Source organism: Mus musculus, chromosome X (assembly GCF_000001635.26).
Source record: "Mus musculus strain C57BL/6J chromosome X, GRCm38.p6 C57BL/6J".
Classification (NCBI taxonomy): Eukaryota; Metazoa; Chordata; class Mammalia; order Rodentia; family Muridae; genus Mus; species Mus musculus.
The window spans coordinates 24,444,290-24,516,378 of record NC_000086.7 but is presented as its reverse complement, the minus strand read 5'-3'; the positions used below and the strand labels follow the sequence as shown (position 1 = coordinate 24,516,378).

The window sequence follows — 72,089 nt, the reverse complement described above, 5'->3', positions numbered from 1 at the left end:
AATAAAGATGGGGAAGGAACAGGAAGTGCAGTCGAGTGCCTATGGCGAGGGAGAGTTATAACTAAGGACTATTTGTGGGTGGGTGTATGCAGTTAATGGATGTAAAGACTAAATAGAGATGGAGAAGGAAGAGGAAGGGCAGATAAATGCCTATGGAGAGGGAGAGTTATAACTAAGGGCCATTTGTTGGGTCATATGAATCTTCATAAAATATATATGCATATGTAAGAAATGTAAATGGAATCACCAAATAAAGAGTAAAAAGAACCAACTGGACACCACTCAGTACTAAATGAAACCCCAGTGGTTAGAATGGGTTACATATAAGTGAGTTTTTGGCCAAAAGGGACACACACAAACCCACAAACAAAGAATCCAGGCTATTGAAAATGCTGTTTATTTGTTTTCCACAAACCAATGGTAATTCCCTATTGGTGACAATAATGCCTACTTAAACCATTGAACCAAGAGAAATCAAGCTGGTGCTTAAATAGAGACCACACAAAATGACTAGTGCTGATGGTACTGGAAGGCACTCCTCAAGCTACCAAAGGAGGAAGGTAAATATCAATCCAGCTACAAAAGTTTTAACCTTTAATAGAAAAGTGTCTGCCAGATATACTTGTATAATAGTTTCACAAAAGTTCTAAGAGCAACCAACAAATATTTTTTTTCTTGATTTGAAGCCCAATCTGAAACCAAGAGAGGTATCTATACTCAAGAGAACCTTTCTGTGTTTCCTTGCCTGTATCCTTCCTTTCCCTCTCTGCCTCCCCTACATCCAAACAGGGACACAGACAACACAGGTCTTTTTACACTCAGCTTCTCCCTGTGAATAAAAAATTGGGAGACAAAGGTACAAAGGGCTCCAGACCAGGTAATTCATTGATATAAAGAGAGAAATATAACCTCTTGATACTTAAAGTTTGCATAAAGATATTCTCCTCTAATAATTCTTACAGGATACTCATATTTTGTCTAACGTGGGCGCAAAAGGAATTTTGGGTTTAAATACTGGTTTGACAGGCTGCCTCTTATAAGCTGGTATAGCACTTAAAGATGGGAAATTTCGCCTGTGGTTTGGGACTAGCTAGGGAGTATTAGTCACTGACTCCAAGTAGTGAGAGCAGTTATAATCACCTGCTATGAATAGGTATTAATAATAAGGTCTGTGTCTCTAGGTAAAAAGCATAACAGATATTATAATAGGTATTAATTAAATAGATGTCTGTGGCTCCTGGTAGAGAGCACAACAAATAGAAGGTTTAAATAAATGTCTGTAGCTCTTGTTAGAGAGCACAACAGAAAACAGAAAAGATAGCTGCTCTAGGAGGAAAGTGTATTATTCAAGGGAAATTTCACCTGTGGTTCAGAACTAGATAGGGAACATTAGTCACTGACTCCAAGTAGAGCAGTGATAATCACCTGCTATGAACAGGTATTAATTAATAGAAATCTGTAGCTCCAGGTAGAGAACATAACAGATAGCTGGTATAACAGGTATTAGTGGAAGGTTGAATAAATTCCTTTAAAGATGGTATAAAGATATACTGCTCTAATAAGTATTACAGGGTATTCATATTCTTTCTAACGTGGGTTTCTAGGAAATTTTGGGGTTAAATCCTGCTTATAAGCAAATATAGAAAGGAAGGAAAGGGGAAAAGGGAAAAGGGAAAAGGGAAAACGGAAAAAAGGAAAAGGGAAAAGGGAAAGGGAAAGGGAAAGAAAAGAAAGGAAAGAAAGGGAAGAGGAAAGGAAAATGAAAAGGATAGGAAAGAGGAAATGAAAGGAGAAAGGAAAGGGGAAAAGAAAGATGACGAAAGAGGAAAGGAAAAGGAAAGAAAATAGAAGTGTGAATCATTTGTTTTAAAGATAGTATAATAAAGTTTGAAGGAGAGTCATATTCTGTCTAATGTGGGCTCCATGGGAATTTTGGGATAATATCCTGACATGACACATTAGAAAGACCTAAATAGGCTTAAATGAGTGTGGTTTTGTGTATTGTGTTTGCTTTATTGTTCCTATGGGACAGAGGGCAACCTAAAGTTTTTCTTGGTTACCAGCTGAAGGACATGCTAATTTGTGGAACAGGTTTAGTCGTCTGTTTTTTGAAAAGGTGATGAAAGTACTTACACCTTCCAGAGTTATATGGATCAGATTTGGTAGAGGGAGACACCTAAGGTGTAGATTCCAGAGAATCAAATTACAAGTTTGTCTTAGTCAGGGTTTCTATTCCTGCACAAACCTCATGACCAAGAAGCAAGTTGGGGAGGAAAGGGTTTATTCAGCTTAAAATTCCATACTGCTGTTTATCACCAAGGAAATCAGGACTGGAACTCAAGCAGGTCAGGAAAAAGGAGCTGATACAGAGGCCATGGAGGGATGTTCTTTACTGGCTTGCTTCCCCTGGCTTGCTCAGCCTCCTCTCTTATAGAACCCAAGACTAACAGCCCAGAGATGGTCCCACCGACAAGGGGCCTTTCCCCCTTGATCACTAATTGAGAAAATGCCTTACAGTTGTATCTCATGGAGGCATTTCCCCAACTGAAGCTCCTTTCTCTGTGATAACTCCAGCTGTGTCAAGTTGACACAAAACTAGCCAGCACAAAGTTAATCTTGATGATACTAAAATTTTGTTTTGAGATTTATATATTACAGAATATACAGCCTTGGTGAATTTCATCATCAGACATGCTGAACTGACTTCCCTGAATTGCTGATGTCTTGGATTTTCATCTGGATCCAGTCAGGACACAGACATCAGAGATGAATACAATCATTGGTATGTCCTACATAAGGCCAACTAACTCTCATATTTCCCTACTCTTTCTTCTACCTTCAAACGTAACTCAACACCCATATTCAGCTTGATGAAGTCATGAAGAGTTGTCATCCAATTTCCCTAACCTTCAGGGCTGGGGTGGTTATTATAGGTTGTCTTAGATACTAAAAAAATTTGAAGTTCAGGGCTTAGACCCAGTCCTTCTATTGCTGCTATTATAATCAGATCTGAGATGTTTAAGCAGGTGAGTTAAGGGTCAAATAGGAAATTCAAGGCTATGAGGTTATTGTTTGGGTGTTTTCAGTTATTTTAATTAGAAATGGCTGAGATTAGTTAACAGACAACAGTCTAGATTACTTCACATAGATAGCTGGTTTTCAAAACTTCAGAAGTCCACAGAATGTGAGCTTTAATATTATTTATTCACATGTTGTTAATACAATTCTGCTGCTGACAGCTTTCCCTTCTTTGATTCAAAGAAGAAACTGAATATCTTTGAGGTACTCCATTTGTGACAAAATAACCACTAGGCAAGAATTGCCTCATTTCATCTACAGACATAATACAGTTCAAAGAAAGGATACAATTACAGGTTAGGACAGCTTAATTCTGATGAGACAGAGTAGGTTAGTCCTTAATATTCATGTATCTGAAAGTCTGTCAGATGACCCTGGCCAGTAGGCTGAATACCGATGCTCCAATGTGTTGAAGTAAGGGACTATCCAGGTGATCAGTTGTCTCTATAAATTGCCTAAGTTTTGGAAGCTGTTTTAGGCTTCCTATATATTTTCAGTTAATATCAGTGGTTCTTGAATTTCTGATGGGGTTGAAAAACTAAATAGTCTCCTAGAGAACTGACACTTTTTACTTTAAGAGGAACAGATTTGAGAGGATGATTTTCAGATGGCATTGTATCTAAAGCCCAGTGATAGCCAGGCGCAGAACCTGGCTTTACCTAAGGATAGATGACAGAGGTTCTATTTAATTAACAACCATAATGAACTGGGTGTTTGGTCTCTTGTAATTTATAAATAACAAAATAGTAATAGTTATGTTCTATTGTATCTGAGATAAAATAGTCTTTTAATTGGACAGAAAGGGGGAAACGTTGTGGGTAGCCATGGGGATAATTATATTTGATATTAACTCCATTCTCCTGTGAGTGGCTGCAAACAAGGAGTTAGTCAGCACTCAGGTCATTTCCTATAAACCTGCTTCCCACCTTAATTTGTAAAATAAAGGAAAGCTGATGATTGGGCAGATAAAGGGAAAGTGGAGTGGAAGGTGGGAGAGAGAAGAAGGAGAAAATGGAAGAGGGAGAGGATGCAGAGGTGGAGGAAAACAAAGAAAAGCAGAGCAGAAGCCCATCGCCTGGGGAAACTGCAAGTTCTAAGGGGTCTCATAAGCTGTGGAAGGTGGTAGCATAGTGGTAGATCTGTCCAATCTTGGTGCACAGCATGTAATCATATTAACTGAGTTGTGTTTTCATTGCTGGGGCATATTTGGGAGGAGATTTACCTCAACACCATGGTGTTATCACAATGCTGGTAAGAATGACTGTCTTGGGGTTTTCCTTATACTCAGTGGTCATCCTGTTAGCTGAGGGTACCAGGCCAATGTCCAGTTCTGGATGTTGTAATCCCCTAATGAAGCATAATGCAACTATAACCCTGTTTTCAGTGTCCATGATATTATTTCTGACATATTTACACACTTGGTGAAAAAGCAAGCTTTAAGAATCACAAGCAATTTTACATGTATATTTTGATGGATAGAGTAAACCATCAACTGCTTTACATATATTAGTCATATTTGATATGGAACACAGCTCCAACTTTACTTTTCTCACACTGCTTACTTATCTGTGTAAAATCTTTCAGGTAGTATAAAATGCAAGGTGATTACTTTTTGTTTTCTTCTCGTGAATAATTATGAGTATATGTAAGGAAAAGCATCTTCCAAATATATTCCCACAATGATCTGTTTATAAATTATGGATAAAAAAACAAATTTTCTCCTCGAATCCACATATATTTATATCTAAGCAACTTGTTATAGATTAACCATGTGTAAGCAAGCAAGATAACGTTTTTTTTCAGCCAGTTACTCTTACTGGTAGACTGCTATTTGCTGTTATAAAAAGAAAAAAAGGTCAATTACTTTATTATTTATCTCAAAAATTAATGCTATAAAAATATTTTTTTAAATTAGGCATTTTCCTAACTTAAATTTCCAATGCTATCCCAAAAGTGCCCCATACCCTCCCCACCAATCCCCTACCCACCCTTTTTGGCCCTGGCGTTCCCCTGTACTGGGGCATATAGAGTTTGCAAGCCCAATGGGCCTCTCTTTCCAGTGATGGCCGACTAGGCCATCTTTTGATACATATGCAGCAGGAGTCAAGAGCTCTGGGGTACTGGTTAGTTCATAATGTTGTTCCACCTATAGGGTTGCAGATCCCTTTAGTTCCTTGGGTGGTTTATCTAGCTCCTCCATTGGGGGCCCTGTGATCCATCCAATAGCTGAATGTGAGCATGCACTTATGTGTATCATCGATTGCCCCTGTCACTCATGGAATGTGTACACTTCAATTTTTATATGGTTCACCTCACCAAGAATCCATCAAAGCCCAATAGTTCAGAGGTAAAATGTACAGTCCTGAGAACCCCTCTGCCATGTTTAATTTGTTTTTCTTTGTAGTAAAATTTAAAGTAAAGTAATTTCTCATATAATATTACCCTGCTTATTGTCCCCACAAATTTTACTCCCCAAAGTTCTTTTTCCACTTCCCCTTGCTTCCAAATCTACTTCTTTTCTCTCATCATTCATCAAATGCCCCTCTCTTTCAACTATCTCTCCCTGCATTCCCTTCCTCAACACCATCTCCCTCCACCATGTCACCTGATCTCTTTCTTGTCCACCTTTGTCCACTAATAAAACCATTCTATTTCCCCATACCATGGGCATCCATGGGTTTGTGCCAGTCCCTTCCTCTATATCTAACTTCCGTGGATCTACCAATTATATACTGGTCATCACTTATGTAATGTTGAATGTCTTAGTGTTTCTATTGCTGTCACAAAACACTATGACAAAAGAGCAAGTTGGGGAGGGTGGGACTTATTTGGGTTACACTTCTTCATTGTTGTTCATCATTGAAGACAGACAGAACAGGAACTGAAATGGGCCAGGAACCTGGAGGCTGGAACTAATACAAAGATCATGGATGGGTACTGTTTAGTGGCTGGTTCCACATGATTTGCTCTGTCTGCTTTCTCATAGATAACTCATAACCACAAGCACATTGATGGTAGTAAAAACAATGGACAGGATCCCTCCCCATCAAACACTTATTAAGAAAATGCCCTGCAGTCTTGCCTAAACAGCCTAATCTTATGGACATTTTATCAAATGAGGTTTCCTTCTCTCAGATGACTTTACTTTGTGGCAAGTTGACAAAAACAATGCAGCCCAGTCAATATCAACATATAAATCAATACATAGCATATCTATCTTAATTGTACTAGGTTATTTTACTCAGGAAGATTTTTTTCTATTTCCATGCATTTGCCTGCAGATTCCTTATGTCAATTTGTTCATAACAGGTGAGTAATATTCCATTGTATAGATATACCACATTTTACCAACTCTTTAGCTTATGGACATGCAGATTGTTTCCAGTTACTGACTATTATGAATACAGCAGCAATTAACATGGTTGAGCAAGTATCCTTATGGTAAGATGAAAGCATTTTGGGAATCTTTCCAAACTATCAGGTGTCTGTTATGTCCTGCTCTTGATTTATGGTTTTAATAATTTGGATATTATTTCTTTGTCTTTTAGTTAATTTGGATAAGAGTTTTTGATCTTACTTATTTCATGGATTTTAAAAATATTTTTCTCTTTATATTCTATTGATTTCCACCCCAAGTTTTGCTATTTCATGCCACCATTTCTTTTGGGTGTCATTTTTTTCTTTTTGTTCTAGAGCTTTTTGGGTGTTCTTTTAAAGTGCTAATATGAAATTTCTCTAATATTTTATTGGATATTTTCTTTATATACATTTCAAATGGTATCCCCTTTCCTGTTTCCCTCTCTGAAAAAAAAAGCCCACCCCTTATCCTCCCTCCCCTTGCTTATCAACCCAGCCACTCCAGCTTCCTGGCCCTGGCATTCCCCCCACATTGATTCATAGAACATTCATAGGACAAAGGGCCTCTCCCCACATTGATGTCTATCTAGGCCATTCTGTTCTGTATATGCAGCTGGAACCACGAGTCCCACCATATGTGCTCTTTGGTTGGTGGTTAAGTGCCTGGGAGCTCTGGGGGTACTGGCTAGTTCATTTTGTTGTTCCTCTTAGGGGTCATCAAACTCTTCAGCTCCTTAGGTCCTTTCTCTAGCTTCATTAATGGGGACCCTATGTGCATGGCTGTGAGGATCCACTTATGTATTTGTTAGGTTCTGGCAGAGCCTGTCAGGAGAGAGCTATATCAGGCTCCTGTCAGTAAGCAGTTGTTGGCATCCACAACAGTGTCTGGGTTTGGTGATTGTATATGAGATGGTATATTACTTAGGGTTTTATGGCTGTGAACATAAACCATGACCAAGGCAAGTCTTATCAAAAACCAACATTTAATTGGGGCTGGCTTATAGATTCAGCGGTTCAATTCATTACCATAAAGGTGGGAGCATGGCAGCATTCAGGCAGGCATGGTGCAGGAGGAGCTGAGAGTTCTACATCTTCATCCAAAGGCTACTAGTGGAAGACTGACTTCCAGGAAAGTAAGGTGAGGATCTTATGCCCAAAACCACAGTGACACACCTACTCCAACCAGGTCACACCTATTCAAACAAGGCCACACTTCCAAATGGTGCCACTCCCTGGTCCAAGAATATACAAACCATCACAGATGGATTCCCAGGTAAATCAGTCTCTGGATGGTCATTTCTTCAGTCTCCATTCCACATTTTGTCTCTGTAACTACTTCCATCGCTCTTTTGTTCCCAACTTCTAAGATGCATTGAAGTATCCATCAAATAACTGCATTAAAAATGGGGCTCAGAACTAAACAAAGAATTCTCACCTGAGGAATACCGAATGGCAGAGAAGCACCTGAAAAAAATGTTCAACATCCTTAATCATCAGGGAAATGCAAATCAAAACAACCCTGAGATTCCAACTCACACCAGTCAGAATGTCTAAGATCAAAAATTCAGGTGACAGCAGATGCTGGCGAGGATGTGGAGAAAGAGGAACACTCCTCCATTGTTGGTGGGATTGCAGGCTTGTACAACCACTCTGGAAATCTGTCTGGCGGTTCCTCAGAAAATTGGACATAGTACTACCGGAGGATCCAGCAATACCTCTCCTGGGCATATATCCAGAAGATGCCCCAACTGGTAAGAAGGACACATGCTCCACTATGTTCATAGCAGCCTTATTTACAATAGCCAGAAGCTGGAAAGAACCCAGATGCCCCTCAACAGAGGAATGGATAAAGAAAATGTGGTATATTTATACAATAGAATACTACTCAACTATTAAAAATTACTTCATTAAATTCTTAGGCAAATGGATGTCTCTGGAGGATAACATCTTGAGGGAGGTAACCCAATCACAAAACACATGACATGCACTCACTGATGAGTAGACATTAGCCCAGAAGTTTGGAATGCCCATGAAAAAATTCACAGACCACATAGTTGTAAATGAGAATGAAGAATTTCAACTTAAAGGTCCAGGAAATATCATCAAAAATATATAAGAAAACTTCCCATACCTTAAGAAAGAGATGGCCATGACCATACAAGAAGCATACAAAACTCCAAATAGACTAGACCAGAAAAGAAATTCCTCCTGACACATAATAATCAGAACAACAAATGCACTGAATAAAGAAAGAATATCAAAAGCAGTAAGGGGAAAAGCTCAAGTAACATATACAGGCAGAACTATTAGAATTACTCCAGACTTCTCACCACAGACTGTGAGAGCCAGAAGACCATGGACAGATGTTATACAGACACAAAGAGAACACAAATTTTAGCCTAGGCTACTGTACCCAGCAAAACAATCAATTACCATAGATGGATTAACCCAAGTATTCCATGACAAAAACAATTTCACACAATATCTTTCCACGAATCTAGTCCTTCAAAGGATATTAATGGGAAAACACCAACACAAAGATGGAAACTACACCCTAGAAAAAGCAAGAAAGTAATCCTTCAACAAACCTAAAAGAAGACAGCCGCAAGAACAAAATCGCAACTTTAACAACAATAATAACAGGAAGCAACAATTACTCTTCTTTAATTTCTCTTAGCATCAATGGACTCACTTCCCCAATAAAAGACATAGACTGGCTACAAAAACAGGACCCAACATTTTGCTGCTTGCAGTAAACCCACCTCAGGGACAAAGACAGACAGTAATTCAGAGTAAAAGCCTGGAAAATAATTTTCTAAGCAAATGGTCCCAAGAAACAAGATGGAGTATCCATTCTAATATGGAATAATATAGACTTCCAACCCAAAGTTATCAAAAAAGACAAGGTGGTGGGAATCATACTCACAAAAGATAAAATCTACCAAGATGAAATCTCAATTTTAAACTTCTATGCTCCAAATGCAAAGGCATCCACATTCATAAAAGAAATTTTAGTAAAGCTCAAAACACACATTGCACTGCACACTATAATAGTGGAAGACTTCAACAACCCTCTCTCATCAATGGGCAGATTCTGGAAACAAAACCTAAACAGACACACAATAAAAGTAACAGAAATTTTGAAACAAATGGATTTAGTTGATGTCTATAGAACATTGTATCATAAACCAGACGGATATCCCTTCTTCTCAGCACCTCATGATGCCTTCTCCAAAATTGACCATATAATCAATAACAAAACATGCATCAACAGATATAAAAATATTGAAATAATCACATGCATCCTATCAGATCACCACAGACTAAGGCTGATCTTCAATAAAAATATAAATAATAGAAAACTCACATACACGTGGAAGGTGAACAACAATCTACTCTATGATCACTCTGTCAAGTAAGAAATAAAGAAAGAAATTAAAGACATTTTAGAGTTTAATGAAAATGAAGCTACAACATACCCAAACTTATGGGAAACAATGAAAGCAGTCCTAAGAGTAGAACCCACAGCTTTGAATGCCTCTAAAAAGAAACTGGAGAGAGGATACAGGAGCAGCTTGACAGCACAACTAAAAGTTCTAGAACAAAAGGAAGCAAATTCTCCCAAGAGGAATAGAAGGCAGGAAACAATCAAACTCAGGACTGAAATCAACCAAGAAGAACAAAAAGAACTATAAAAAGAATCAACCAAACCAGGAGCTGGTTGTTTGAGAAAATCAACATGATAGACAAACCCTTAGCTAGACTAACTACAGGGCACAGGGACAGTATCCAAATTATGAAAACCAGAAATGAAAAGGGAGACATACCAAAAGAAATTTAGGAAATCCAAAAAAAAATCGTAAGATCCTACTACAAAAGCCTATACTCAACAAAACTGGAAAATCTGGATGACTTGTACAATTATCTAGAGAGATATCAGGTACCAAATTAAAACCAGGATCAGATAAACCATGGAAATACTCCCATAACCCCTAAAGAGATAGAAGCAGTCATCAATAGTCTCCCAAACAACAACAACAAAAAAAAGCCCAGGATCTGATGAATTTAGTATAAAATTCTATGAGATCTTCAAGAAGACCTAATACCAATACTATTCAAAATATTATGCAAAATCAAAAGAGAAGGATCATTATTCCATTTGTTCTATGAAGCCAGAATTACAATTATACTCTAACCATACAAAGACCCAATGAAGAAAGGAAACTTCAGACCAATTTCCCTTATGAATATCAATGCAAAAATACTCAATAAAATTCTTGCAAACTGAATCCAAGAATACATCATGATCAAGTAGTAGTCTTCATCCCTGCGATGGGAGGATAGTTAAGTATACAGAAATCCACCAACTTAATCTACTAGAGAAAAAAACTCAAAGACAAAAACCACATGATCATCTCATTAGATGCTGAGAAAGCAATTGACAAAATACTACACCATTTATAGTAAAAGTTGAGGAAAGATCTGGAATTCAAGGCCCATACCTAACATAATAAAAGCAAGAGACAGAAAACCAGTAGCCAACATCAAACTAAATTGTGAGAAACTTGAAGCAATCCTACTAAAATCAGGGACTAGACAAGGTTGCCCACTTTCTCCCTACTTATTCAACATAGTACTTGAGGTCCTAGCGAGAACAAATCAACAACAAAAGGAGAACAAATAAATACAAATTGGGATGATGGCAAAATATCAATATTTCCAGAAGATATGATAGCATATATCAGTGATCCCAAAAATTACACCAGATAAATCCTAAACCTGATACACAACTTCAGTGCAGTAGCTAAATATACAATTAACTCAAACATGTCAGTGGCCTTTCCCTACACAAAGAATAAAGAGGATGAGAAAGAAATTAGGGATACAACACACTTCACAACAGTCAAAAAATATAAAATACATTGGTGTGACTGTAACTACGGAAGTGAAAAGTCTGTATGACAAGAACTTCAAGTCTCTGAAGAAAGAAATTGAAGAACTCAGAAGATAAAATGATCTCACATACTCATGGATTGGCAGGGTTAATATAGTAAAAATGTCTATTTGCCAAACAAAATCTACATATTCAATGTAATACCCATCAAAATTCTAACTTAATTCTTCACTGAGCTAGAAAAGGCAATTTGCAAATTCATCTGGAATAACAAAAACAAAAACAAAAAACAGAAAAAAAAAACAAAAACAAAAAACTAGGATAGCAAAAACTATTTTCAATAATAAAAGAACCTCTAGGGGAATCACCATGGCTGACCTCAAGCTGTACCATAGAACAATTGTGATAAAAACTGCATGGTACTGGTACAGCAACAGACAGGTAGATCAATGGAATAGAATTGAAGACACAGAAATGAATCCACCCTGAGATTCTACAACCCACCAGTCAGAATGGCTAAGATCAAAAATTCAGGGAACAGCAGATGCTGGCAAGGATGTGGAGAAAGAGGAACACTCCTCCATTGTTGGGTTTGCAAGTTTGTACAACTCTGGAAATCAGTCTGGCGGTTCCTCAAAAATTCGACATAGTACTACCAGACGATCATGCAATTCCTCTCCTGGGCATATATCCAGAAGATGTTCCAACCAATAAGAAGGACACATGCTCCACTATGTTCACAGAAGCCTTATTTATAATAGCCAGAAGCTGGAAAGAACCCAGATGACCCTCAACAGAGGAATGGATACAGAAAATGTGGCACATTTACAAAATGGAATACTAATCAGCTATTAAAAAGAATGAATTTATGAAATTCCTAGGCAAATGGATAGACCTGGAGGGCATCACCATGAGTGAGGTAACCCAATCACAAAAGAACTCACACAATATGTACTCACTGATAAGTGGATATTAGCCCAGAAACTTAGAATACCCAAAATATAAGATACAATTTGCGAAACACATGAAACTCAAGAAGAACGAAGACCAAAGTGTGGACACTTTGCCCCTTCTTAGAATTGGGAACAAAATACCCATGGAAGGAGTTACAGACACAAAGTTTGGAGCTGAGGTGAAAGGATGGACCATCTAGAGACTGACATACCCGGGGATCCATCCCATAATCAGCCTCCAAACACTGACACCATTGCCTATACCAGCAAGATTTTGCTGAAAGGACCCTGATATAGCTGTCTCTTGTGAGACTATCCCAGGGCCTAGCAAACACATAAGTGGATGCTCACAGTCAACTATTGGATGGATCACAGGGCCCCCAATGGAGGAGCTAGAGAAAGTACCCAAGGAACTGGGAGTATCTGCAACCCTATAAGTGGAACAACAATATGAACTAACCAGTAACCCCCGGAGTTCATGTCTCTAGCTACATATGTATCAGAAGATGACCTATTCGGACATCAGTGGAAAGAGAGCCCATTGGTCGTGCAAACTTTATATGCCCCAGTACAGGGTAACATCAGGGCCAAGAAGTGGGAGTGGGGGAGGGAAGTGGAGGGGGAGTGGGTCGGGGACCGTGTGGGGGACTGTTGGGATAGCATTGGAAATGTAAATGAAATAAATACCTAATAAAACTTAAAAAAAAGAAATGAACCCACACACCTATGGTCGCTTGATCTCTGACAAGGGAGCTAAAACCATCCAGTGGAAAAAAGACAGCATTTTCAACAAATGGTGCTGGCACAACAGGTGGTTATCATGTAGAAGAATGAGAACTGATCCATTCTTATCTCCTTGTACAAAGTTTAAGTCAAGTGGATCAAAGACCTCCACATAAAATCAGAGACACTGAATTTTATATATGAGAAAGTGAGGAAAAGCCTCGAAGATATGGGCATAGTGGGAAAAATTCCTGAAAAGAACAGCAATGGCTTGTGCTGTAAGATCAAGTATCAACAAATGGGACCAGATAAAATTGCAAAGATTCTGTAAGGTAAAAGACACTGTCAATAGGACAAAAAGGCCACCAACAGATTGGGAAAGGATTTTTACCAATCCTAAATCTGATAGGGGATTAATATCCAATATATACAAAGATCTCAAGAAGCTGGACTCCAGAAATTCAAATAACCCAAAAAATGGGGTACAGAGCTAAACAAGAATTCTCAACTGAGGAATACCGAAGGTTTGAGATGCACTTGAAAAAATGTTCAGCATCTTTAACCATCAGGGAAATGCAAATAAAAACAACCCTGAGATTCTACCTCACACCAGTCAGAATGGCTAAGATCAAAAATTCGGGTGACCTCAGATGCTGGCGAGGATGTGGAGAAAGAGGAGCACTCCTCCTTTGCTCGTGGGATTGCAAGCTTGTACAACCACTCTTGAAATCAGTCTGGCAGTTTCTCAAAAGATTTGACATAGTAATATCTGAAGATTCAGTAATTCCTTTCCTGGGCATATACCCAGAGAAGGACACCTGCAGTAGTATGTTCATGGCAGCCTTTTTTATAATGGCCAGAAGCTGGAAAGAATCCAGATGTCCCTCAACAGGGGAATGGATACAGAAAATGTGGTACATTTACACAATGGAGTACTACTCAGCTATTACAACAGTGGATTTATGAAATTCCTAAGCAAATGGATGGACCTGGAGGACATCATCCTGAGTGAGGTAACCCAATCACAAAGAAGTCACTTGAAATGCACTCACTGATAAGTGGATATTAGCCCAGAAACTTACAATACCCAAAAAAAAAAAAAAAAAAAACAAGAAAATCAAGTAGGAAAACAACACATGGATACTTCATACTACCTTAGAATAGGGAACAAAATACCCATGGAAGGAGTTACAGAGACAAAGTTTGGAGCTAAGTCGAAAGGATGGACCATCCAGAGACTACCCCACCCGGGCATCCATTCCATAATTAGCCACCAAATGCAGACACTATTGCACATGCCAGCAAGATGTTGCTGAACAGACTCTGATATAGCTGTCTTGTGTGAGGATATGCCAGTGCCTGGCAAATACAGAAGTGGATGCTCAATGTCATCTATTGGATGGAACACAGGGTCCTAATGGAGGAGCTAGAGAAAGTATTCAAGGAGCAGAAGGGGTCTGCAACCCTATAGGTGGAACAACAATATGAACTAACCAGTATCCCCAGAGCTTGTTTCTCTAGCTTCATATGTAGCAGAAGATGGCCTAGTCAGCCATCACTGGGAAGAGAGGCCCGTTGGTCTTGCCAACTTTATATGCTGCAGTACAGGGGAGTGCCAGAGCCAAGAAATATGAGTGGATGGGTAAGGGAGCAGGACGGGGAGGGGGAGGGTATAGGGGACTTTCAGGATAGCATTTGAAATGTAAATGAAAAAAATATCTAGTAAAAATTTGAAAACAAACAAAAAACAAAGAAAAGGAATACACCTCACAAGGAAGTTGTACAAGGCGTGAAAGAGGACAAAAGGAGTTATAGAGAAATATGCAAATTAAAAAATATCAGTGGGTTTTGTGTGTGTGTGTGTGTGTGTGTGTGTGTGTGTGTTTGTGTGTGTGTGTTAGGTCAACATTAATTTAAACACACCAGATGCATGCCTGGTACCTGAAGAAACCATAGGAATGCAAATAAGTGCACAAAACAGTGGTTGGAAAAATGACTCATCTGTTAAAAGCACCTGTTCTATGCAGATGACCAGGCACAAAACACCCACATCGTGGCTCACAATTTATGCACAGTTAAAGTTTCAGAGAATCAGTGCACACTTCCAGCCTCTGTAGGCAACAGAGGCATAAGTGAGAGAGAGGGCCAGAAGGGTCTAGCACGTTCTTGTAATCAAGGTCAGTACTAGGAAGGTGGAGACAGGAGGGTACCAGGGGATGTAGGGGATCTGGATGCTCCCTTCTGATCTCTTAGGACAGAATAAACTCTTGTGGTGTGCGTATGTACATTCAGAAAGAGTCCACACACATTCATTGTTACGCACATGAATAAATACAAACCAAAATGGCATGCAAGAGCCTCTACTGTTGAAATAAAGTAGTGCCGTTGCAGTGTTTCATCTGTTTCACATTTGTTCAAGTTTTTCAAGTATGTAAGGGCTTATAAACCTAGAAATTGTCTTAAAGCCAGTAGTAGCTCATTCCCCCCTTCTGAAAACTCCCTTTGAAGCGATGGTGCCTGGTACTCCATGTAAGCACGAGCAGGATATATTCAGCCAATCAGCACAGACCTGATTTCTCCAGCTTGCATCACAAAGGGTCCTCAAAATCCTCAGTCCAGGCATCTCTGCTGACAACGGTTTTTTACCATTGAGGAGGTTAGCACAGAAGGGTGCAGTTGTGAAGGTGTTCACCTCTGAGATAACCTTTAAGTGATAATCGGCTCTGCTCAGGGTTGTTGGACAGTTAATCGAGGTATGACAGGGTGGGGCATATCAGGCCCAGGTGGCCACTAGGTGAGGAAATGCCTCATGATCGCCATTTCCTATGGCTTCTGATTGTTAACTGAAGGTGGAGGACCATATTCATGGCAGAGGATTGAACAGGTCAGGGCCTTAGAAGATTGTGAACCCTTGGAGGACACAATCATGGGTCTTGGGATAGGATCAGAGAGCTGGCTGCAGGATTGTGGGTCGGGGGAGCATGGGGCTGTGAGTGAGGAGCCTTGGCGCTTGTCCTGTGTGCTGTAAGGAGCCTTAGGGTCCAAATTGGCGCTTGCCCTGTGTGCTGTCCGGGATCCAATTAAAACACACTGAGGATTCCTCCCTCTTCATTGTCTTCTCTACGGTGTGTTCCTTTGGTATAGACTGTATGGGCATTGCAGAGAGGGGAGTGGCATAGGAAGAATGAATGAAAAGAAGAAGAGGAGACATTACAAGAGATTAATAAGTAATCTGGGAAGGATTCTGAACAGGGATCCTCCTGTCTAATAGCCCATGTATTGGGATTAAAGACTTGGACCACCAAGTTCAGCTTTTTCTCTCAGTTTTAGTTCTGTAGGATGGGATTTTCCTTTGTAGCTCAGACTGGTCTGGCTTGGGCTGGCCTTTAACTTACAATCTTCAGATGTTTGAAATCCTCGGCTTCCCCCAATCCCAAATTTCTTCAATATAAGGATTTTCTGTGTGGGTAGTGGTGGTGAGTGTTTGTTGTAGACTGAGCATTGGGTCTTCTTGACATGAATATATAGTTACCATGTTCATCATCTTTCTGGATAATACTATGAATTTACTTTAAAACTGAGATATACTGAAAATCGGAATTGCTGATGTTTTGTTTAAAAAGAATCTGTGGGAGATAGTACCAAAATTCAGATGCCTCAAAGTTTAAATGCAAACACATTTTGCTCATCATTTTTGGTAAGAAAGGTAGGACTCACGTATTAAAGGCTGGCCAGTTTTTGCCTTTTTTAAACTGAGAAATGGTAGATTGTTAACTTGGGTTCTAAAGAAGGATTTAAAATAAGTAAGTTAAAGAAGATTTTAAAACAAAGTTGGGAGGGAGAGGGACATGATAAATGGGATACATGAAGGAAATTGTAAGGGGAAGCACATATATATATGTGTGTATGTGTGTGTGTATGTGTGTGTGTGTGTGTGTGTGTGTGTATACATATACACATACATATACACATACACACACACACACATGTACACGTGTGACCTTATTGAATATGTATGCAAAACTCTCTGATAAAGACAAATTATTAAAAATATAAGTGTTAAAAATCAAAAGAAACAATCTTTCAATGAGCTAAGATAATTATATAATTATTTGACTTTTTGATATTTTTAACTATTTAAATGATACCTTTGGATTTAGATAACTACATTTTTTTCTTTTTTCTTTTTTATTTTTATTTTTTAATAAAGAAGACAACTGAGCGCTTAAGAGAAAAATGTCTATTAAGAAACTGTGGGTGATACCAAAGGATGGTTACTTATTACTTCTTGACTTTGATTCAGATGAAGAAGAAGAGCAGGCTCATTCTGAAGGTATCCAGTCTTCAGTATTGATTGTGTCCTGAAGTTCATTAGACCTTTCCCAACTCACCTGCAATGGAAGAAGTCTTTTCTAAGTTTTCATATACTTCATTTCTAATTTTACCTATATCTATATATTCCTATACCCGAGTTTTAGCAGTGCATATACCTACTCTTGGCACTGTAGACATAATATGTTGAGAAACGATAACTTGCTATGATTTTACCCCAGAAAAAGACATGAACGGTGTTCCTATATGTTAGCAAAACATGAATTTATTTCATAATACCTGCAAATAAATTATTTCATTCCTTTTTTCTATTGTATATTTTCTTTATTTACATTTCAAATATTATCCCTTTTTCTATTTCCCCTCTGCAAATCCCCTCTCCTCTCACCTCTCCCCCTGCCCCCAACACACCCACCCCCAATTCCTGGCCCAGGCATTCCTTACTACTGGGGCATAGGACCTTTACAGTACCAAGGGTCTCTCCTCCCGTTGATGACATACTAGGCCATCCTCTCCTACATATGCAGCTGGAGCCATAAGTCCCACCATCTGTTTTATTTGATTGGTGCTTTAGTCCCAGGGAACTCTGGGGGTACTGGTTAGTTCATATTGTTCATCCTCCTATGGGGCTGCAAACCCCTTATGATCCTTGGGTACTTTCTCTAGCTCCATCATTGGGGACCCTGTGCTCAGTACAATGGATGTCTGTGAGCATTCACTTCTGTATTCGTCAGGGACTGACAGATCCTCTCAGGAGACAGCTATATCAGTCTCCTGTCCCCAAGCTCTTGTTGGCATCTGCCATAAAGTCTGGGTTTGTTGGTTATTTATTGGATTGATCCCTGAGTGAGGCAGTCTCTGGATTCATTTAGTCTCAGCTGCAAACTTTGTCTCTATAACTCCTTCCATGGGCATTTTGTTTCCCATTCTAAGAAGGAATGACGTATCCACAGTTTGGTCTTCCTTCTTCTTGATTTTCATGGGTTTTGCAGATTGTATCTTGGTTATTCTGAGCTTCTGGGATAATATCCACTTATCAGTGAATGCATATCATGTGTGTTCTTTTGTGATTGGGTTATCTCCCTTAGGAAGATATCATCCAGATCCATCCATTTGTCTAAGAATTTCATGAATTCATTGTTTTTAATAGCTGTGTAGTATTTCATTATGTAAATGTACCACATTTTCTGTATCCATTCCACTGAAGAGGGACATCTGGGTTGTTTTCAGCTTCTTGCTATTATAAATAAGGATGCTATGAACATAGTGAAGCATGTCATTATTACAAGTTGGAATATCTTCTGAGAATATGCCCAGGAGGAGTATTGCTGGATCTTCCAGTAGAACTATGTCCAATTTTCTGAGGAAACACCAGACTGACTTCCAGAGTGGTTTTACCAGCTTGCAATCTCACCAGCAATGGAGGAGTGTTCCTATTTCACCACATTCTCGCCAGCATCTGCTGTCATTTGAGTTTTAGATCTGAGCCATTTTGACTGGTATGAGGTGGAATCTCAGGTTTATTTTGACATGCACTTCCCTGATAATTAAGGATGATGAACATTTTTTAGGTGCTTCTCAGCCATTCGGTTTTCCTTAGTTGAGAATTCTTTGTTTATCTCTGTCCCCATTTTTTAATGGGGTTATTTGATTTTCTGGAGTCTAGATTCTTGAGCTCTTTATATATATATTGGATATTAGTCCCCATCTGATTTAGGATTGGTAAAGATTTTTTTCCCATCTATTGGTTGCTGTTTTGTCCTATTGACAGTGTCCTTTGACTTATAGAAGCTTTGCAATTTTATAAGGTCACATTTGTCTATTCTTAATCTTACAGCACAAGCCATTGCTGTTCTGTTCAGGAATTTTTCCCCGGTGCCCATGTCTTCGAAGCTCTTTCCCACTTCCTCCTCTATAAGTTTCAGTGTCTCTGGTTTTATGTGGAGTTCCTTGATCTACCTAGACTTGAACATTGTACAATGAGATGAAAATAGATCAATTTGCATTCTTCTACATGCTAACTGCCAATTGAGCCAGAACCATTTGTTGAAAATGTTGTCTTTTTTTCCACTGGATGGTTTTTGCTCCTTTGTCAATCATCAAGTGACAATAGGTGTGTGGGTTCATTTCTGTGTCTTCAGTTCTATTCCATTTATCTACCTGTCTATCAGTATACCTGTACCATGCAGTTTTTAATCACAATTGCTCTATAGTACAGCTTGAGATCAGGCACGGTGATTCCAGGAGAGATTCTTTTATTGTTGAGAATAGTTTTGGTATCCTAGGTTTTGTTCTTATTCCAGATGAATTTGCAAATAGCCCTTTCTAACTCAGTTAAGAATTGTGTTGGAATTTTCGTGGGGATTGCATTAAATCTTTACATTGCTTTCTGCAAGATAGCCATTTTTACTACATTAATCCTGCCAATCAATGAGCATGGGAAATCTTTCCAACTTCTGAGATTTTCTTTGATTTTTCTTCAGAGACTTGACATTTTTATGATACAGATCCTTCTTTCACTTACTCAGTTAGAGTCACACCAACGTATTTTATATTATTTGTGACTATTGTGAAGGGTGTTGTTTCCCTAATTTCTATTTCATCCTGTTTATTCTTTTTGTAGAGAAAGGCCACTGATATGTTTGAGTTAATTTTGTATTCAGTTAATGCACTGAAGCTGTGTATCAGATTTAGGATTTCTCTGGTGTAATTTTTGGGGTCACTTATATATACTATCATATCTTCTGGAAATAGTGAGATTTTGCCTTCTTCCTTTCCAATTTGTATTCATTTGTTCTCTTTTTGTTGTCTAATTGCTCTGACTAGGACTTCAAGTACTATGTTGAATAGGTAGGGAGAAAGTGGGCAGCCTTGGTTAGTCCCTGATTTTAGTGGGATTGCCTCCAGTTTCTCACCATTTAGTTTGATGTTGGCTACTGGTTTGTTGTCTACTGCTTTTATTATGTTTAGGTATAGGCTTTGAATTCCTGATATATCCTGGACTTTTACTATGAATGGGTGCTGTATATTGTCAAAAAGTTTCTCAGCATCTAATGAAATGATCATGTGATTTTTGTCTTTGAGTTTGTTTCTATAGTGGATTAAGTTGATAGATTTCTGTATATTAAACCATCCCTCATCACAGGGATCAAGTGTACTTGATCATGATGGATGATCATTTCTATGTATTCTTGGATTCAGTTTGCAAGGCTTTTATTGAATATTTTTGCATCAATTTTCATAAGGGAAATTGGTCTGAAGTTTCCTTTCTTCATTGGGTCTTTGTATGGTTTGAGTATAATTGTAATTCTGGCTTCATAGAACAAATTGAATAATGTTCCTTCTCTTTAGATTTTGCATAATGGTTTGAAGAGTATTGGTATTAGGTCTTCATGAAGATCTGATAGAATTCTGTACTAAACCCATCAGATCCTGGGCTTTTTTGTTTGGGAGACTATTAATGACTGCTTCTATTTCTTTAGGGGTTATGGGAGTATTTTTACGGTTTATCTGATCCTGAATTATATTTGGTACCTGATATCTGTCTAGAAAAGTGTCCATTTCATCCAGATTTTCCAGTTTTGTTGAGTATAGGTTTTTGTAGTAGGATCTGATGATTTTTTTTGGATTTCCTAAGTTTCTGTTGTTATGTCTCCCTTTTCATTTCTGGTTTTGTTAATTAGGATGCTGTCCCTGTGCCCTTTACGGAGTCTGGCTAAGGGTTTACCTATCATGTTGATTTTTTCAAACAACCAGCTCCTGGTTTGGTTGATTCTTTGTATAGTTCCTTTGTTTCCACTTGGTTGATTTCAGTCCTGAGTTTGATTGTTTCCTGCCTTCTATTCCTCTTGTGAGAATTTGCTTCCTTTTGTTCTAGAGCTTTTAGTTGTGCTGTCAAGCTGCTCCTGCATCCTCTATCCTGTTTCTTTTTAGAGGCATTCAGAGCTGTGTATTTTTCTCTTATTACTGTTTTCATTGTGTACCATATGTTTGGTTATGTTGTAGCTTCATTTTCATTAAACTCTAAAAAGTCTTTAATTTCCTTCTTTATTCCTTCCTTGACCAAGTTATCATTGAGTAGGTTGTTGTTCACCTTCCACATATATGTGGATTTTCTATTATTTATATTATTATTGAAGATCAGCATTAGTCTGTGGTAATCTGATAGGATGCATGGGATTATTTCAATATTTTTATATCTGTTGAGGCATGTTTTGTGACTGATTATATGGTCAGTTTTGGAGAAGGCCTCATGAGGTACTGAGAAGAAGGGATATCCTTTCGATTTAGGATACAGTGTTCTATAGATATCAACTAAATCCATTTGTTTCATAACTCCTGTTGGTTTCACTGTGTCTGTTTTTAGTTTTTGTTTCCAGGATGTGTCCATTGATGAGAGAGGGGTGTGGAAGTCTTCCACTATTATAGTGTGCAGTGCAATGTGTATTTTGAGGTTTACTAAAGTTTCTTTTATGAATGTGGCTGCCCTTGCATTTGGAGCATAGATGTTCAGAATTGGGAGTTCCTCTTGGTAAATTTAATTTTGATGAATATGAAGTGTTCCTCCTTGTCTTTTTTGATAACTTTGGGTTGAAAGTCAATTTTATTTGATATTAGAATGCCTACTCCAGCCTGTTTCTTGTGACCATCTGCTTGGAAAATTGTTTTCTAGCCTTTTACTCTGAGGTAATATCTGTCTTTGTCTGTGAGGTTTGTTTCTTGTATGAAACAAAATGCTGGGTCATGCTTACACATTAAGTCTTTTAGTCTATGTCTTTTTATTGTGGATTTGAGTCCACTGATATTAAGAGATATTAAGAAAAAGTCGTTGTTGGTTTCTGTTATATTTGTTTTTAGAAATGGAATTTTGTCCATGTGGCCATCTTCTTTTAGGTTTGCTGCAAGATTACTTTCTTGCTTTTTCTAGAATGTAATTTCCCTCCTTGTTTTGGTGTTTTCCCTTCATTATCCTTTGAAGGGCATGATTTGTTGGAAGATATTGTGTAATTTTGGTTTTGTCATAGAATACCTTGTTTTCGCCATCTATGGTAAAAGAGTTTTACTGTGTATAGTAGCCTTGGCTGGCATTTGTGCTCTCTTAGGGTCTGTATGTCAACTGTCCTGGATCGTCTGGCTTTCATAGTCTCTGGGGAGAAGTTAGGTGAAATTCTGATAGGTCTGCCTTTATATGTTACTTGAACTGTTTTCCCTTACTGCTTTTAATATTCTCTTTTTTGTGTGCATTTGGTGTTTTGATTATTATGTGATGGCAGGAATGTCTTTTGTGGTCTAAAATATTTGGGGATCTGTAGGCTTCTTTTATGTTCATGGGCATCTCTTTCTTTAGGTTAGGGAAGTTTTCTTCTATAATTTTGTTGAAGATATTCACTGGCCCTTTAAGTCTGAAATCTTACTTCTCATCTATACCTATTATCCTTAAGTTTTGTTTTCTCCTTGTATCCTCAATATCCTTGATGTAATTATTTCATTTATAAAAGCTGTTTGAAAAACTCACGTGGGCAGTTTTTCCAGAGAAATGCAAATTGAAAATACTTTATTAACTATTACTTATATACATACTTTCAAATGTTTCCATTTTCTATTGTCAATATAGTAAAGAGGCCAGCATTTGGCAAACATGAGAATATGCCGCCTCACGTAGAAGCAGATGAAAATATAAGGTAATATTTTCAATTTTTCCCAGTTCAATAGAGTACTTCAAAAGTAGTGTTTGTGATCCCTTCACTGGAGGAGTAGATTCAGGAAAATCAACAATTCATGGTCAGATGCAGCTATATATTGAGTTCAAGCCCAGCTTGGGGTCCTTAAGTCCTTGTCATCACAAACACATACCAACTAGGACAATATACCCGCCTGCATGGGATCTTCCCAGATATACACACAATCAAAAGGAGAAACATAATAAAAATAAGAGGGGGACCATCTGGGAAGAAGAAGGGTCTCAGCAAGTGTGGGAGAGTTATGAATAAACTACTGTGTGGTGTAAATGTATGAATTGTTAAAAGTATATAATTCAGGTTCACTTTGGTTGTCTGCCATGTATTTTATATGCATATGACATTTGTTCCAAACCAAACATTATATATTTATTCTAAATAATTAAAAGAAGTTCCTGTGTAACGTTTTTTGTGTGCTAGGCAAATGCTCTACCAGTCCACTATATTTCTAGCTTTAAAATTTTATTGTCCTTTCTTCACAGAGATGAACAAGACACTATGTTGAATAAATCTGGAGGTAGGTGTTTTTGGAGATATTTGCCTGTTGTTTGAAGAGGACATAAGATGGCATCAGATCTCTATAAACCCTACAGCATAAGAGGATAATTTTAGGTTTCACAGTAATTGTAGTTTTCTTTAAAACACAAACAGATGACTACTCACCCAACATTCAGAAACAAAGATTAGCTGAAGGTGTACCTCAGTGGTAGAGCACCATGTAAAAGCTATGAGTTTCATCTTCAGTGGTGAAAAAACAAAACAAAGCAAAACAAAACCCAACCAACACATGAAATTAACAAAACACCTACCAAACAAACAAAACACAGCAATAAGCCTCGCAAATGAAATGTTAGTTTTCCCAGTTTGCCCAATTAACTGTAAAGTGAGCAAGAAATGCAATTGGCTATTATAAGGAAACAAACAAAACCAGCATTAAGCATTTTAGGAACCTAAATTTAGTCATGATTAGAGAAATACACCCCCCCATATAAAAAGACAGTGGCTACAGCAACATAACAAACCTTGCAGAGGGGCTAGAATTATGGCTCTCTTGGTAAAGTGCTTTCCTTGAAAATATATGGACTTAAGGTGGGGACCTAGAATCCACTTTAAAAATGTAGGCTGCAGTCCAGTGCTGAGTAGGTAGAGATAGCTAGCTGGCTAGCCAGGCTAGTAACGTTGGTGAGCTGCAGATTCAGAGAGACACTTTCTCTGAAGATTTAAGTTGGATCAGGCAGTGGTGGCGCATGCCATTAATCCCAGCGTTTGGGAGGCAGAAGCAGGGGGATTTCTATGTTTGAGCCAACCCTGGTCTACAGGTTGAGTTCCAGGACAATCAGGGCTATACAGAGAAACCCTGTCTGGAAAAACAAACAAACAAAAAATGTAAGTTGGAATATGATTGAGAATACAGCCTTCTTCTGCACACATATACTGAAATGTATACACATCATTTTTGCTGAATCTCTTTTTATGATTTACAGAATCCTTTAAAATTATGTTTTTTTTCTTTTTCTGGAAATAGACAATATTAGGAAAGTGTCATATTTCTATAATCTCCACTGTATATTAAAAATAAACATCTATCGCGAGAAATGATCCAGCATACCTTAAAACACACACAGGACAGGGATGGAAAGATAGCTTTCAAATTAAGACCACTTGTTGCTCGAAAACCAAGATTTAGTTCCTAGGACCCATATAATGGCTCACAACCATTTGTAATTCTAGATCCAGGGGAATTGGCATCCTATTCTAGTTTCTATGAGCACCAGACATGCATGTTGAACAAATACAAACATGCAAAAGCACGTTAGTTAAATAAATAAAACAAATCCGAAATACACTTAACAGCCCCTTCAACTGAAACAAAGTAGGAGAGTCTTCTTTGGGGTTCATTTTATTTTAACTTTCAAGTTAGTATTGCAAACTTGGAAAATGGAAAGCTTCTGGGTAGTAGTGGCAGGTAAAATACTACCTCTTTTTTGCTGCTTGGATGACAGATGACTGATAGAGCCTCTCTCACTTTTGTAAGCATGTGCAAACACGGCCAGTCAGCAAGGGGCTTGGCTGAGATTGTTTTACAGCTGCCCAAACCCTGTTACCCAGTATGCTTTGTGGTGGCCACGAAGCTGAGTTCTTGAGGAAGGGAAGTTTCTTGAGGAAGCATGGTAGGGGGAAGTCTCTGTGGAGGTAGTCAGTGACCTGTTAAAAGATGGTTAATAATGGTTCAGGTGGGGGTCCGGGTGGGGTGAAGGTGGCGGGGCGGAGGTGTTACTTCCAGAGTAAGGAGAGGAGGTGACCCTCCCTGGACTCCGGATAGCACTGCTGCTGGGTTCACAATCGACTTTACCCACTCAGACCTCTGCGGTGAAAAACGGAGAACTTCACTAAGGGCAGGAGTTTGAAAAGCCTAGCATCTAGCAGAAAGCAGAAAGGCCATGGAATTGGAGACCCCGAAAGTCTTCCTTGGGCCTGGGGATGTGAAGTGTGAGTAAACTGAAGGTCAGTTAGTGGCAGAAACAGACTAGAACCTTTTCTGTGCTGCTGCTACCCGACAGAAATTAATTGAAAACAAACTGAAGATGAGTCTTCATTTTCTTCTACCTGGTGTTGAAAGGCCAGATTGCCGAAATTTGTATATATAGGATCCAAACGGCCTCAAAATCCCGAGGCTCCTCTCAGCCTCTGAAGTGCTGGAACTTCAGACATACTTCAGGCCAGGCTGTGTTTATTTATGTGTTGTTTTGGTTTAGGGAAGTAAGCTCTAACTCTGTATCTCAGGAGTGTCTGAAACCTCATGTGCAGCTTGAACTGGCCTTGAAACTGAAGTCCTCAGCCTTACAAATGTACTGGGACCTGAGGAAACATGCTTGTTTTATTTTTTACTTTTTAAATTTGTGGGGGTTTTTCATAGTTGAAGATTGAACCCAGAGCTTCTTGCTGTAGCAGTGAAATATATGTCCAGCCAGCCAGAACTTTATAATTTAGATTTATATTTCGATGAAAAAGATTGAGGAGCTTGGTTGTGATAATAGCAACTATGATTTTATTTGGAGATTGAGATAGAGACACATTTGCTCTAACTTATCAAAAACATTGCAGGAATGGGACCAACATGCAGATCCTCCTATTTTTAGATATAAACCCACTTGAAGTCACAGTTAAAGCCATCATAGTGTGTGTGTCTGTGTGTGTGTGTGTGTGTAAGAGAGAAAGAGAGAGAGAGAGAGGGAGAGAGAGAGAGAGAGAGAGAGAGAGAGAGAGAGAGAGAGAGAGAGAGAGAGAGTTTTAAACTAAAAAATAACAAACCTCTATTCTTTTATAGTAAGGAAGACCAAGATACTTTATTCAACTTAAATAATTCTTTTTAAAAATGTGTACATATTAAAGTTAAGGTTATTAATGGCTATCTTTGAAGCCAACTATTGTGTTCCATGTTTAAATACTAAAGTCTTTAGTATTAAATCAGAGGGTAATAGAAATATGGTTTTATCTTTAAACCCTTCATGCAATTATGAAGTGCTGTTTTTGTAAAAATCATTCCTTAATGTTATTTTATATTTCAATTCTATTTGTTTAAGTGATTTTTTATTCAAATGGCTTGAGAAAATTTCTTTTTTTATTTTAAATCAGAAAACGTAAGTTTCTCAGAGGAATGGCAGCGTTTTGCACGTTCTGTAGAGACACCAATGGAAAACTGGAATTTGTTAAGTGGTGAACAGCAAGTTAGGAATGCTTCAGAATTGGACCTTATGGAAGGTACCAGATATTTAATGATGGGCATTGATGTTACACTTCCTTTTTTTCTCAGTTGTTCTTCTTAGGCTTGTAAAGGAGATCAAAAATCTCATATTGTATCTCTTGTCTTTAATCACAACATATAAATAAATAGCTTAAAACATATTTTTAGATGACAATTAGACATTACTTGATTTTGTTTAACTTCTAGGCAAATAATAGATCTGCTTTAAAACCTAATGTTGGCACTATGCCTGAATGATCACAAAGTATTTCATTAAAATTTGCAAAATAACATAATTGTTTTAATATCTTGTTTTATTACGAACCCAGTACAGAATCCAGTAACTCATGATGATGGGAATGCAAATCCTGAAGAAGTAGTTGGAGATATACGGTAATATGTTCAAACTTACTATTTCCTTCTTAGTGTAAGTACTTCCAGAAAAGTTTAATTGATTGTATAGCAAGTAATGTATATTAATAATTGAAATATGATATATACTATAAACAATATTTCTATAAGATTAATCCTTAATTTGAATGGTTTTCTTGGAGGGTGTAATGTTGTGGGTCAAACTCTCATCGTCCTGCTTGTAGGACAAAAGCTGAGCAATCAAACAGTATCCCCAGCATCCTTACTTTGTAAAGCTTTAATTACTTCACAGATCTCCAGTACAAAATATACTGGGAAATTTTGAAGGTACATTTTTGGATATGTAATTTGTTTAAAACTATATTGTATTAACATAATTTATATATTAGATAATATTGATTAACATACTATATGACATCTTAATGACTTATTTATATGTAGTATTTTGTGAATATTTTTATTTTAATTTAATTTATTTATTATGTGATATTATCTTTATTTACATTTCAAATAATAGCCCTTTCCTGGTTTCACCCCAGAAACTCCCTATTCCATTACCGCTCCCTGTGCTTCTATGAGGGTGTTCGCCCACCCACCCACTCCCACTTCCCCACCCTTGCATGTACATACACTGGGGCATTGAACCTTCACAGGACCAAGGACCTCACCTCCCACTGATGTCTGACAAGGCCATCTTCTGCTATATATGCACTGGAGCCATGGGACCCCCTCTTTTGTTGATGTCTTAGTCCCTGGGTGCTCTGGGAGGTCTGGTTCATTCATATTGTTGTTCTTCCTATAAGGTTGCAAACCCCTTCAAATCCTTCAGTCCTTCCTCTAACTCCTCCACTGGGAACCCTATGATCAGTCTGATGGTTGGCTGTGAGCATCAGCCTCTGTTCTTGCCAAGCTCTGTCAGAGCCTCTCAGGAGAAAGTCATATTAGGCTCCTGTCAGCAAGCACTTGTTGGCATCCACAATCGTGACTGGGTTTGGTGTCTGTATATGGGATGGATACACAGTTTGGGCAGACTCTAGATGGTCATTCCTTCAGTCTCTGCTCTGTACTTTATCTCCATGTTTCCTCCCAGGAGTATTTTGTTCCCCATTCTAAGAAGGACTGAAACACCCACACTTTTGTCTTCCTTCTTCTTGAGCTTCATGTGGTCTGTGAATTACATTTTGGGTATTCTGAGCTTTTAGACTAATATCCACTTATCAGTGAGTGCATACCATGTTTGTACTTTTGGGATTGTGTTACCTCACACAGGATTATATATTTTCGATCCATCCATTTGCCTGTGAATTTCATGAAGTAATTGTATCTGTTCCATTACCATACATTTTTATCATTATTTCTCTATAATACAGCTTGAGTTCGGGAATGATTCCCCCTGAAGTTCTTTTATTGTTGAGAATAGTTTTTTGATATACTGGATTTCTATTATTCCAAATGATTTTTCAAATTGCTCTTTCTATCTCTATGAAGAATTGAGTTTAAATTTTGATGGAGATTGCATTGAATCTGTTGATTGCTTTTGGCAAGATGGCCATTTTTACTAAATTAATTGTGCCAATCTATGAGCATGGGAGATCTTTCCATCTTTTGAGATTTTCAATTTCTTTCTTCAGGGACTTGAAATTCTTATCATACAGATCTTTCGCTTGCTTGGTTGGAGTCACACCAAGGTATTATAATTTGTGACTATTGTGAAGGGTGTTGTATCCATAATTTCTTTTTCAGCCTGTTTATCCTTTGAGTAGAGGAAAGCTACTGATTTGCTTGAGTTAATTTTATATCCAACCACTTTGCTGAATTTGTTTATCAGGTTTAGGAGTTCTCTGTTGGAATTTTGGGGGTCACTTACATATACTATCATATCACCTGCAAATAGTGATATTTTGAATTCTTCCTTTCCAATTTTTATCCCTTTGACCTCTTTTTGTTATATAGTTGCTATGTATATAACTTCTAGTACTATAAAATACTACTATATTATATACTACTGTGAATAGGTAGGAAGAGAGTGGTCTTGTCTTGTCTGATATTAGTGGGATTGCATCAAGTTTCTCTCCATTTATTTTGATGTTGGATACTGGTTTGCTCTATATTGCTTTTACTATGTTTAGGTATGGGCCTTGACTTCGTGATCTTTCCAAGAATTTTATCATGAAGGGTTGTTGAATTTTTGCAAATGATTTCTCAGCATCTAATGAGATAATACTGTTTTTTTTTTCCTCAAGATTGTTTACATAGTGTGGGAAGCCGTTACAGAATGGCAGTTACAGAGTGGCAGTTAGAGTGGCAGTTAGAGTGGCAGTTACAGAGTGGCAGTTAGAGTGGCAGTTAGAGTGGCAGTTACAGAGTGGCAGTTACAGAGTGGCAGTTAGAGTGGCAGTTAGAGTGGCAGTTACAGAGTGGCAGTTATAGAGTGGCAGTTGCAGAGTGGCAGTTGGCTACAGCTGGCCACCACACATACATAGCCAGTAAAGGTTCTTTTGCCAAGGTGAGGTTTTGAGAATTGACAAAAGTTAACCAATCAGATGAGAGACAAAGTTAACCAATCAGATGAGAGAGAACGCCTGTCCTAGGCCTATAAAAGCAGCACCAGTTCTGGGCTCGAGGTCTTTTCGCCTCTACAATCAAGCTCTCCCAATAAACGTGTGCAGAAGGATCCTGTTGCAGCGTCGTTCTTCCTGGCCAGTCGAGCGCGCGCAAGAAGTGGTGCCGAAACCCGGGAAAAGAAACATCTTCAGGCACGAGCGAAGACCCCCTGCTACAGGGAGGATTCAGAACTGCATCACGGGGAAGGAGCGGTTAATAAAGGTTCCCGGAAAACAGACTGTTGAGAAGGATCCAGCGTGGATTCAGAACTCTTCAGCTGGGGAACGGTGGTAATAAAGGTTCCTGTAAAACAGGCTGCTGAGAAGGATTCAACAGCGTGAATTCAGAACTCTTCAGCTGAGGAACGGTGGTACTGGTAAGTCTCCCAAATTGATCCCCGGGTTAAAGGGGAATAAAAAGGAAAAGAAAAGGGAGGAAAAATAAAAGGAATCAGTGATAAAGAAAAGGAAATAGTGAAGAAAAAGAAAGGGGAAAGAAAAAAAAAAGGGAAAGGAAAGGAAGGAAAGAAAGGATTGAGACAATAAGGTTCCTGGCTTTGGGACAAGTTAAGGTTCCCGGTTTTGGGACAAGTTAAGGTTCATGAGTTATGCTTTTTTCTCCTATTGACCCTTTGTGGGTAGGTCTGATAGTTTTGGTCTTGTTTGTTCTGATATATGGACTCTGTTACTGTTTGAAACTGTGTGTAGAGGCAGTCAAGACAGGTCAGAAAATCCTTACAGAGCAACAAGAAAGTATGTCGGAAGAGGAGAAGGGCTTAAAAAGAAAAAGGAAAAAGAAAGGAGACACAGTGTTATCAGGTGGACAGAAAAGACAAAATAAAAGAGCCGAGGCAGAGGAGGAGGAAGGCATGCCTTTCACCTGGGCAGTATTTAGATTGGAAAGCCTTCCTTATTGAATTTGCAAATGAACAGGCAGTGGCTAACTCTGCTGCAGGAAATCCAGCATGGGATAGGGATATGCTGCTTGGTCAAGGTCGCTTTGCACAGCAACAGACAAGATATCCAGTGCAGGTGTTTGAGCAGGTGAATCAGATTGCCATAAGGGCGTGGAAATCATTGCCCACAGGTGTTGACGGTGTTGACGGTGTTGACGTGGGCGAGAGGGTCTGTTTGTTTCCCCAGGATCATTGACAACAGCTGTGGGTCCCAGAATGACTGACAAGGACCGTGAAAGATCAAGATGGTCCTGCTCCTGATGATTGAGACCGGGATAAGTATACCTTTATGGGCCATAGTAAGATCATGGCCAGTACCTTTACCGGTACATTCCAATTCTTCTACCTAGCCTTTGTTTTTTGCAAAGGAATGTTTTTTGGATGTGCCTTATGCACGACAAACTCCTCAAGAACCATGGGTGTATAAGAATACTAGTTTTCATTTAAATTATACATTATGCTTTGTGCATAATGTGGATAAACCTTTTACACCCTGTAATTTTTTTTAAAGAAAAAGATTATCTCTAATTGGGCAGATCAAATTAATACTGCTGACACTATAAGTCAGATAGCAAAAACAAGACAAAACAAAACAAAAACAAAAAACAAAAAAAAGTCTGAGGCATTGCTTACCCTGCAAAGGGCAGATTCTCATATCGCCTCAGGGTTAATGTTAGTGAATCAGAGAATGGATATTTTACAACATAACATGGAACAGATGATGGATGTCATACAAATGAGTTATGTGGCATCCACTCCGCATGTGTGCACTACTCCCATTAGGTATATTAATGATTCTTTTATTAAAAGTACAGACCTATCGAATTACCTGAAGGGGAACTGGTCGCAGGAGCTGGAGAGGTTGCAGACGAGGCTGCAGATGCAGATCCTGAACCTTAATGGGACCAGAGTGGAACCAGTGACCCTCGGAGACTTTACCTCTTGGCTTACCTCTGCTTTTTCTTACTTTAAGGAATGGGTGGGAGTGATTTTGTTTGGTGCTGCCATATGCTGTGGACTGGTGTTCATGCTCTGGTTGGTATGCAAATTCAGAACCCAACAAAAACATGACAAGGTGATTATAACTCAGGCACTTTTAGCTATTGAAAACGGCACCTCCCCTGAAATTTGGTTATCTATGCTCAAGAATTAGTTGGCATCTGAGTTCTCTGCTCTTGAACCCAATGGCACTGGGATGAGAGAGACTCAACGATCATTGATCAGCTCTTGCTCATCAATAGGGTGATCATGATTTCCCCACTAATTCATTTTTTGGCTGGCCTCTTTTGCAGAGTTCGCCCTAGGTCATTTAGCAGTTACTGTCACACAGCACTGCGGTATCCAGAGACAGGCAACTTTCCTCATGCACAGACCAACCTAAGACACGGGGCCCAGTGGCGATAGGGTTACCCTATGACAGGAAAGGCTGTGACATTAGAGGAATGACCTAAAACAGGAGCCACGGCGGATGGACGTAATTGCACAGGCCTAGACCAGCCTCATTTTATTAAAACAAAAAGGAGGAGATGTGGGAAGCCGTTACAGAATGGCAGTTACAGAGTGGCAGTTAGAGTGGCAGTTAGAGTGGCAGTTACAGAGTGGCAGTTAGAGTGGCAGTTAGAGTGGCAGTTACAGAGTGGCAGTTACAGAGTGGCAGTTAGAGTGGCAGTTAGAGTGGCAGTTACAGAGTGGCAGTTATAGAGTGGCAGTTGCAGAGTGGCAGTTGGCTACAGCTGGCCACCACACATACATAGCCAGTAAAGGTTCTTTTGCCAAGGTGAGGTTTTGAGAATTGACAAAAGTTAACCAATCAGATGAGAGACAAAGTTAACCAATCAGATGAGAGAGAACGCCTGTCCTAGGCCTATAAAAGCAGCACCAGTTCTGGGCTCGAGGTCTTTTCGCCTCTACAATCAAGCTCTCCCAATAAACGTGTGCAGAAGGATCCTGTTGCAGCGTCGTTCTTCCTGGCCAGTCGAGCGCGCGCAAGAACATAGTGGATTACGCTGATGGATTTCCATATATTGAACCATCCCTGTATCCCTGGGATGAAGAACATTTGATCATGAAGGATGATCATTTTAACGTGTTCTTTGATTGGGTTTACCAGAATTTTATTGAGTATTTTTGCATCATTATTCATAAGTGAAACTGGTCTCAAGTTTCCTTTCTTCATTTGGGTCTTTGTATGTTTTGGGTATAAGTGTAATTGTGGCTTCATAGAAAATTGAATAGTGTTCCTTCTCTTTTGATTTTGCATAAAAGTTTGAAGAGTATTGGTATTAGGTCTTCCTTGAAGGTCTGATAGAATTCTGTACTAAACCCATCTGATCCAGGGCTTTTATTTTTTGTGAGGGGGTTGGGAGCCTATTAATGACTGCTTCTATTTCTTTAGGGGTTATAGGAGTGTTTACAGGGTCTATTTGATCCTGATTTAAATTGGTACCTGATATCTGTCTAGACAGTTGTCCATTTCATCCAAATTTTCCAGTTTTGTTAAGTATAGGCTCTTATAGTAGGATCTGATAATTTTTTTTTGGGGGGGGGTTTCCTAAGTTTCTGTTGTTATGTCTCTCTTTTCATTTCTGGTTTTGTTAATTTAGATACTGACTCTGTGCCCTCTCTTTAGTCTGCCTAAGGGTTTATCTATTTTGTTGATTTTCTCAAAGAACCAGCTCCTGGTTTGGTTGATTCTTTGTATAGTTCTTTTTGTTTCCACTTGTTTGATTTCAGCCCTGAGTTTGATTATTTCCTGCCTTCTACTCCTCTTGGGTGAATTTGCTTCCTTTTGTTCTAGAGCTTTTAACTGTGCTGCCAGGCTGCTAGTGTATGTTCTCTCCAGTTTCTTTTTTGGAGGCACTCAGAGCTATTAGTTTTTCTCTTAGGAATGCTTTCATTGTGTCCCATAAGTTTGGATATGTTGTAGCTTCATTTTCATTAAACTCTAAAAGTCTTTAATTTCTTCCATGACCGAGTTATCGTTGATTAGACTGTTGTTCACCTACCACGTGTATATATATGGTTTTTCTATTATTTATATTATTATTGTTATTATTATTATTATTATTATTATTATTATTATTATTATTTGGGGGGTTAAGACAGGGTTTTTCTGTGAATCCCTGGCTGTCCTGGAACTCACTTTGTAGACCAGGCTGGCCTTGAACTCAGAAATCCACCTGCCTCAGTGTCCCGAGTGCTGGGATTAAAGGCATGTGCCCCCATGCCTGGATAATTTATATTATTATTGAAGATAAGCCTTAGTCCGTGGTGACTTGATAGGATGCATGGGATTATTTAAATATTTTATATCTGTTGAAGCCTGTTTTGTGACCCATTATATGGTCAGTATTGGAGAAGGCATCATGAGGTGTTGAGAAGAAGGCACATTCTTTTGTTTTATGATAAAATGTTCTATGATATCTATAGATATAGATATCTGTTAAAACCATTTGTTTCATAACTTCTGTTAGTTTCACAGTGTCTCTGTTTTGTTACTGTTTCCAGGATCTGTCCGTTGCTGAGAGTGGAGTGTTGAAGTTTCCCACTATTATTATGTAGGGTACAATATATACTTTGAGCTTTAGTAAAGTTTCATTTATGAATTTTGTTGCCCTTGCATTTGGAGCATGGTTGTTCAAAATTGTGAGTTCATCTTTGTTGATTCACCCTTTGACAAGTATAGTGACAGTCCTTATCTTTAAAAAAAAAAACAAAACAAAAAAAAAAACAATAACAAAAAAAAAACAATAACAAAAACCTTTTGGTTGTAAGTTGATTTTATTCCATAGTAGAATTGCTATTCCATGTTGTTTCCTGGAAATATTTGCTTGCAAAGTTTTTTCCAGACTTTTCCTCTGAGGTAGTTTCTGTCTTTGTCACTAAGGAGGGTTTCCTGTATGCAGCAAAATCCTGGGTTCTGTTTATGTATCCAGTCTATTACTCTATGTTTTTTATTGGGGAATTGAATCCATTGCTATGAAGAAATATTAAAGACCAGTGACTGTTGGTTGTTTCCTGTTACTTTTGTTGTTTGAGGTGGAATTATGTTTATATTGCTATCTTCTTTGGGGTTTGTTGAAAGAAGATTTCTTTCTTGATTTTTGTATGTTGTAGTGTTTCCCTCCTTGTGTTGTAGTTTTCCATCTATTTTTTTGAAGGTTTGGATTCGTGGAAAGATATTGTGTGAATTTGATTTTATCATGGAATACTTTGGTTTCTCCATCTACGGTAATTGATAGTTTTGCTGGGTATAGTAGCCTGGGCTGGCATTTGTGTTCTCTCAGGGTCTATATAACATCTGTCCAGAATCTTCTGGCTTTTATAGTCTCTGGTGAGAAGTCTGGTGTATTTCTAACAGGTCTGCCTTTTTATGTTATTTGACTTTTTTCCCTTACTGCTTTTAATATTTTATCTTTAGTGCATTTGTTGTTCTGATTATTATGTGTCGGCAGGAATTTCTTTTCTGGTCCAGTTTATTTGGAGTTCTGTAGGCTTCTTGTATGTTCATGTGCATCTTTCTTTAGGTTTGGGAAGTTTTCTTCTATAATTTTGTTGAAGATATTTGCTGGCCCTTTGACTTGGGAATCTTCTCTTTCTTCTATACCTATTTTCCTTAGGTTTTGTCTTCTCATTGTGTCCTGGATTTCCTGGATGTTTAGGGTTAGGAGATTTTTGCATTTTGCATTTTCTTTCACTGTTGTGTCAATGTTTTCTATGGTATCTTCTGTACCTGAGATTCTCTATTCTATCTCTTGTATTCTGTTGGAGATGCTTGCATCTATGTCTCCTTGGTTTTCTTTCTCCAGGTTCATCTCTCTTTGTGAGGTTTTATTCTGTATTTCCATTTTTAGATCTAGATGGTATTTGTTCAATTCCTTCACCTGTTTGATTGTGTTTTCTTTAACTCTTTAAGGGATTTTTGTGTTTCCTCTTTAAGGGCTTCTAGCTGTTTTCCTGTATTTCTTTAATGGAACTATTTTTGTTCTTAAAGACCTCTATCATCATCATGAGATGGGATTTTGAATCTGAATCTTTCTTTTCCAATATGTTGAGGTATTCAAGACTTGCTCTGGTGGCCAAACTGGGTTATGATGATGCCGACTTGTCTTGGTTGCTATTGCTTATATTCTTGCACTTACCTCGTGCCATCTCATTTTCTTTGGTGCTACCTTCCCTTGCTGTCTCTGTCTGGAGCCTGTCCCTCCTGTAATCCTAGTTGTGTCAGAACTCATAGGAGTCCAGCTGTCTCTGAGATCTTGGGATCCTGGGATCCTGATATTTTGGGGGTGTCTGAGCTCCTGGAAGTCATGCTGCCTCTTGGATCTTGAAATCCTGGTGTGACCAATCTCCTGAGATCCTGCTGTGTCAGAGCTCCTGGGGGTTAAGCTTTTTCTTGGTGTTGCAAGATTTGGTGGGGTGCCAGAGCCCTAGGTTTTCTCTAGACACAGTTGCATACTGCAAGGAACCTGTGCCTCTGGCCGGGAGGATGATTTTGTTTCCCTGGTTCTTGTGGGGAGTCCCAGATACACAGGGTGTTGGGAAAGATGTTGTGCCCTCAGCTGTGCTCTTCGGTCAGAACTCCAGTGTTCCTGGGTGTGTCTGATCTCCTTGGAGTCGAGCTTCCTCTGTGATCCTGTGATCTTGAGCATTTCAGAATACCTGGGAATCGTGCTCCCTCTGGGTGTTTTAAGAGTGGGTGCAGAGCCAGTACCCCAGGTCTGATCCAGGTGCAGTTTCAGACCAGAAGGAATCCATGCCACTGGAAAGGCAGGAGTTCCTGTGTCCCTGGATCCTTAGGGACTCAGTTACTCCTGATGTTGGGGCCATTCCTGTGATCCTGGGAGTGTTAGAGCACCTGGGATTTGAGCTTACTCTGGGTATTGTGGGACTAGGTCAGCACCCAAGATCTACTCATGACACGGACTCTTGCAAATATTTTTGATTTAGCATCATGGACTTATTTTTGCCTGTGGTACAGAAGTGAAAATGGTGCTTTTTCAACAGGTGTGACATTAATTAAACTTAATTTTAATTTTTTCGTATATTTGTGTCTGTGTTGCATATATACACATGTGGAGGGCAGAGGAGGATGTTGGGTTTTGCTCTATTTCTTTCCACCTTATTCCGGTAAGACCTGCTCTTTCACTGAACATGTAGCTAGATAAGCAGCCAGCAAATCCTAGTAATTCTCACTCTGCCTACCACAGTGCTGCTATTGTAGAAGCAACCATCCATGGTTAGTTTTCTAAATGGGTACTAGAATCAAACTTGCGAACATCCTCCTTTCACAGTAAACCCTATTTATTACTGAGGCATCTTCATAACTGCATTGAAGGGATTTTTAGAGGAAAAAATGATGTAAACTTTTCTACATTCCATGTATTCAAAGCTAAGTGATATGTATACAAAATTCTGTACATGCAACAGTATTTCTTTGACCCAGTATTAATTTTATATTAAGTCAGTTTCTTTTCTAAAACTCCTCTGTGCTTTTCTTTATATGACACAATGGAAAAATGAATTCTTTAATATAACCCTTATTACTTTTTTTTTAATTTTATTTTATGGGTATGTTTGTTTTGCTTGATTGTGTGTATGTACACAGCTTGTATGTCTTGTACCTGATGAGGCCAGATGAAGGCATTGAATTCCCTGGAACTGGAGTTATAGGTTTTGAGCAACCTTGTGGATGCTGGGATTCGAATCTCAGATCTCTGGAAGGGAACCAGTGCTCTTAACTGATGAATCATCTCACCAATCCCCTCACTGATTTTTATAAAATGAATTATGTAACTGAAAGTGAAAGACAAATTTACTAACCAGTGAGGGAATGAAACTCAGATCCCAAAGAATCTATTTTAAATTATATGTAATTGAATGTTGCATGAGCTTTCTTAGAGGATAATAATTTGTCTTTGATATATAGTCTCACTATGTATGTCAGGCTGGCTGGAAATTTCCTATGTAACCTATGTTGTCCTTTACACTGGAAATCTCCTGCTAAGCTTCCTAGACTAGGATCATAGACCCAAAACGTCTTAAATGGCTTAAGAAACAATGCTCTTAATACCTATTTTTCAGACATATTTGTGTATTAGTGTTTTGCTTACAGGTACATATGTGCACCACATATGTGCCTGTTGCCCATACATATAAGATGATTATTTCAGACACCTTGGACCTGGAGTCACATAAAGAGAAAACACATGGAAACTTATATCAAAGATTCTTTCAAAAAAAATGCAACCAGAAATTAGAATGAGTTTGGCAAACGAACAAATGGGAGAGGTAGAGTTGTTAGTTTTGTAGGGTCACATTTGTATCATTTTAAAAATTATATGTGGCTGAAGTTGAAAAAAAAAAACATTACTGAGCTTTTAGTAAAAATGTGTGTCTTTGATTTTGTCTAAGCATTTAACCCTATAACTTCATGCCTTAAAGGAAACTAAATCTAAATCTTAGAAATCTGTGAAAATTTTTATTTTCTACTTTAAGTACCTGTTAATGAGATTTTAAAATTTGATTTACATTCATTGTGGAAACACAGAAGTCTTGCACAAAATCTTAGAAGTGTAATTTGTTGTTTATTATGTTTAACAATATGGAAAAAAATCAATTACATATGCAGACAATTTGTATATTTTAATTGACTTACGTTTTGCACTAAGTCTTAACTGAATCAATATAGGAAAATAAATTAGACATTATATTTGATAGAACATAGTGAAAAAATACTTTGAAATACAATTAATTTTCTAAAATAAGATATATATGTATTAAAACTTCTTTAATTTTTGAAAAGCTAAAACATAAAAGAAGACTTCTCTAATAATCTTTCAGGGAAAAAAACTATAATGATTTCCCATTAGATAATTTTTTACTGCTGATTTTCTTTTTATAGTATGAAATGGTTAATTTAATTTGTTTTGAGTGTTCTTTTTCATATTGGTATGAAATGTGACTGCTTTTATTACTGTGCTTTACAGAAAGAAGATCAACAACAAATTGTGTGAGCAGAAGTTTGATATGGATATACAGAAATTCAATGAAGAACAAGGAAAATCAGTGGTTGGTATCATAACTAACTTTATAATTAACCTAGAATAACTAAGTATCAAATAGGAATGGAGAAACTAGCCTTGTGTTGGGCACATGAAACGAAGTTAAGTTTCATTATCTATCTATCCTTGGTTCTGTTCTAGTCCTACTGAATTGTAAAGCAGAGAAATATGATCACATACTATATCAATGAAAACCACTAGGTATTTTCTGGTAGACCAGATTATAAATTTTCAAGAGGCAGACTTTTGCTGAAAGATGAAGAGAGGATTACCAGTTTCTACAAAAGGAAGCACACTATGTCAGCCTCAGGTACAGTTGAAAGGAGAGAGAAAGCTTACTTACTGGTGTCATCTGGACTCTGTTGTTAATATTCGAAAGCCAACTCAAACTGGCAAATCAGTTCTTACAATCCTAAACTTAGTACAAATTTAGTAACAACAGTGGATAGAAACAACCTTTCTCAACAGCCCTGGAAGAATATTCCTGTGGAAGAATATCACCAAACTATTTTAGATCATCTCTCCATTACTGTACCAATGACTGTAGTCATCACATAGTTTCCAAGTAAGATCTGAGATGATGACCATATTAACTATTTTTTATTTGATTGGTTAATAGTTTGAGAAGTATTCAATTTGAAATGAACAGGAGATCCATTCCTGCCTGGGAAGGCATTGAGGAAGCCGCCATTATGAGTCAGTTCTGGAAAGAGATAGAGACTAAAGATAAAAAGTAAATGAATACTCCAATTGAAGGCAATTTTTAAACCTTGAACCCTGGATGAAATTTCAAGGGGGAGTAATCATCCATGTATATGAGGAGTCTAAAGACAGACTCCCAGAGTACTTCAATATTTGTAATTCTGCATGAGGTGGGGGTGGGGGGTGAGAGTGAACCAGTAAGGGAAGAGAACAATTGGTACAAATAAAACTACCATGAGTGAAGGAAAACATTTAAGGAATAAAAGTTCACTAACTTTGTCATATGTTGCTAATTGGCCAAATAAAATAGATTTGCAGGGCTGGAAGATGGTTTATTTGGTAATCTTTCTCACTGTAGGCATGGAGACTCGAGTTTATATTCCCTGAGTAAGCATGCACGCACACACCTCCACCACCACCACTACCACCAACAACAAAACAAACTAGCAAAACTAAAAACAAACCACCACAACAATAAAAGTTGGTGTGGTGGTGAGCATTTTAGAACCACCAAACTCAGATTTAGTTCAGAGATAAGAATATTCCCAGAGCTTCCTAGCCACCAGTTGTAGCCTAATGGATGAGCTCTAGGTTCATTGAGACCCTGTCTCCCAAACAGTGGGATGCAACCAAAGAAGACACCCAATATTAATCCTTTGTCTCCATATGTATGCACATGTACATTTTTTAAAGGGAAACTTCACAAAGTGCAGGTCATTGTACTTAATCAGGATGATTTGAGTGGAAATGTGAGGTACAAAACTGTTCACAGTGAATAAAGGACAAAATAGGAATCTAGTAGCACAACGAGAAAAGGTGGAAATGGCTTGTCTTAATTTTTTTAAATGCAAATTACCATGGTTGTCTGCCAACATAAAGAATACAAAGAGAAATTTATATTACTACTTCCATGTGTTACTTGAGATTGGAACCTAGAGAAAACAAATCTACCACTAAACTTTGTCCCCAGACATCTTTTTACACTTTATTTCGAGGTAGGGTATCTTTAAGTGATCAAGACTATTCATGATCTTGTGATCATTCTAACTCAAACTTTATAAAAGTTAGTTTTATAGGCATTACACTGACGACCAGCTAAAGTCATGAATTTAAAATAACAGTTACAATTGCTGAAACTCTTGACAATAGTTGAGAAAAGTGAAGATGTTGGACGTAGTAAAGAATAAGTATAAGGCATCCTTAAGAAAGGAAGAAAAAGTAGAAGACATGGCACATACATCTTAGGTGGGGGGTAGATACAGAGATGAGGTAATGAACCACCTCCTGGGATTACTTCTGGTAGTTAGAAAAAGGAGGCCACCATATGGTAAAAGCATTAACACTAGCTAGAGTGAAGCTTCCAGGGCTAGGATTTTACCAAGTTCATGTTTACATGGTGCATGCCTATAAACTTAAGTACTTGAGAGGCTAAGGCCAGTCTCTGCAGCATGGCAAACAATTTCTCATAAAAAAAGTTTTATTAACCCACAATTGGTAGTATAATTGTATTTCATGTTACTTAAAAATATAAGTATATTTAGTCATAATAGTTGTTAAAATGTTAAATCACTTGGAAAACTATTCCTTTTACTTTTCATATGGAATTATTTTTGCTCACGTAATCATTTTAGTATTGGAAATACATTAAGTGGTTGGTTGTTAGCCTAGCATTCATGCTGCATGGCAGTAACAACAAAAATGAACAGAATTGTTACAGTAATGTTTTCATTTTACATTTGTAGAACAATTATCAAAAAGAACAACAAGCATTAAAACTGTCCGAATGTAGTCAGAGTCCGACCCTGGAAGCAATTGAAGACATGCATGAGAAGTCCATGGAGGTATGTTGCACATGGTCCATAAAATGTCCTTAGGAAACGAAATATGTTTTAGGAATCAAAAAGTTTAACTACTTGCTATTTTGAATTATTTCTTACTGAAGTGACTGATATTATCTGTAAAATCCTAATGACTTTGTAGGAATTATTCAAGACATGAAATGATAAATTGGGAATTTGACCTCAGATGTACCTCATAGTTTATTAACACTAAAATTATCCTGCTTAACTAAACATAGCACATCTATACATCATTTGCACAGAATCTTTCATATTTGTATCCTTGGGAGTTTCTTTAGTAAGAAGTGCTTTTCTGTTTTAGGGTTTGATGAACATGGAGACCAACAACTATGATATGCTTTTTGATGTAGATGGTGAAGAGACATTATGAAGCATACTCTGAAGTACTCTTCTCTTTTCCCATCTTCAGACTAATGAAGCATACATATTTCTCACTTGCTGGTACATTGTAACCAAATAAAAAATTCACTAACATTTTTGTCTCCTATGAAACAGAGTTTGAAAGGCTCTTTAATCCTTGTAATTCTGAAGATTCTAAGAAGGAAGTTAACCCCCGTGAAGTGATTACAAAGTTAAATAGGAGGTATACCTTCAGAGTCAAAATAGAACTCCTTTATTTTTAAACATCTTTAATCATTTTCTTATTTAAGTGTAAGAGCCTCTTTATATTAAATTCCAAACAAAATCTAAATGAATAAGTGAGTGGCAATTAGTCCTTTGTACCGAACTTCCACACACTAATGTAGTGAATTATTTAAAATTTATTCCTTAATCTTTTTTTAAAGTCCAGACTTTATCCCCCTCCTTGTCCACCCTCTGATTGTTCCACATACCATACCTCCTTGCCTCATGCTCCCACACCCCCACTCCTCATCTCTAAGAGGTTATCCCCACCATCCTATCCCCACCCCACCAGACCTCCCTACTCCCTGTGGCCTCAAGTCTCTTGAGAGTTAAATGCACCTTCTCTAACTGAGTCCAGACCTGGCAGTCCTCTGCTGTATATGTGTTGGGGGCTTCATATCAGCTGGTGTATGCTGCCTGGTTGGTGGCTCAGTGTCTGAGAGATCCTGGGAGTTCCAGGATATTTGAGACTGTTGGTCCTCCTCCTTCAACTCCTCTTCCTCAGCTTCTTCTAGCTTTTCCCTAATTCAACCACAGGGGTTCCCAGCTTCTGTCCCTTGGTTGCATGTAAATTTCTGCATCTGACTCTTTCACCTGCTGGTTGGGTCTTTAAGAGGGCAGTCATGATAGGTCCATTTTTGTGGGCACACCATAGCATCAGTAATAGTGTCAGGCCTTGATGCCTCTTATTGAGCTGGATCCCAATTTGTGCCTGTCACTGGATCTCCTTTTCCTTAGGCTTTTCTCCATTTTTTTCCAGTAGTTCTTTCAGACAGAAACAATTCTGGGTTAGAGCTTTTGACTGTGGGATGGCAACCCCATCTTTCCACTTGATGACCTGTCTCTCCACTGGAGGAGGACTCTACAAGTTCCCTCTCCCCACTGCAGGGCATTTCATCTAAGGTCCCTCCCTTTGAGTCCTGAGAGTCTCTCACCTCCCAGGTCCGTTGTACATTCTAGAGGGTTTTCTAACCTCCTACATATCAAAGATGCCTGTTTCCATTAGTTTTGCTGGTCCTCAGTGCTTCAGTCCTTTTCCCCACCCCCACAATACCTGATCATGTTCCTCTCCTCTTCTCCTTGTCTGCTTTCCCACCAAGGACCCCTCCACCCTCCATGTAGTGATTTTTTAACCTTCTTAACATTTCTAATTATTTTTATTCATAAGGATAATTGAAATTTATTTTTGATTCATTATCTTATTAGTTCCCGAAGGTACAAGATACAAATATAGAAGGCACATTGGTTTGGTTTTATTTCATTTATTTTATTTTTGAGATAGGCACTTAGTATTTTTTGTATGTCTAGTAAGGTCTAGAATGTTTTGGTTCAGCATTCCATGTAGGTGCTATACAGGAATGTGACAAGATACCTGGCTTACACTGTTCTTAAGAAAATAGTCCCCAAAAAAATCTCCTATAAACACTATAAAATTAACACTGTCAGCTCTGAGAGATGAAAATATTTCCTGTTCACTTACAAAATTCATTGACAGAATGTATATTTGTTTCTTGAAACAAACTAAACTGCTAACTGTGAGGCAGGATAAAAGAACTGATTAGCCCCATCTCACTGTTCCAGGCCCAGCTCCTTCTCTCTGTTCCCATTGTTCTTGTTTCTGAGCTCTCTGTCTCTGTCTTTGTTCTCAGCTTCCCCTCTATCTGTTCTCTGCCCTACTTTTTCTGACCTAATGACTTTGCTTCTTCTGTCTGTCTGCCTCTATCCCTTCCCCAGTTCCTCACTCTTCTCCCCTCCCCCAATAAATCCATTTTATACCAGGTCTGTTGCATGGTATAATTTCTCAGGGGCACACCTTGCATGAGCCCACCAAAGGTATTTTCTTGCCATGTTATATTTCATAACACTAACACATTAAATGCAACTGACAAAATCTACAAATATTAGTTTGAGACATGGATTTTTGTATTCTCATAAAGGCATCAAAACATCATTTCATTGTGCTTGGCCTTCAGATAAATGACACCTAACCTTACCTAATGCTTAAGAATGCTTCACATATGTCTTCAAACATAAGTAATCAAGAATGCCTTCTATTTTCATGTTCAGCAAACATATAGAAGTTTGATTTTTAGATTCATTCTTTTTTTAGTATTAGTATTTTATTTATTCATGCAGATTCAACATCTTACAAACTTTGTATGTTTCAGTATGGGGGAACGCCAGGGCCAAGAAGTGGGAGTAGGTGGGTAGGGGAGTAGGGGGAGGGTCTAGGGGGTTTTGGGGATAGCATTTGAAATGTAAATGAAGAAAATACCTAATTTTAAAAAAGAAGTAATTCTGATAGGCCTGAATTTATGTGTTACTTGACCTTTCTCCCTTACTGCTTTTAATATTCTATCTTTATTTAGTGCATTTGTTCTTCTGATTATTATGTGTCGGAAGGAATTTCTTTTCTGGTCCAGTCTATTTGGAGTTCTGTAGGCTTCTTGTATGATCATGGGCATCTCTTTCTATAGGTTTGGGAAGTTTTCTTCTATGGTTTTGTTGAAGATATTTGCTGGCCCTTTAAGTTGAAAATCTTCGTTCTCATCAACTCCTATTATCCATAGGTTTGGTCTTCTCATTTTGTCCTGTATTTCCAGGGTGTTTTGAGTTAGGATCCTTTTGCATTTTGTATTTTTTTTTTGATTGTTGTGCCGATGTTCTCTAAGGAATCTTCTGCACCTGAGTTTCTCTCTTCCATCTCTTGTATTCTGTTGCTGATGCTCACATCTAGGGTTTCATATTTCTTTCCTAGGGTTTCTATCTCCAACTTTGCCTCACTTTGGGTTTTCTTTATTGTGTCTACCTCCCTTTTTAAGTCTAGTATGGTTTTGTTCATTTCCATCACCTTTTTGGATGTGTTTTCCTGTTTTTCTATAAGGACTTCTACCTGTTTGTTTGTGTTTTCCTGTTTTTCTTTAAGGACTAGTAACTCTTTAGCAGTGCTCTCCTGTATTTCTTTAAGTGAGTTATTAAAGTCCTTCTTGATGTCCTCTACCATCATCATGAGATATGCTTTTAAATCTGGGTCTAGCTTTTCGGTTGTGTTTGGGTGCCCAGGACCAGGTGGGGTGGGAGTGCTGCTTTGTGATGATGGTGAGTGGTCTTGATTTCTGTTAGTAGGATTCTTTTTTTTTAATTAGGTATTTTCCTCGTTTACATTTTCAATGCTATCCCAAAGTTACCCCATACCCACCACCCCAATCCCCTACCCACCCACTCCCCCTTTTTGGCCCTGGCGTTCCCCTGTACAGGGGCATATAAAGTTTGCAAGTCCAATGGGCCTCTCTTTGCAGTGATCGCCGACTAGGCCATCTTTTGATACATATGCAGCTAAAGACAAGAGCTCCAGGGTACTGGTTAGTTCATATTGTTGTTCCACCTATAGGGTTGCAGTTCCCTTTAGCTCCTTGGGTAATTTCTCTAGCTCCTCCATTAGGGGCCATTTGACCCATTCAATAGCTGACTGTGATCATCCACTTCTGTGTTTGCTAGGCCCAGGCATAGTCTCACAAGAGAGAGCTATATCTGGGTCCTTTCAGCGAAATCTTGATAGTGTATGCAATGGTGTCAGCATTTGGAAGCTGATTATGGGATGGATTCCTGCATATGGTAATCACTAGATGGTCCAGCCTTTCGTCACAGCTCCAAATTTTGTCTCTGTAACTCCTTCTATGGGTGTTTTTTTCCCATTTCTAAGAAAGGGTAAATTGTCCACTCTTTGGTCTTCATTCTTCTTGAATTTCATGCGTTTGGCAAGTTTTATATTATATCTTGGGTATCCTAAGTTTCTGGGCTAATATCCACTTATCAGTGAGTACATATTGTGCGAGTTCCTTTGTGATTGGGTTACTTCACTCAGGATGATACCCTCCAGGTCCATCCATTTGCCTAGGAATTTCATAAATTCATTTTTTAAATAGCTGAGTAGTATTCCATTGTGTAAATGTACCACATTTTCTGTATCCATTCCTCTGTTGAGGGGCATCTGGGTTCTTTCCAGCTTCTGGCTATTATAAATAAGGCTGCTATGAACATAGTGGAGCATGTGTTCTTCTTACCGGTTGGGACATCTTCTGGATATATGCCCAGGAGAGGTATTGCGGGATCCTCCTGTAGTACTATGTCCGATTTTCTGAGGAACCGCCAGATTGATTTCCAGAGTGGTTGTACAAGCTTGCAATCCCACCAACAATGGAGGAGTGTTCCCCTTTCTCCACATCCTCACCAGTATATGCTGTCACCTGAGTTTTTGATCTTAGCCATTCTGACTGGAGTGAAGTGGAATCTCAGTGTTGTTTTGATTTGCATTTCCCTAATGATTAAGGATATTGAACATTTTTTCAGGTGCTTCTCTGCCATTCGGTATTCCTCAGGTGAGAATTCTTTGTTCAGCTCTGAGCCCCATTTTTAAATGGGGTTAATTGATTTTCTGGAGTCCACCTTCTTGAGTTCTTTATATATATTGGATATTAGTCCCCTATCCATTCTTGATGCCAATTGGGACAATATTGATATGAGGGTGTCAGACAGTCAATGGAATTATTACAGATGAATGTTATCCATTTTTCTGCTCAATTTGTGTGAAGATTCTTACCATCTATAATAATTTTGATGTCGCTATGGATCCTGCCTCTTGAATTACCTTGATGTCCCTTATTCTTCTTGGCAACAGACTTTACTTTGTATGCCAGATACCTGGTGTCATAGGCATCCAGGTCAGGGGTGAATCTTACTCCCACTTTAGACTAATTAATGACACCAGAGACCCCAAAGCAAAGTGAAGCTTGCTCTTACTTTGGACTAATTAATGACATCAGAGATCCCAAAGGCCATATAGTCATTCATCCATGATGTCACTGGTAACCATGTTGAGATTTATAGTCAGAGTTTGTAGCAGGCATGGTGTTTCAACAACCTTTGAAGAGGTCCATGACACCTGAGATGCCCCAATCATAAATATCTATTGTGAACATCATTGTCAGTACTGCTGCCTAAGTTTATAATGACAAAATAGTTGTGTACTGTTATTGAAGTTCCCTTTGATGTCAGTGATCACATCTGAATGCTGAAGCTATGCTGATATCATTGCTGTTTGCTGTGATAAGCATGCATAATGGTATCTATTACATGAATTTCCTATTATTAATGGAGACCCTGGTCATGGTTATGAGCAGTGTTGTTTCTGGAGAAACTGCTGAATTCCAAGGTAAATGCTGATACACAATGCCATATTGAGGTAAGTGTTGTTATCTGACACTGGATAGAAAATTGATGTCTGAGATCCTACCCACCACAGGAAGTTCTGTTGATGTCCCTGATGCATTCATGTAGCTCCTGTTGTGAAACATGTATGGTATTTTCATTATTATGATTCTACGTGTAAAAAAAAAAAAAAAAAGAAAACTATGTTGATTCCAGTGATGTATGCTGTGACCAGCAATTTTGATGGAGTCCAAGTTTGATTTTATTCCCATTGCTAATGGAAACCCTAGTGGTGGCTATGATCTGTGCTACTGCTTGAAAATATAATGAACCTCAAGGTCCACAATAATGCCCAAGTTTATTTTGAGGGAAGTATTCTTATCTGGTTCTGGAGATCAGATTAAAATCTGGAAACCTACCTGCAACAGGATCATCAGTTGGTATTTCTCATGTATATGTGTAGTTCACAATATCTAACATGTGATAAATATTGATACTTGTGATCATGCTGGAAACCTGAAGCTATTTTGAAGTCAGTGATGCAGCTATGACCAGCAATCATGATGGGGTCTTTTATTCCTGTTGCTAATTGAGACCCTGGTGATGGCTATGATCTGTGTTGTTTCTTGAGAACCTGATGAATTCAAAGGCCCATAGTGAAATGATAGGTTATATTGAGGTAAGTGTTCTCAGTAATGGAGATCAGATTGATATCTAAGATCCTAACAGCCACTACAAATTCTGATGATGTCACTGATACATGAATACATTGCATGATGTTGACTAAGTAATGTGCAAGATCCTTACTGCCACCTGAAATAATGTGGATATCAGTGATTTATCCTGCAACTAAATGAGGCAATTATGACAATGATTTATTCTGCTCTGTGATTTGAGGTTGATATCATTAATATAAAACTGTCTACACACCCCATGGGATTGCCCTAGGTCCATGCTACCATTCGCAACCTGTTTGCCTGTGATCCCTGCTATCCCTGGTTACCATGTTAATATCACTATTACATAGTTCCTGTAGAAACTATGGTGATATCAATCATCCATTCTGCCTCAAGTAGCCATGTTTAAACCCAAAGACAATGATGCTTCTTGAATTATTGTTAATTTCAAGGATCCCTGAGGCTAGCAGAGACTTAGGTGACAATTTAGATAAATTCTGCTGTGTCACATCATGTTGAATTACATGTTCAGAGATATATTATGTGGAGGTCACATATAGTGTGGAAATGGACACTGTTGCTTGCTACATATACTTCAGGCGTCCAGCAGCCATGGCAGTGATACCTTCTGTCTTATGGGACCACATTAATATCACTGTCTCCTACTGCCAATGGAATCATTGTTGATGTCTGTTATCAATGTTTCTGTCAAATTTATGTCAAGAATCCTGCTACCTGTAAACATTTTGATATCATGATTCAAAGTGCCACTAGGGGAGTTTCTTTACATGTTCATATCTACATTTGAAACTCTCTTGATATCCCTGGAAACTGATACAATGTTATATTTCTGATTCCTACCCACACAGGCAACCAGGCAGTGAGTGATCACTACTAACACTTTGGAACAAATTGATATCAGTGATCCCAGATGCTAGGGAAACTGGCCAAGGGAATTGGGAAATTGATGTCACTCATCCATGCTGCCACTGGTAACCATGTTGAGATCCTCAGTCAGTGTCTTTGAAGATGTCGTGATGTCTGTGATAAATCAACAAGAACAATGTGTTCTGAAGTTCATTGTCAGTACTGGTGCCTAAGGTCATAATGATATAAGTGCTGTGTGCTGCTACTGGACACATGTTTGATGCCACTGAACATATTTGCAACCTGAAGCTATGTTGAGGTCAGTGTTGTATTCTGCAACCAGAAATCATGATGAACTCAATTCTTATTGCTTATGGAAACCTTGGTGATGTCTATGATCTGTGCTTTTTCTAGAGAACATACTGAATTCCAAAATTCATACTGACACTTGGTGTCATGTTGAGGTAAGTGCTCTTATGTAGCACTGGAGATTAGATTGACACCTGAGATCCAACCTGCCACAGGTAATTTTGTTGATGTCCCTGATACTTTCATGTAGCACCTGCTATCATCCATGAAATGTACAATATTCTTACTACCACCAAAAGAGGTAGTGATGTCAGTGATCTATCTTGTTCCTGGAAAAGCGTTTTATGACCCTAATTTTTTTATGCCCTCTGAATCAATGCTGATGTCACTAATATATACCTGGCAACAGACCCCATGGTATTGTCTGAGAATATTGTTGGCAATGGCAAAATTATTGTCAGTGATCCTAGCTGACACTGGAACCATGTTGACTTCACTAATGCACAGGTGCCACAGAAATGTGGATGATGTGAATCATGCATCCTGCCTCTAGTAGCCATGTTGAAATCCATTGTCTGTGTTGCTCCTGAAGGGACTGTAAATGTGAAGAATCCCTGAGACCGTCAGAATCTTCAATGAAGTTCAGTCAGTAATGCTATCTTAGGTCATGTTGAGTTACATGTTCTGATGTATGTTATGATGAGGTATATATATATATATATATATATATATATATATATATATATATATATGTGTGTGTGTGTGTGTGTGTGTGTGTGTGTGTGTGTGTGTAGTGGCATCAGATACCACTGTATGTCCATGATACTTCAGGCCTCTACCAGAAAATATGTCAGTGATCCCTGATGACTCTTCTGCCCAAATTTTGACTTTCATTAACTGAAAATGGAATTACTACTGATGACTGTTATCTATTCTTCTGTATAAAATCTCAGAAGTATCTTGCCATCCATAAGCAATTTGATGTAACAATGAACCTGGCAATTGGAAAAGAGATTTGTTTACATAAAACCCTCTGAAAGTATTTTTATGTCCCTTGTACTTACTGGCAATGGATACTATGTTATATCAGATATCCCTGCTGACATAGACAAACAGATTAGGAGTGTTTTCTACTCCCACTTTGGACAATATTGATGATATCTGTGATCCTGACTACCAAGGAAAATATATTGGCATTACTGATTCATGCTGTCACTGGTAACTATTTTGACACCCATAGTCTGTGTGGTCATTGAAAAGCTACATGATGTCTATGATAAATCAACCATAAGAATCTGTTGTAAATTCCATGGTAATTATTGCTGCCTAAGTTCATAATGAGGTAAGTGCTGTTCGCTGTTACTGGAGACTATTTTGATGCCTGTAATCCTAACTGAAACCTGAAAATACCTTGATGTGAGTGCTGCATGCTGTGACCAGCAATAATGATGGAGTCCATTTATTTTTCTATTGCTGATGAAAAACCTGGTGATGGCCATGATCTCTCCTGTTGTTTGAGAACCTTCTGACTTACAAGGTTCATGTTAATGGTAGAGGTCATATTGAGGTAAGTGTTCTGAGGTGACACAGTAGATCAGATTGATGTCTGAGATTCTATCTTCCATAAGAAATTCTGTTGATGTTCCTGCCTGCTATCAACCATGTAATGTACATGGTTGTTACTGCCCCTGGAATTGCGCTATCAAGATACATAGTGCCACCTGATAAGAGGTTTATAATCATAATTTTTCTTCCCTTTTAATCTATGCTAATGCCATTGACATATAAATGGCAATAGATTCCATGGTATGGCCTTCCTTACATGCTGTCATTGGCCAACTTGTCATTAGTGATCCCTGCTACCACTGAGAACTATATTAATGCCACTCACTCAAAGTGCCTACAGAAAATATGATGATATCCATTATGCTGCCATCAGTGGCCTTGTTTAAACCCACAGTCCATGATGCTTCTGATGAGATTGTTAATGTCCAGGATCTATGAGACCATCTGAACATAAGGTGAAAATTTAGGTCTTACTGTTTCTCCATGTCATGTTCAGTTTCATATTCTGTTACACTGAGGACACATAGTGACAAAAGATACCATTTTTATATTCATGACATTTCAGGCCTCAAGCAGCTGTGATCACAGTAATCTCTGCTAACTTATGGGGCAACATAAATATCAGCTATCCAAATTTTTCTGCTGTTATTTATGAGAAGTATGCTTTCAGCTGCAACAATTTTTATGTCAAAGATCCATCCTGTCATCAGAGAAGAGGATTATGTACATAGTCATTCATGCCCTCTTAAATATTTTGATGGCCTTGATACTTCCTGACATCAAACAAGGTGGTATATACCAGTTCTAAGCTTCCACTGACAACCAGGTCCTGAGGGATTCTTACTGCCTTTTGGAACAGGTAATGACATCAGAGATCCCAACTTCCCAATTGCCAAGTTAAAAGTATTGACATTACTTATCGATAAAGCATCTGGTAAACATGTTGAGATTCATAGATAGTCTTGACTTTGAAGAGTCTGACTTTGAATTCTGTCCTGTCTATGATCCTTTAGTCAAAGAGTCTATTGTAAAGTTCATGATCACTATTGCTGCCTAATGTCATAATGAGGTAAGTGCTTTGTGCTGCTACTGGATATACTTTTGACACCTGGGATGGTACTTGAAACCTGAAACTATGTTGATGTGGGTAATGAATGTTTTGACCAGCAATCATGATGGATTCCATTGTTTCTATTACTGAAGTTGATGGAAACCCTGATCATAAGGATGATCTCTGCTGCTGTTTAAGGTAATTCCATATTTTATGGTCCATACTGACACTGGTTATCATATTGAGGTACAGGATCTGAGGTGCAGTGGAGATCACATTGATATCTAAGATCCTATTGGCCACAGGAAATTCTGTTGATATCCCTGATATATGCATGTAGCCCCTGCTCTGGACCATGAGTTCACTAATATATACATCATGGGAAGACAAATCGTTCTATGTCTATACTCTTTGATACCACAAGCAACAATATTATCGTTGATCCTTTCTCGCATTTAGGGCCACATTAATCTGAGTGATTCCAACTGTCATTGGAATCTATACTGATGTCAGTGATACCTGCTTCTCTCACCTGTGTGAATGTCATTTATAAGATATATATATATACACTTAGTTGTGATAATTTTGAAGTCAATGCTCCATTCTGACACTAAAGATGTGATTTCTGTTCATGGTTCTCCCTGCTCTCTGAAATAATCACGATGTTCTGATTCTTTCTGGCAATAGACGCCATGGTATATCCAAGAACTTTGATGCCAGAGGCAACCAGGATGTTAATGATACCTACTGACACTTTGGACCAGATTGTGATACCATTGTCCTATTTGCTAAGATAAATATGTTGATTTTACTCTCCCACTGTACCATTTGTAACCACTTGTGCTGACTCTGAAGATCTTGGTAATGTCTATGATCACTGTGGACAAAAGCATCAATTATGAAATGCATGGTCAGAACTTCTGCCCAAGATCCCAATGAGGTTAATAGTGTGTTTTCCTATTGGAAACTTGTTTCAAGCTTGTGATGTGACTTACAACCTGAACCTATGTTGCTGTCACTGCTATATGCTGAACCCAGGAAACATGATCGTATCCATAGTTTCTATTACTTGGAAGACCCTATTGATGTCAATGATCTGTTTTGCTTCATGAGAACAGACTGAATTCCAAGGTTCATATTGATGTACAAAGTTATACGTTGAGGTGAATGTTCTCAGCTGGCATTGGGGATAAGCTTGATGTCTGAGAACTTACCTGCTGCTGAAAACTGTGCTGATACATCTGATACATGAATGTATTTTCTTTTTGTAGACCTTGTTGTGGGTAATATCCTTGCTGCTGCAAGAAGAGATTTGATGTAATTGATCCCTCCTGCCACCAGAGAAAAGATTTATGTCCATAATTGAATCTTTTCAATATTAGTGATACACTTGTCAGCAGACACAATACTATATCTACAATTCTTACCCCCAATAGCAAACATCATATTAGAGATTTGTGCTGCCACTTTGGACCATGATGATATCAGTGATTCCCAACTACCTATAGTAAAATTATGATGATAGCCATCCATATTGCTACATGTAACTCTGTTCATATCTATAGACAGTGCTGCCTCTGAAGATCTTGCTAAAATCTATTATCCCTACTGCTAGAAGACTCTGTCTTGAAATTCTTGGTAAATAATATTGCCTTAGTCATGTTTACTTAAGTGTACTGTGTTACAATCAGTTATGATTTTCATGCCTGTGACCTGAATGCCTTCTGAGATCAGTAATCACGACAGTGATTATTGTTCCTCTCAAGATATTATGGGGCACAGGAATCTATGAAATGTCCATGATTTATGCATATAGCCCCTCCTGGTTTTTTTTTTAAATAATTTATACGCTCTTTACTGCAACCAGAAGAACTGATCACAGTATCATTGATCCATCCTGGCAATGGAGAAGACGCTTATGTTAATACTATTCCCAGGTTCTGAATCTATGCTGATGTCAAAGATACACCTGGAAACAGTAACCATGTTTTTTCCCCCCAAGATCTGTGCTACCACAGGCAACCTTGATTTCAGTGACCCCTGTTGCAAAAGAGTACCATATTAATATCAATAATTCAAAGTGAAGTTAGAAAGTATTTTGATGTCTATAACCAATGATGGCACTAGCATCTATATTGAAATGTATGGTCTGTGTTGCTTCTCTTGGAATTGTTCATATCAAGGAGTCCTGTGGCCACCAGAGTCTATTCTGAATTTTAAGTCAATACTGCTGCTTGAGGTCATGTTGTGAAGTGTTCTAAGATATGTTATATTGATTTCTTTGATATAATGTGGGAATAGATACCATTGTTGTATGTCCACAATCCTTGATACCAGGATCATCCAGGATCATCCAGGATGTCCATGTTCTCTGCTGCCACTTGGAACATTAATACAAGGTACTCCAAATGCCACCAAAATATATACTGATATCATCAATCCACACTTCTGCCATCTGACACCATGTTAGGTATATGATGTGTACTGCCAGCTCTAACCAATTTGATGTCAAAGGTCTATCCTGCCACTAGAGTGGACATTACTGTCTATGGTCTTATATGTCCTCTGAAACTGTGTACATGCCAATGATACCTCCTTGCAACAAACAACATGGTTCATCTCAGATGATGGCTGCCATCAGCCACAAGAAGATTAGGAATTCTAGCTGTCAGTTTGGACCCTATTGATTATATCATTGATCTCAGGTGCATAGGAAAATATCTTGATGTCACTTAATCCTGCTGCCTGTGGTAACCATGTTGATATCCCTAGTCAGTTTTTGCTCTCAAGAGCTTGGTGATGTCTGTGAGCCCTACTGCCAGAAGAATCTAACTTGAAGTTCATGGACAGTGCTTCTATCTACTTCATGTGGAGTGTTCTGAGTTCCACCTCAGAGATGTGTGTGATCCTATTTGCAACTTGAAGCTCTATACTGATATCAATAATACCTGCTTTTACCAGCAAAAAAAGATGGTGTACATAGGTATTATTGAGATCCTTCCTGCCACAAGTAACTATAGTGAATTCCTTGATGCATGTATGCAGCCCTCAATGCAGATCATATTAATTAAATACCCTTTTTGACAGCAGATTCGCTATTGATGTCAATGATCCATCTTGCCACTGGAGAAGAAATTTATTTGCATGATCTCTTCTTCCCTCTGAGTCTAAGATGATATCACTGATTTATCTTGCAATAAACACCATGGAATCTATACTGATGTTGGACATGGACTCTGCAACAAATGTGTGTGAGCCCCAGGTTCAGCCTGTGTATGCTCCTTAGTTACTAGTTCAGCATCCGAGAGCCTCAGTGATCCAAGTTGTTTGATTGTGTTGGCATTCCTTTGGAGTTCTTATCCCCCTTGGGGCCCTCAATTTTCTGCCCAACTCTACCATAAGAGACCCAAGCTCCATTCAATATTTACCTGTGGGTGTCTGTGTCTGTCTGAGTCAGCTGCTGAGTAGAGACTCCTAGAGGTCAACATGCTTCTGTCTGCAATCCTATCACTGTATCATTAATGCTGTCAGGGATTGGTTGTTGCCCATGGGATGGGTCTCTAGTTTGGGCAGTAATTGCTTTGCCATTGCATTAGTGTTTTTTCTATCTCTTGTCCATGCATTTCTCATAGACAGAATAAATTTTAGGTCCAAAATTTGAAGATGTGTTGGTGTGACGATAGCTTCACTGGAGTTCTTACATAGACACAAGAGGTGGACCATTCAGATTCCATAGCACTATATTGTAAGTCACAGTTAAGATCATCCACATTGATATTTGAGTGCCTTCCCTTTCCCAGGTCTCAGTCTCATCCTCAACATGCCACACACCTACACTCTGTACCCCTGCAAATTTCAGTTTTCCCTTCATTCTCATGGTCATCTAGACATCTACCCTGCCCCTACCCACACTGGATTCTGAAGACTGCCATGTCATTACTCATTCTATCTCTCACTCACTTAATTTTGCCCATCTGCTGCCCATGATTTTTTTTAAGTGAGATTCAAGCATCCTCACTTTGTCCTTTCTTCTTGTTTAGCTTCCTTGCGTCTGTGAAGTACAGCAATTTTATCCTGTATTTTAAGACTAATTTCAACTTATAAGTGACTACATGCCATACATGTACTTTGGGGCCTGGGTTAACTAGCTCAGGATGATATTCTCCATTCCATCTATTTTCCTACAAAATCCATGATGTGTTTGTTTTTAATAGCTCTATTGTACTCCACTCTGTAGATGTGTCACATTTTCTTTATCCATCTTTCAGTTGAGGGACATCTAGGCTGTTTCCAGTTTCTGGCTATTATGAATAAAGCTATGGACATGGTTGAGCAAGTGTCCTTTTGGGGACAGTGGAATATCTTTTGGGTATATGCACGGGAGTGGTATAGCTGGCTCTTGAATAGAACTTAAATAGAATATTTAGAGTTTTCTAAGAAACACCAAATAGATTTCCAAAGTTGATGCAGAAGTTTGCAGTTCTACCGGCAATTGAGGTATGTTCCCCTTGATCCACATCCTAACTAACATGCATTACCACTTAAATTTGTGATGATAGCCAATATGACTATAGTATGATAGAATCTCAGAGATGTTTTGATTTGCATTTCCCTAATGACAAAGCACATTGAACATTTCTTTAAGTGCTTCTTGTCCATTCAAGATTCTTCTGCTGAGAATTACCTGTACCTAATTTTTCACCTAGGTTATTTGGTTTTTTGGAGGTTAACTTCTTGAATTTTTGGTAAATTTTGGATATTAGTCCTCTATGGGATGTCCGTTAAGTGAAAAATTTTCATAATGTGTAGGTTTCTGATTTGTACTATGGGCTATGTTCTTTGGTTTACAGAAACTTTCCAGTTTCATGAGGTCCCATTTATCAGTTCTTGATCTTAGAGCCTGAAGTATTGGTGTTCTGTTCAGGATCTTGTTTCCTGTACCAATGTGTTGAACCTATTTCCTACTATCTCTTCTATGAAATTTAGTGTATCTGATTAATGTTGAGGTCTTTGATCCATTTGGACTTCAGTTTTGTGCATGATAGATGTGGGTCTATTTGCATTCTTCTATATACAAGCATCCAGTCAGACCAGCAATATTTGTTGAAGATGGCTCCTTTTTCCATGTATTCTTTTATATTCTTTGTCAACAATCAAATATCCATAGGTTTGTGGGGCCATCTCAGGATCGTCCATTCAATTTAATTGATCCACCAGTTTGTTCCTATAGTAATAGAATGCAGCTTTTAATATTATTTCTCTGTATTATAAATCAAGGACAGGTATGGTGGTACCTCTGGAAGTTCTTTTATTGGTTAAGATTGTTTTAGCTATCCTGGTTTTTTTTTTTTTTTTTATCTGTATGAATCTTAGAATTGTTCTTTCAATGTCTGGAAAGAATTGTGTTAGAATTTTGTGAGGGATTGCATTAAATCTATAAATTGCTTTTGGTCAGATGATCATTTTCAATATGTTAGTCCTACTGCCCCATGAGCATTGAAGATCTTTCCATTTCTGATATGTTCATCAGTTTCTTTCTTCAGAGAATTGAAATTCTTCTCATTTAAGTCCTTATACATGGTTGATTAGAGTTACAGAAAGATATTTTATATTGTTCGTGTCTATTGTAAAGAGTTGTATTTTCCTAATTTATTTGTTGGCCCAATTATCATTTATCAAAGGAGGGCAGGCTATGTATTATTTTCGAAATAACTTTATATTTAGCTGTTTTGCTGGAGGTGTTTATCAGCTTGCTTATGTTTACTATAATATCATCTGCAAATAGTGATATATTGACCTCTTCCTTTCTACTTTGTATCTCTGTGAACACCATCAGTTAACTTATTGCTCTGGGTAGAACGTTTAATACTATATTAAATAAATAGTGAAAGAATGGTTTGCATTCACTTGTCTCCAATTCAGTGGAACTGTTTTAAGTTTCTCTACATTTAATTTTATGTTGTCCATTGGCTTTCCATATACTGCTTTGATTATGTTTATGTATGTGCCTTATATCCCTGATCTCAAACTTTTGACATGAAGGGGTGGTGAATTTTGTTGAAGGCTGTTTCATCATATTATGAGATGATCATGTGAATATTTTCATTCAATTTGTTGATATGGTGGATTATGTGGATTGGTTTTCAGATATTGAGCCATCCCCACATCCCTGGGATGAAGCCTACTTGATCATCATGGATGAAAGTCTTGATGTATTTCTGAATGGGGTCAAAGTCGCACTTAAAGAAATGTTCAAAGTTCTTAGTTATATGGGACTGCAAATCAAAACAACCCTGAGATTCCACCCTAAACCAAACAGAATGCCTAAGAACAAGAGCTCATGTGACAGCACATGCTGGTGAGTATGTAGAACCCGAGGAACACTCCCTTATTGCTGGTGGGATTGCAGGTTGGTACAACCACTATGGGAAACAATCTGGCTATTCTTCAGAAAATTGGAAATAGTTCTACCTGAAGAACCAGCTCGACTAATTTGGGCATATATCCAAAATATGCCCCACCATTCCACAGGGCCATGTGCTCCATTATGTTCATAGTAGCCTTACATGCAATAGACAGAAGCTGGAAACAACCCAGATGTCCCTCAATAGAAGAGTAGAGACAGAAAATGTGGTTTCTTTACATAATGCAATATTATTCAGCTATTAAAAATGAGGAAATCATGAGTTTTTCAGGCAAATGGTTAGAACTGGAATTTATCATCATGAGTTAAGTATCTCAGACCCAAAAGGACATTCATAGTATGTACTCACTAGTAAGTGGATATTAGCCAAAAAGTACAGAATACCTAGGATACAACCTACTGAACTTAAGAAATTTAACAACAGAAAGGCACAAGTGAGGATACGTCAATAACATTTTAGGGTGAAGAAAATAATCATAGGAGTCAGGGGGAAGGAGGAACCTGGGTGTGAGTGGGGAGATGGAACAGAAATGGGAAGAGGATCAGTAGGTGGGACAGGAAAGAAGCCCAGAGTGGTAGAAGAATGAGTGGAAATATGCAGTTTTCAGGGTGGGGTCGAGGTACCATGGACCTCTAGAAAGAACCATGGACCTTGGAGTTAAGACTCTCAGGACTTAGTGATATGCTCAACAGTGGGGAAAGGGAACTTAAAAAGCATCCACCTCCAGTAGATAGACAGGGCTTCAGGTAGAGGGATGGGGTTACCAAAACACAGTTAAAATTTCTGACCCAGAATTGTTCCTGTGTAAAAGTACAAAAATGGAGAAAAGATGAAGAGAAAGGTGGTCCAGTAAAGACCCAACTTGGAATTCCTCTCAAGGGCCGGCTCAAAGAACTGACATTATTACTGATGCAGTGGTGTGCTGACAGACAGAAGCCTAGCATTGTTTGGCCTCCTAGAGGCCCAAAGAGCAGCTGAATGATTCAGTTGCAGATACTTATACCTAGAAATTGGACTGAAGTCGAGACCCCTATGGTGAATTAGAGGAAGGATGGAAGAAGCTGAAGGGAAGAGTGACCAATAGGAATACCAGTAGTATCAACTAATATTGATGCCTAGAAGCTCTCAGACACTGAGCCACCAGCAAGGCAGCATGCCACAGGTGGCTGGAGTACCCTGACACTCATATAGCATAGGATTGCCTAGTCTGGCCTAACTGGGAGAATATGTGCCTAATCTTCAAGTGATTTGAGACCCCGTGGAGGATGAAGGTCCAGTGTATGTGTGAGAGCATCCTTTTGGAAGAGGGGAAAGGGGGAGGAGGAATGTGTAGAGGAACTGTGAAGGGGGGGACCAGTAGCAGAAGCAAAGGCTGGATTGCAATATATATATATATATATATATATATATATATATATATATATATATATATATACATATAATATTCAAGTTCACCTTCAGCTCCATAGTTAGTTTGAAGCCTACCCTGATATACATAAGAACCTGTCTCATAAAAATAATATTAACTATACTCATGCTAATAGAAATATGATTCCAGTTGGAATTGTCCCACTTAAATCTAGGATTATTAAGACATTTGTTGGCTTCTATTTTCCCTCAACTTATGATAACTAATGTTTTTCAACCTGTCAAGAAAAAATGAGACCTCTAATGTCCTACAATCAAAAGGTGTTCCTATGACATGGACACAGAGGGAAGGAAACCTATGATAAGCAGACTGGAGTTAAAATATTTAAACCGGCTCCCATTGTGGAGACAGTGTCTTTTTGTGTCATTCTGACTTTCTTAAAAATTGGATATTTTATTCACTTACATTTCAAATGTTATCCCTTTCCATGTTTCCCCTCTGCAAATACCCTATTCCAACCCCCTTTACCCTATTTCCATGAGGGTGCTCCCCCTCTGCCCTATCTACTCCTGCCTCACTGCCCTAGCATTCCTCTACACTGGGACAGCAAACCTTCACATGACCAAGGGCCTCTTCTCCCATTGATGCCAGATAAGGCCCCTTCAGCTTCTTTAGTACTTCCCCTTACTTCTCCACTGGCGTCCCTTTGCTCAGTCCAATGGTTGACTGTGAGCATCCACATCTGTATTGGACAGGATGTAGAAGACCCTCTCAGAAGACAGCTGTATCAGGCTTCTTTCAGCAAGCACTTCTTGGAATCAGCTATAGTGTCTGGGTTTGGTGTCTGCATTTGGGATGGATCCCCAGGTAGGGTAGTCTCTGGATAACATTTCCTTCAGTCTTTGATCCTCTCTTTTTTCCTATATTTTCTATAGAAAGGAGAAATTATGAATTAAAATTTTGGAACTGAGTGTGGGGCCCCATCGTTCAACAATGCCAACCTCTGGATATGGTCTTTACAGGTTCTCTCTCCCCTTTCGTGGTGTATTTTGGCTAATGTAATCCTGTTGGAGTCCTGTGAGTTCCTTGCTTTTTGGCATTGGGGACTTTCTGGTTGCTACACCCAGTTCCCCATCCCCTATTGCTATACACTGCTATTCAGGTTCCTGACCCACATTACATCTCTTCCATTTCCTCTAATATATGATTCTTCCCTCTTTTTCACCTACCCCTCTTCTCTTACATCCAAGTCCCTTTCACCCTCTATTTCCCATGAGTATTTTGTTTCCCTTTCTAAGTAGGGCTGAAGCATTCACACTGGTCTTTCTTCTGCTTGACCTTCATTTGCTCCATGAGTTGTATCTTGGGAATTCTATGTTCTGTGACTAATATTCACTTATTAGTGAGTACATACCATGTATGGTCTTTTGTGACTGAGTTACCTCACCCAAGACAATAGTTTTTGTTTTATTTGTTTTTTTTCAATTTTTAATTAGCTATTTTCTTCATTTACATTTCAAATGCTATCCCGAAAGTCTCCTATACCCTCCCCTGTGCACTGCTCCCCAACCCACCCACTCCCACTTCTTGGCCCTGCATTCCCCTGTACTGGGGCATATAAAGTTTGCAAGACCAAGGGGCCTTTCTCTTCCCAATGATGGCTGACTAGGCCATCTTCTGCTACATATGTAGATAGAGAAAGAAGATCTGAGGGCGCTGGTTAGTTAAATTTTTGTTCTACCTATAGGGTTGCAGACCCCTTTAGCTCCTTGGGTATATTCTCTAGCTCCACCATTGGGGCCCTGAGTTCTATCCAATAAATGACTATGAGCATCCACTTTTGTATTTGCCAGGCACTGGAATATCCTCACAAGAAACAGCTATATCAGGGTCCTTTCAGCAAAATCTTGCTGGCATGTTCAATAGTGTCTGTGTTTGGTGGCTGATTATAGGATGGATCCCTGGATGGGGTAGTCTCTAGATGGTCCATCCCTTCATCTTAGCTCCAAACTTTGTCTCTGTAACTCCTTCCATGTGTGTTTTGTTCCCTATTCTAAGGAGAAATGAAGTATCCACACATTGGTCTTCCTACTTCTTGATTTTCTTGTGCTTTGCAAATTGTATCTTGGATATTCTAAGTTTCTTGGCTAATATCCACTTATCAGTGACTGCTTATCAAGTGACATCTTTTGCGATTGGGTTACCTCACTTAATGTAATATCCTCCAGACACATCCATTTGCCCAAGAATTTCATAAATCCATTATTTTTAATAGCTGAGTAGTATTCCCTTGTGTAAATGTACCACATTTTCTGTATCCATTCCTCTGTTGAGGGACATCTGGGTTGTTTCCAGCTTTTGGGTATTATAAATAAGACTGCTATGAACGTAGAGGAGCATGTGTTCTTCTTACCGGTTGGAACAGCTTCTGGATATATGCCCAGGATAGGTATTGCTGCATCTTCAAGTAGTACAATGTCCAATGTTCTGAGGAACCGCCAGACTGATTTCCAGAGTGGTTGTACAAGCTTGCAATGCCACCAGTAATGGAGGAGTGTTCCTCTTTCTTCACATCCTTGCCAGCATCTGCTGTCACCTGAATTTTCAAACTTAGCCATTCTGACTGGTGTGAGATGGAATCTCAGGATTGTTCTGATTTGCATTTCCCTGATGATTAAGGATGTTGAACATTTTTTTCAGGTGCTTCTCAGCCCTTCAGTATTCCTCACTTGGGAATTCATTGTTTAGCGCTTTACCACATTTTTAATGGGGTTACTTGAATTTCTGTGGTCCAGCTTCTTGAGCTCCTTATATATATTGGATATTAGTTTCCTATCAGATTTAGGATTAGAAAAAAATCCTTTCACAATCTGTTGGTGGCCTTTTTTGTCTTATTGACAGTGTCTTTTGCCTTACAGAAATTTTGCAATTTTATGAGGTCCCATTTGTCAATTCTTGATCTTACTGCACTAGCCATTGATGTTCTGTTCAGGAATTTTTCCTTTTTGCCTATAACTTCGAGGCTTTTACCCACTTTCTCCTCTATAAAATTCAGTCTGGTTTTATGTGGAGTTCTTTGATATACTTATACTTAAACTTTGTACAAGAAGATAAGAATGGATCAATTTGCATTCTTCTAAATGATTACCTACCCATTGTGCCAGCACCATTTCTTGAAAATGCTTTTTTTCCAATGGATGGTTTTAGCTCCCTTGACAAAGTAAGTGACCATAGGTGTGTGAGTTCATTGCTGGGTCTTCAATTCTATTCCATTGATCTCCCTGTCTGTAGCTGTACTAGTACCATGCAGTTTTTATCAGAATTGCTCTGCAGTACAGGTTGAGATCAGGCATGGTGATTCCACCAGAGTTTCTTTTATTTTTGAGAATAGTTATTGCTATCTTAGTTTTTTTGTCATTTAAGATGAATATGCAAATAGACCTTTCTAACTCAGTGAAGAATTGATTTGGATTTTTGATGGGAATTGCATTGAATCTGTAGATTTCTGTTGGCAGGATAGCCATTTTTCTATATTAATCCTGCCAATCCATGAGCATGGGATATCTTTCCTTCTTCTGAGATCTTCAATTTCTTTCATCAGAGACTTGAAATTCTTGTCATACAGATCTTTCACTTCCTTAGAGTCACACCAAGGTATATATATTTTTTTGTAACTATTGTGAAGGGTGTTGTTTCACTGATTTCTTTCTCAGCCTGTTTATCCTTTGAGTAGAGAAAAGCCACTGATTTGTTTGAGTTAATTTTATATCCAGCTACTGCACTGAAGCCATTTATCAGGTTCAGGAATTCTCTGGTGGAATTTTTAGGGTCACTTATATATACAAACATATCATCTGCAAATAGTGATATTTTGACGTCTTTCCAATTTTTATCCCCTTGATCTCCTTTTGTTGTAGTATTGCTCTGGCTAGGACTTCAAGTACTCTATTGAATAGGTAGGGAGAAAGTGGGCAGCCTTGTCTATTCCCTTATTTTAGTGGGATTGCTTCCAGTTTCACTCCATTTGGTTTGATATTGGCTACTGGTTTGCTGTATATTGCTTTTATTTTGTTTAGGTATGGGCCTTCAATTCCTGATCTTTCTATGCCTTTTATCATGAAGGGTTGTTGGATTTTGTCAAATGCTTTCTCAGCACCTAATGATATTATCATTTGATTTTTGTTTTTGAGTTTGTTTATGTAGTGGATTATTTTTTAAATTGTTGCTGTAGGTGTGATATGACACGGGCTAAATTGCAATAGTGTTGACCTGGCGCTGATTCCACTAGGGGTTGACAGAGGAAAATGGGATTAGAAAATCCTAAAAAGGCATTTGTCTGCAATCTTCAAGAGCTGCTTCAGGCTAGAGGAGTAGGGATTGAAAAACAACTGTTAGAATATTTTCCAGAATACATTGATAGCTTTCTGTATATTAAACCATCCCTGCATCCCTGGGATGAAGCCTACTTGGTCTTGATGGATGATCGTTTTGATGTATTATTGGATACGGTTTTCGAGGATTTTATTGAGAATATTTTCATCGATTACCGTAAGGGAAATTGATCTGAAGTTTTCTTTCTTTGATGGATCTTTGTGTAGTTTAGTTATTAGATTATTTGTGGCTTCATATAATGAATTGGGTAGAGTACCTTCTGTTTCTATTCTGTGGACTAGTATGAGGAGAGTTGGAATTAGGTCTTCTTTGAAGGCCTGATAGAACCTAAACGCATCTGGTCCTGGGCTTTTTTTTTTTTTTTTTTTGGGTGACTATTAATGACTGCTTCTATTTCCTTAGGGAAAATGGGACTGTTCATATCTTTAATCTGATCCTGATTTAACTTTGGCACCTGGTATCTGTCTGGGAAGTTGTCCATTTCATCCAGGTTTTCTAGTTTTGTTGAATATAGCCTTTTGTAGTAGGATCTGATGTTGTTTTGGATTTCCTCAGGTTTTGTTGTTATGTCTCTGGTATCTGTCTGGGAAGTTGTCCATTTCATCCAGGTTTTCTAGTTTTGTTGAATATAGCCTTTTGTAGTAGGATCTGATGATATTTTGGATTTTCTCAGGCTCAGTTGGTATATCTCCCTTTTAATTTTTGATTTTGTTAATTAGGATATTGTCCCTGTGCCCTCTTCTTAGTCTGATTACGGGTTTATCTAACTTGTTGATTTTCTCAAAGAACCAGCTCCTGGATTGGTTGATTCCTTGAATAGAATCTTTTTGTTTCCACTTGGTTGATTTCTGCTCTAAGTTTGAATATTTCCTACTGTCTACTCCTCTTGGGAGAATTTGCTTCCATTAATTCTAGAGCTTCTAGGTCTGTTGTCAGGCTGCTAGTGTGTGTTCCCTCTTGTTTCTTTTTGGAGGCGTTCAGGGCTGTGAGTTTTCCTCTTAGGACTGCTTTCATTGTGTCCCATAAATTTGGGTATGTTGTGGCTTCATTTTCATTAAATGTTAAAAAGTCTTTAATCTCTTTATTTCTTCCTTGACCAAGATATCATTGAGTAGAGTGTTGTTCAGTCTCCACATGAATGTTGGTGTTCTCTTATTTATGTTTTTTCTGAAGATCAGCCTTAGTCCATGGTGATCTGATATGTTGAATGGGATAATTTCAATATTTTTGTATCTATTGATGCCTGTTTTGTGACCCATTATATGGTCAATTTTGGAGGAGGTACCATGAGGTGGTGAGAAGAAGTTATATCCTTTTGTTTTAGGATAAAATGTTGTGTAGATGTCTGTTAAATCCATTTGTATCATAACTTATGTTAGTGTCCATGAGTCTCAGTTTACTTTATGTTTCTAGGATCTGTCCATTGGTGAGAGTGGGGTGTTGAAGTCTCCCACTATTTTTGTGTGAGGTACAATGTGTGCTTTGAGCTTTACTAAAGTTACTTTAATGAATGTGGCTGCCATTGCATTTGGAGCATAGATATTTAGAACTGATAGTTCCTTTTGGAGGATTGTACCTTTATGAGTATGAAGCACCCCTCCTTGTCTTTTTTCATAACTTTGGGTTGGAAGTCAATTTTATTCGATATTAGAATGGCTTCTCCCACTTGTTTCTTCAGGCCATTTGCTTGGAAAATTGTTTTTCAGCCTTTTACTCTGATGTAGAATCTGTCTTTCTTCTCGAGGTGGGTTATCTGCAAGCAGCAAAATGTTGGGTCCTGTTTGTGTAGTCAGTCTATTAGTCTATGTCTTTTTATTGGGGAATTTAGTCCATTGATGTTAAGAGAAATTAAAGAAAAGTAGTTATTGCTTCCTTTTATTTTTGTTGTTAAAGTTGGGATTCTGTTCTTGTGGCTGTCTTATTTTAGATTTGTTGAAGGATTACTTTCTTGCTTTTTCTCGGGTGTAGTGTCCATCTATGTGTTGGGGTTTTCCCTTTATTATCCTTTGAAGGGCTAGATTCATGGAAAGATATTGTGTGAATTTGTTTTTATCATGGAATACTTTGTTTCTCCATCTATTGTAATTGAGATTTTTGCTGGTGTATATTAGCCTGGGCTGGCATTTTTGTTCTCTTAGGGACAGTATAACATCCGTCCAGGATCTTCTGGCTTTCATAGTCTCTGCTGATAAGTCTGGTGTTATTCTAATAGGTTTGCATTTATATGTTACTTGTGTGTTTTCCCTTTCTGCTTTTAATATTCTATCTTTATTTAGTGCATTTGTTGTTCTGATTATTATGTGTCAGGAGAAATTTCTTTTCTGGTTCAGCCTATTTGGAATTCTGTAGGCTTCATGTATATTCATGGGAATTTCTTTGTTTAGGTATTGGAAACTTTCTTCTATACCTTTGTTGAAGATATTTGCTGGCCCTTTAAGTTGAGAATCTTCATTCTCATCTACTATTATCCATAGGTTTGGTCTTCTCATTGTGTCCTGGGTTTCCTGAATGTTTTGAGTTGGGATCTTTTTGCATTTTGCATTTTCTTTGATTGTTGTGTTCATGTTACCTATGGAATCTTCTGCATCTGAGATTCTCACTTCCATCTCTTGTATTCTGTTGATGATGCTCACATCTGTGTTTCCTGATTTCTTTCCTAGGCTTTTTATCTCCATAGTTGTTTCCCTTTAGGTTTTCTTCATTGTTTCTACTTCTATTTTTAGTTCTTGAATTTTTTTTAATTCAATTCCATCACCTGTTTGGTTGTGTTTTCCTGTAATTCTTTAAGGGATTTTTGTGTTTCTTCTACCAGTTTAGCAGTGTTTACCTGTAGTTCTTTAAGGACGTCTACTTGTTTAGCAGTGTTCTCCTGTAATTCCTTGAGGGATTTCTGTGATTCCTTTTTAGGGGCTTCTACCTGTTTAGCAGTGTTCTCCTGTTATTCCTTGAGGGATTTCTGTGTTTCCTCTTTAAGGGCTTCTACCTGTTTAGCCGTTTTCTCCTGTATTTCTTTAAGTAAGTTATTAATGTATTTCTTAAAATCTTCTACCACCATCACGAGATATGATTTTAAATCTGAGTCTTGCTTATCAGGTTTTTGGGGTATCCAGGACTTTCTGTGGTGGGCTTACTGGATTCTGATGATGCCCATTGTTCTTGGTTTCTGTTAGAAAGGTTTTTACCTTTTCCTCTCGACATCTGGTAATCTCTGGTGTTAATGTTGAAGCTGTCTCTGGCTGGAGCTTGGTCCTCCTGTGATTCTGTTAGCCTCTGTCAGCACTCCTGACAGAGCAAGGAGAACTCTGCAGGCAAGTTCTCCACTTGCAGGCAGGTGTCCAGAAGTCTGGAGCTCTGATCCATCTCCTGAGTCCAGGTGTCAGAGCCCTCCCTGTAGGCAGAATCTCCTCTGACAATGAAGGTGCCCAGGGGTCTGGTACTCAGCTCTGCCTCCTAGCTGAGAATGAAGGCCTGAAGGGACCCTTTCCAAGAAGCTCTGTTGCTTCTGTCGCCCACATGCCCTCCAGTGCTCAAGAGGTCTTGGGTGTGCTAGAGATCCTGCAGAGTGGAGAGTTCTCTGGGGCCCTCAACACCCTTGGGTGTGTCCATGCAGAAGATGGTGTGGCTGGCCCCAACTGGAAAGAATCCCAGCCTCTTGTTGGGCAGGTTTCCTTTGTCCCTGTTCCTTCTGGCACAAGACCCTTCTCGACTCTTTGGAGCTGATGTTGTGTTCCACTCACCTGTGATCCAGAGGTCCCAGGTGTGCTAGGAGTCCTGTGGCATGGATAGTCCTCTGGGGCTTTTGGCACCCTCTGGTAGGTTCAGTCAGAAGATGGCAGGGCTGGCCTGACCTGAATGGATCCCAGCATCTGTTCAGGTGGTGTTCCTTTGTCCCTGTTTCTGCTGGCACAAGACCCTCTGTGATTCTTTGGAGCTGATGTTGCATTCTACTCACCCATGTTCCCAAGGTGATCCCGAGTTCCTGTGGCGTGGAGAGTACTCTAGGGCCCTTGGCAGCCTCCGGCAGGTTCAGGTAGAAGATAGTGGGGCAGGATGACAGTTTTTGATCTTAGCCATTCCCACTGGTATGAGGTGGACTCACAGGGTTTTTTTGATTTGCATTTCTCTAATGACTACAGATGTTTCTTTAGGTGCTTCTTAGCCCTTCATGTTTCCTCAGTTGAGGAATCTGTTTAGCTTTGTTTATTATTTTTGCTAGGGTTATTTGGTTCTCTGGAGTCTAACATCTTTTGTTCTTTATATATATAGATTCCAAATAACACTTGCAAGGAAGTTGTTTGTTTGCTCCCCAACAATGTCAAGCTTGGGCACATTCCCTCCAGCCTCACTATCAGGGTTCATGGGTATGGGTTTTCCTATTTTACCCCAATTTCAATGCTATATACATTGGGAAACATGGCTTTTGAGAAACAGTGGATCTCAGTATGTGAGTTTCACACATATTTAACCAATTACACACAGGAAATATCTGTAAGAAAATAAATCATCTGTATTGAACATTTCTTGACTTTTTTCTTTCATTCCCTAAATAATATGATACAACCATTTATATAGAATGTACATTTTATTATGTATTATAAACCTCCAAGAAGTGGTTTAGATTATGTGGGAGGATTGTGCAGGTTACAGGCAAATACTGTGGTATTATAGAAGGGACTTGACCACCTGGGGACTTTATTATTTCTAGAGATTTCTGAAGCCCACCATTGAGAGGAACAAGTATATAATGTGGTCCTGAATTTGGGTTGAACAATATGAGATAGTAGAAAATAGTTGTAGCAACTCACAAGGATAATGCACATAGTGGCCTTCCAGTGGATAGATATGTGATGGAATTGAGCCTTTAGCATAAACAACTTTGCAATTCCCTTTAAGGCAGGTAGACCATGGTTCTCTAAATGCTGGAGAATCCTGTGGGAAGATCTTAGGAGGTAAGTGCTGGAGATGAGGCAGGGATGTATTGGGGAGGAAGCAAAGTCTCTTTTATTAAGGATTTCTTTCACTACTCTGCACACACCCTTGAGTTTGCTTCCTGCCAATCATCATCAATACAACTGATAGAGAAAATACATGGATCTGAACAGAAAAGAGAGTGAAGGTTAACATCACTTTTAAATAAAACTAAAGGAGCTAGAGAGATGGCTCAGCTGTTGAAAGCACTATTTCTTTTTCTAGAGGACTCACAGTGAATTCCCAGCACCCACATTGCAGGTAACAACTGTCTTTAACTCCAGTTTCAGGGAAACTAATGCCTCCTTCTGAGCTCTGCAGGCACAAGGAACAAGTGTGGGACCCATACATATATGTGAGCTAAGCATTTATATATACAATCTTTTTAAAAGTCTCACAAATTTTAGAGTAAACTAAAGTAACCAAGATGAAAGCAGGAATCAAATTTTTTAAAATCTCTTTTTCCCTTCCTTCCTTCCTTCCTTCCTTCCTTCCTTCCTTCTTTTTTTTTAAAGTAGGATATCACATATCCTAGGAGTTACTCAGAATCATTATTTTTTTCTAAAGATTTATTTTTATTCATGTGTATATGTGTGTTATTGTTTATATAAGTGTCACATATGTACAGCTCTCCATGGTGACTAAAAGAGGGTGTCAGACCCATTGGAGCTATGGGCAGTTATGAGCTGCCCAATATGGGTGTGTGGGACTGAATTCTGGTCCTCTAGAAGAGCAGCAAGCACTCTTTAATTACCCAGTGATCTCTCCAGTCCCTCAGACATACCATGCCCTCACAGTTAGCCTTTAATTTCTGATCCTCACACCCCGACATCCAAAGATCTCCCTGTACCACCATGACCAGCAGGATGAAATCTCTTGAAAACCTGGAATAAGTTTGGTAATAACAGCACATGAGCAGGAGAGAGCTAAGTGTTCTAAATAAGTCAAGCATAAAGAAGAAAGTTAACATTACATTCTCCTTAAATATCAGAATACCATTTATGATACATTTATCCACTGTATATATGATATATATTTTCCCATATCCATATGATATCTCCATTCAAGCACTAAAATGACATGTATGGTATGCATTTGTTTAAATATAGATGCTAGCATTTAAGTCTTTGATAAGTCACAATCCATATAACCACAGAGATTAGGTAAAGAGTATGGAACTAAAGTAGAGGGAAGAATATTCAAAGGAGGAAAAATAGAATTATAGACTTATGGGTGGGGATATATGGGGATTGGAAGTGAAGACTAAATAAAGATGGGGAAGGAACAGGAAGTGCAGTCGAGTGCCTATGGTGAGGGAGAGTTATAACTAAGGACTATTTGTGGGTGGGTGTATGCAGTTAATGGATGTAAAGACTAAATAGAGATGGAGAAGGAAGAGGAAGGGCAGATAAATGCCTATGGAGAGGGAGAGTTATAACTAAGGGCCATTTGTTGGGTCATATGAATCTTCATAAAATATATATGCATATTTAAGAAATGTAAATGGAATCACCAAATAAAGAGTAAAATGAACCAACTGGACACCACTCAGTACTAAACGAAACCCCAGTGGTTAGAATGGGTTACATATAAGTGAGATTTTGGCCAAAAGGGACACACACAAACCCACAAACAAAGAATCCAGGCTATTGAAAATGCTATTTATTTGTTTTCCACAAACCACTGGTAATTCCCTATTGGTGAAAATAATGCCTACATAAACCATTGAACCAATAGAAATCAAGCTGGTGCTTAAATAGAGACCACACAAAATGACTAGTGCTGATGGTACTGGAAGGCACTCCTCAAGCTACCAAAGGAGGAAGGTAAATATCAATCCAGCTACAAAAGTTTTAACCTTTAATAGAAAAGTGTCTGCCAGATATACTTGTATAATAGTTTCACAAAAGTTCTAAGAGCAACCAACAAATATTTTTTTCTTGATTTGAAGCCCAATCTGAAACCAAGAGAGGTATCTATACTCAAGAGAACATTTCTGTGTTTGCTTGCCTGTATCCTTCCTTTCCCTCCCTGCCTCCCCCACCTCCAAACAGGGACACAGACAACACAGGTCTTTTTACACTCAGCTTCTCCCTGTGAATAAAGAATTGGGAGACAAAGGTACAAAGGGCTCCAGACCAGGTAATTCATTGATATAAAGAGAGAAATATAACCTCTTGATACTTAAAGATGGCATAAAGATATTCTCCTCTAATAATTCTTACAGCATACTCATATTTTGTCTAACGTGGGTGCAAAAGGAATTTTGGGTTTAAATACTGGTTTGACAGGCTGCCTCTTATAAGCTGGTGTAGCACTTAAAGATGGGAAATTTCGCCTGTGGTTTGGGACTAGCTAGGGAGTATTAGTCACTGACTCCAAGTAGTGAGAGAAGTTATAATCACCTGCTATGAATAGGTATTAATAATAAAGTCTGTGTCTCTAGGTAAAGAGCATAACAGATATTATAATAGGTATTAATTAAATAGATGTCTGTGGCTCCTGGTAGAGAGCACAACAAATTGAAGGTTTAAATAAATGTCTGTAGCTCTTGGTAGAGAGCACAACAGAAAACAGAAAAGATAGCTGCTCTAGGAGGAAAGTGTATTATTCAAGGGAAATTTCACCTGTGGTTCAGAACTAGATAGGGAACATTAGTCACTGACTCCAAGTAGAGCAGTGATAATCACCTGCTATGAACAGGTATTAATTAATAGAAGTCTGTAGCTCCAGGTAGAGAACATAACAGATAGCTGGTATAACAGGTATTAGTGGAAGGTTGAATTAATTCCTTTAAAGATGGTATAAAGATATACTGCTCTAATAAGTATTACAGGGTACTCATATTCTTTCTAACGTGGGTTTCTAGGGAATTTTGGGGTTAAATCCTGCTTATAAGCAAATATAGAAAGGAAGGAAAGGGGAAAAGTGAAAAGGGAAAAGGGAAAAAAGGAAAAAGGAAAAGGGAAAGGGAAAGGAAAAGGGAAAGGAAAAGAAAGGAAAGAAAGGGAAGAGGAAAGGAAATTGAAAAGGATAGGAAAGAGGAAATGAAAGGAAAGGAGAAAGGAAAGGGGAAAAGAAAGAAGACGAAAGAGGAAAGGAAAAGGAAAGAAAATAGAAGTGTGAATCATTTGTTTTAAAGATAGTAAAATAAAGTTTGAAGGAGAGTCATATTCTGTCTAATGTGGGCTCCATGGGAATTTTGGGATAATATCCTGACATGACAAATTAGAAAGACCTAAATAGGCTTAAATGAGT

At 38.4% G+C, this 72,089-nt stretch overlaps 1 protein-coding gene across 1 annotated transcript; it reads left to right on the top strand.

Annotated features, from left to right (window-relative positions):
• The first annotated feature begins 17,215 nt into the window (after positions 1-17,215).
• On the top strand, positions 17,216-42,071 carry Gm5934 (predicted gene 5934). The gene is made up of 8 exons (NM_001100444.2): positions 17,216-17,338; positions 22,952-23,018; positions 23,558-23,592; positions 26,712-26,837; positions 27,150-27,213; positions 38,740-38,821; positions 41,259-41,357; positions 41,677-42,071. Exons 1-8 carry the CDS (start codon positions 17,242-17,244, stop codon positions 41,743-41,745), a joined length of 639 nt encoding a protein of 212 aa, NP_001093914.1. The 5' UTR covers positions 17,216-17,241; the 3' UTR covers positions 41,746-42,071.
• The last annotated feature ends 30,018 nt before the right edge of the window (positions 42,072-72,089 follow it).

What these genes read in the sequence shown, in the direction of transcription:
- Gm5934 (NM_001100444.2), top strand. Translation starts at nt 17,242, where the DNA reads ATGTCTATTAAGAAACTGTGGGTGATACCAAAGGATGGTTACTTATTA. An exon ending in AGAATTGGACCTTATGGAAG is followed by an intron (nt 26,838 to 27,149) that starts GTACCAGATATT and finishes TTACGAACCCAG; the next exon opens with TACAGAATCCAGTAACTCAT. An exon ending in AAGAACAAGGAAAATCAGTG is followed by an intron (nt 38,822 to 41,258) that starts GTTGGTATCATA and finishes TTACATTTGTAG; the next exon opens with AACAATTATCAAAAAGAACA.